Here is a 72089-nt window from a genome sequence, read left to right on the forward strand (position 1 = left end):
TTAAATGAACGATTATTCGTACATATAAATACCCCGCCCATCGTGTCCGATCGAGTGTATATGGTTATTTATAGGGACGCCCAATTGTAAATCTTTATATTAACATTAACAAACTATCATTTAGTTAAACAAATATAAAGCCCATTAATAGCCCATAGTCTAATTTCCACAAGTGTCGTTCTTTTGTCCAAACCCCAATTATGGTACAAAGCCCAATTACCCAATTTTAGTAATTAGCCCAACATCATGATTACTTCGGATTAAATAAGCATAATAATAACTTAGCTACGAGACATTAAATTAAAAAGGTTGAACATAACTTACAATGATTAAAAATAGTGTAGCGTTACACGGACAGAATTTCGACTTACACCCTTACAACATTCGCTAACATACCCTTATTATTAGAATTAAAATTAAAATTAAAATTAATATATATATATATATATATATATATATATATATATATATATATATATATATATATATATATATATATATATATATATATATATATATATATATATATATTACGTATATATTGAGAGAGAGATAGATTATATGATATTAAAACTCGTCGAACTGCGTTGGCTTTTATAGGGAATTGAATCCAGGGGAACTCCGCGACTCGCGGCATTTTCCTTCTTCAAACTCCGCAAGTCACGGAGTTTGAAATTACAACTTACCCAGCTTTGGCTCTTTGTTTGCCGACGAATTATAAATATATTATAATATATATATTAATTTTAAGAATTAATTATATATTATATTATATTTATATACATAGTTAACTTGTAATTTTTAGTCCGTTGCGTCGAGCGTTGAGAGTTGACTCTGGTCCCGGTTCCGGATTTTCGAACGTCCTTGCGTACAATTTAATATCTTGTACTTTGCGATTTGAATCCTGTACTCTTGTAATTTCGAGACGTTTCTTATCAATAATTGGAACCACTTTGATTGTATTTTGTACTTTTGAGCTTTTTGGACCTTTGCGTCTTCAATTCGTCGAATCTGTCTTTTGTCTTCACCTTTTATTATTTAAACGAATATCACTTGTAAATAGAACAATTGAAACTAAAAGCTTGTCTTTCTTGAGGAATAATGCTATGAAATATATGTTCGTTTTTAGCATTATCAATGTGAGAAAGGGATGTATCGCGTTCTTGGCTCATGTAAGCCAAATTGTACTAGAAAAAAGGAGACCCGACGACGTTCCTATAGTTAAGGAATTTCTGGAAGTTTTTCTGGAGGAATTACCTGGTCTCCCACCGCATCGAGAAATTGAGTTTCAGATAGACTTAGTGCCAGGAGCGGTACCAGTGGCTCGCGCACCGTACATACTTGCACCCCCCAGAACTTCAAGAGTTGTCTAGTCAATTGCAAGAGTTGTTAGACAAGGGATTTATTAGACCGTGTTCTTCGCCTTGGGGAGCTCCGGTCCTGTTTGTTAAGAAGAAGGATGGGTCGATGAGGTTGTGTATCGACTACAGAGAATTGAACTAGCTGACAATCAAGAATCGGTATCCGCTACCGAGGATTGATGACTTATTTGATCAGTTGCAGGGATCCAGCTGCTATTCGAAGATTGATTTGAGATCCGGGTATCATCAATTGAGAGTCAAAGAAGCTGATGTCCTGAAGACAGCGTTTAGAACACGTTATGGACATTATGAGTTTACAGTAATGTCGTTTGGTTTAACTAACGCACCAGCAGTGTTCATGGACCTCATGAACCATGTGTGTAAGCCATACCTAGATAAATTCGTCATTGTGTTCATTGATGATATATTGGTGTACTCCAAGAATAGAGAAGAGCACGAGCAGCATCTACGTTCGATATTGACTATGCTTAGAGAAGAGCAGTTGTATGCAAAGTTTTCTAAGTGTGACTTTTGGTTACCAGAAGTACAATTTCTTGTCCATGTTGTAGGGGCTAATGGAATACAGGTCGATCCAGCAAAGATTGAGTCGGTTAAGAATTGGGAAACTCCAAAGACGCCAATGCAGATTAGGCAATTTTTGGGTATAGCTGTTTACTACCGGAGATTCATTGAAGGATTCTCTAAGATCGCCCGACCATTAACCGCATTGACTCATAAGGGCAAGAAGTTTGAGTGGTCAGAACCGCAAGAGACATCATTCCAGTTGTTGAAAGAGAAGTTAACAACCGCACCAGTATTGTCTCTACCCGAGGGAAGTGAAGATTTTGTTGTTTACTGTGATGCCTCACGTCAAGGAATGGGTTGCGTGCTTATGCAACGAAACAAAGTTATTGCTTATGGATCGCGTCAGTTAAAGATTCACGAGCAGAACTACACTACGCACGACCTTGAGTTAGGAGCTGTTGTCTTTGCACTCAAAATGTGGAGACACTACCTGTTTGGAACCAAGTTCACTATCTTCACTGACCATAAGAGTTTACAACACATATTCGATCAGAAGCAACTCAACATGAGACAACGACGTTGGATGGAACTACTTAATGATTATAACTGCGAACTTCAATACCATCTGGGCAAGACGAATGTTGTGGCAGATGCCTTGAGCAGAAAGGAGCGAGAGAAACCTCTTAGGGTTAAAGCGCTTAACATAGTTGTTCTTACGAATCTCACATCACAAATTCGCGAAGCACAATAAGAAGCCATGAAACAGGAGAATGTTGATGTTGAATTTCTCAAAGGGATGGATAAGAAGTTTGACATCAAGGAGGATGGAACACGGTACTTTGCTAACCGAATTTGGGTACTAAAGTTTGGTGGATTGAGAGAACTAGTGTTGGAGGAAGCACACAAGTCGAGATACTCAATTCATCCGAGATCAAATAAAATGTACCAAGATTTGAAGGCATTTTATTGGTGGCCGAACTTGAAAGCTAACATTGCTACTTATGTCGGAAAGTGCTTGACTTGCGCTAAAGTCAAGGCTGAGCATCAGAAGCCATCAGGATTACTGATTCAACCAGAGATTCCCCAGTGGAAGTGGGAAGGAATTTCCATGGACTTCATTACGAAACTGCCGAGAACGGCAGGAGGTCACGATACTATTTGGGTTATCGTGGATCATCTCACTAAGTCCGCGCACTTCTTACCGATAAGGGAAACTGATAAAATGGAGAAGTTGGCTCAAATCTACATTAAGGAAGTCGTCTCTAGGCATGGAGTGCCTATATCCATTATATCCGACCGCGACAGCAGATTTACTTCCAGGTTTTGGCAATCATTGCAGAAAGCAATGGGGACTCGTTTAGATATGAGTACAGCATATCACCCCCAGACGGATGGCCAGAGCGAACGAACTATTCAGACTTTTGAGGACATGTTGAGAGCGTGTGTCATTGATTTCGGAAACGGATGGGATAAGTATTTACCACTAGCTGAGTTCTCATACAATAACAGCTACCATGTGAGTATTAAAGCTGCACCATTTGAAGCATTGTATGGAAGGAAGTGTAGATCTCCCGTTTGTTGGAGCGAATTGGGAGATAGTCAGTTGACAGGTCCTGAGATTATTCAGGAGACAACTGAGAAAGTTCTACAGAATCAGGAACGACTGAGAATGGCTCGAAGTCGACAAAAGAGTTACGTCGATGTTAAACGGAAAGACATAGAGTTCCAAGTTGGAGACAAAGTTATGCTTAAAGTATCACCTTGGAAGGGTGTTGTACGATTTGGGAAACGAGGTAAACTGAGTCCTCGCTATGTTGGACCGTTTGAGATAACTGAAAGAGTTGGACCAGTAGCTTACAGACTGGAACTACCACAAGCACTCAGCGGTATTCATGATGTTTTCCATGTATCCAATCTAAAGAAGTGCGTAGCCGATGATAATTTGATTATTCCTTTAGAGGAACTACGTATCGACGACAAACTTCATTTCATTGAGGAACCTGTTGAAATCTTGGGCCGTGAGGTCAAACAGTTGAAGCAAAGCAGAATTCCTATCGTTAAAGTTCGGTGGAACGCGAGAAGAGGACCAGAGTTCACGTGGGAGTGTGAAGACCAGATGAGGCTGAAGTATCCGCAATTGTTTCCTGAGGAAACCACTTCAGCGGGCGATCACTAAAATTTCGGGACGAAATTTTCAATAACAGGTGGGTAATGTAACAACCCTGATTTCTCCGTTACTTTCGTTAACCTTCCGTTAGTTTATTTAACGGCGATTATTTAACTTTTATGTGTTTACGTGTATTAAATGCGTACTTGACCTTTGGAGGGTTTCAATAATTAATATGGGTTGGTATTAATTCAAATAAATATTTCGGATAATGAAATACGATAAAAACGATACGATTTTGATAATAGCTTTTTGAGCAACGAAACGCTCGGGTTTATTTTAATAATTAATTTTATTAATTATTAACTTTTTAAAATATTTAATTTATTGGGATTTTAATAAATTAAGCGATTGGTTGCGTGTAACGATCGGATTAGCGTTCCGGGCCTTCGGTACTACAAAACGACACTTAAAACGGACCACGAATACACTGGATTACAAAACGAGAGCCCGGGAACCCATGGTGGGCCCCATTCGGCCGACCCCTCCCCCTCCCCCTTTTATGTTTAATTTTTACTACTTGGAGGACTTATGTGCAATTTAGGATAATTAGGGCTAGTATTTAAGGCTTGTGTTTAACCTAAATACCATTAATAAAAATATAACGCAGTTTTCTTCTCTCCCTCTCCCCAAAACCGTCGACCACCATCACCCTACTACCACCATCAATTTTTGATTTTTAGATTAAACCTTGAACACGAAAGTTGCAATTCTCGATCTCCTCTACGCGTTGATATAATTCTTTTAGAGATCAAAGGTATAATTGCATGAACCCTAATTCTTAAAAATCTGATTTTTATAAAGTTTCATAGTTATGTTGTCAATTGCTTAAGTCTATACGCGTACGTGTTAATTGTAATCGTTATTTTGATTGTTTGATGCGCTAGGGTTTAAAAACGAATTTGTTATTGCATGATCAGTGATTTTAAGTTTTTCAAATATTAATTATTATGTTATAATCAGATTCCTTGCGAAAAACTATTGAGTTTAGGCTTTGGATTCGCTTGATTTCGTTTCCGTATGATTAAGTTATGTCGATTTGAATTATCGTTGTGTTATTGTTGCTTGATCGGAAATCTGGTATTGATAGAAAACGAATTAGCATGTGAGACTTATACCACTGGAAATATAATTTAAAAACACTCAAGTTAGACTAGGATATCATGTCGTTTGCTTATGTATAGCCCAAGATATGCTAGAATTAGTGTAAATGTAGTTTTATACAGCACTTGCATGAAAATAATCTTGTATGATAAAATGTGTTAACTTCTGTGATTGAATCTTTGCATATTTGAAAAGTAGACAAAAATTACTTCATCTTTTATGTATATATAATAGGCTAATTGTATCTATATCTTCGGATAATCGTATGCGAATGTGACTAACGAAATGGGAATCGAATCTGTAAATTGAACACGGTTTTGTACTTTGTGAATTTTGTATATTGATTGAGTATGTATACTTATGGAAAATAAAACTTAATATGATATGTGACTTATTGTTAGTTTATGTCAATCTCTGAAACCTTATGCATTGGGCACAATAGAGCCATACTTTATGTGAATTCTGATTTGAACTGAAAACTGAATGATCAACTTGCACGAATAAACTGTACAAATTGGCTAAACAAAAGTGGCTAGATTTTTGATATGTGTTACTTTGATTTGTCCTTGAACTATGGCCACTGGTCTTGTATCAATTGCATGTTTCTAACTCCGGTTATAGCCGAAATGAAATCAGTGCGTGGTCAGAAACTGACCTGGCAAACCCCAAATGTATTCCTTCTGATTCCTGACTTTTAATTGTCGTATGAGTCCCTGGACTTACTTTTTGGAATCGATTTTGAGTCTAATTATGATCTGGAGTTTGTCATATTTACTTAAATATTGAACTATGAGATAATGTGCTAAGTGTGCTACGTGTTCGTAAATTTGGTGCATGACGATAAACTGAAATTGTGAAAATGATTATTCATGACCTAAAACGTATTGTATGACTTAGGTTTGACATGTTGACCAATATTTAACATGAACCTACTGATGTTGACTTTATTTGACTACGTTGACCAAGTTTGACTTTTGGTTTGACTTCGGTTGACTTTGTTTGACTTGCATGATATAGTTGACTTTTACTTTAAATAGCGTCGAGTCGAGCAATAAGACAACGTACACTATGAAACCACACTTATATAAGATACATATATTGACCAACCTACATACGTATACTTAGGTTACACTACTCGTGTCTGAACCGTACAAGTCATTTGTCTTTCATTCCGAGCTTATTCAAAGGTGAGTCTACAGTCCCGCTTTTTACATGTTTTTAGGGATGAGAATACATGCAGTTATATTTACATTTTCAAATGCTTTATATTGACATGAGTACTACACATATGCATATTGAGTTTGTTCAAAAAGCCTCTAGCTTGAATACTTTTAATACCATTGGTAAGCACAATTTAGATGGACGAATCCGTTAGGTTGACAACCTCACCCACTATAAAAGCAGTGGTGCATTTACTTTGAACATTTAATACATCTGAACAATGTATAACATTTTACGAGGTAAGGTGGTTATAGTGGCTATACTCGGGTCTTTGCTAGTATTCAGGTGCTCGGTTTATGCTTGCGATAGAATCTTGTGGTCAATGAAATTAAACTATTTTTCTGATAACTGTTTTTCAGACATTGTTACGTTACTTTAAACCTGTAGATTCACCAACATTATTTGTTGACCTGTTTTTGCGTGTTGTTATTCTCAGGTCCTTAAGAGGTATGCTTCCGCTGTGTTTGCTGCATGTCTGGCCGTGGAGTCAGCATTTGATTTTAAAGAACATTATTTACTTTCGCATTTAAAACTTTTATACTGTTTAAATACTGTTGGCTTGTGGTTACAATCACAACAGTGTTTCTATTTTGGGATTTCTGACTTTTGTTTTTGAAAGTTATTAATTTAAATAAAATTAAATGCGATTGATTTAAACGTCTCATATAGAGGGCGTAACTGTTAACTGTGGGACCGGAATTAACACGTCGTCAGATGGTATTTTGGCGGGGTGTTATAGATTCCCATGTATAATTATCATATGTATATATAATATAATTTATAAATAATAAAGAATCCATAAAAGTTATTATATAATATATTATTATTATTAAATATTACATAATTGTTAATATATTATTAACAAGTTAAAATATAGTTGTTATAGTAACATTATTATTACTTTCATAATTATTGTTAAGACTAATATTAATAATAATAAATAATCTCAGTATTAGTTATATTATTATAGATAAGATATAGATATGCAATTTAACGCATTTAATTAGACATCTCTACTAATATTATTATTATTACTTTCATTAATATTATTAGAATAAGTACTTAATATTAAAAAAAGGGTTATTATTATTATTATGTATAATACATAATTATGAAATTTGATACAATTGATTTGTTATATTATTATTATTAGTATTATTGTTATCAATAATCATATCATAATTAGTAGTAAAATTACAAAAAGATTAAATTATTATTAAAGAATATTTATTATTACTATTACCTATATCAATACTAGTATTTTTAATATCATTATAGTTATTATTATTAGAAAATAACACAATCTATTATTAATATCATTAATATCGGTACTTCCATAATTAATAATCTTAGTAGTACAAAACAGTATTTTTAATTATTACTAATTATTATTATTATTATTATTATTATTAATGTATAATTACTTAATTATTAAAAATTAATTGTATAATTCATATTAATCAGATAGAGGGAATCGATTTGGCTTTACTTAGCTTTCCAGCTGTTGGTAAATCTTGTTTATATCTCAAAGTGGTTACAAATCAGTATCAATTGTACGAACCTGTTACTTTCAAAAATTACTTTATGATTTATTTATTTATTGGATATTCCTGATAAAAAAAATGTGTCGATTAAATTGGTTATATATTAAACGAATAGCTCGATGATTTTGATGAATACATTCAGTTCTTCTATCACCACTCTCAATTAAAAATCAAATCATCCCTTGTTCAATTTAAGAATTAAACAAATTTTTTTTTTTAACCGATACCTCTGTTTCTCCTTAATTTTCAAAACATACGAATTCGAAAATGATTTTTAAATATAATATTGCAGTGTTCTTAGAAATTGATTATGTAAACTATCTGCAATTATTTATCATCTAATTTTTCAAAATAAATCCTAAAACGGAGGTCAAAGTTATTTTAAAGAAAAGTCAAATAGTCCGTTTTTAATCAAATTCGATTTCGTTTTTAGGTTTTAAGTTAAATTGTGGATACAGAAAGATTCTATGGAAGAATTAAAACTTATTTCATGTAGAAAATTTGTTCTAAAACTGCCTAGAAATCAAAATCGCGAATTGAGTTCTATCCTCTTCACAGCGACGGTTAAATTTTATTTTAATCAATAACAACCACAATAGATTACCTCTGGTTCGTTTAAAAAGTTAAAAACATATTGTATTTGAAAGGACCCGTCCTAATCCATCCGGACGAAGTCCATATTGATTATAAACGATTCACAACAGTTGATTACATCGCGAGGTATTTGACCTCTATATAATACATTTTACAAACATTGCATTCGTTTTTGAAAAGACAATCTTTCATTACAACAAAAGTTGACGGCATGCATACCATTTTATAATATATTTAACTATAACTGATTTAATAATAATCTTGATGATCTCAACGACTCGAATGCAACGTCTTTTGAAATATGTCATGAATGACTCCAAGTAATATCTTTAAAATGAGTAATTACACAGCGGAAAATTTCTTTCGTACCTGAGAATAAACATGATTTACAGTGTTAACCAAAAGGTCGGTGAGTTCATTAGTTTAACATAAATAATCATTTCATAATTTTAATAGACCACAAGATTTCATATTTCCATTTCTCATAAACATACGTCCCATGCATAGAGACAAAAATATCATTCATATGGATTGAACACCTGGTAACCGACATTCACAATATGCATATAAGAATATCCCCATCATTCCGGGATCCTCCATCGGACATGATATAAATTTTGAAGTACTAAAGCATCCGGTACTTTGGATGGGGCTTGTTGGGCCCGATAGATCTATCTTTAGAGTTCGCGTCAATTAGGGTGTCTGTTCCCTAATTCTTAGATTACCAGACTAAAAAGGGGCATATTCGGTTTAATAATCCAGCCATAGAATGTAGTTTTAAGTACTTGTGTCTATTTCGTAAAACAGTTATAAAAGCAGCGCATGTATTCTCAGTCCCAAAAATATATATTGCAAAAGCATTTAAAAAGGGAATAATGAAACTCACGTATTGTATTTTGTAGTAAAAATACATATGACGACATTGAACAAGTGTAGGGTTGACCTCGGATTCACAAACCTATATCATTTGTATATATATATATTAATACATATACAGGAAATCTCATAAATTTTCCTTTATTAATTGTATATTATTTATGTGTTTGTAGTTTATATAATTTATACTAAATTCCATTTAAAATATATACATATATTATATCTTAAAGTATATGTTATATTTACTTATTTTATATATATTTAAGATGGTTAAAATTTATACATTTAGTTATATTGATATATCCACATATATATACATAATTGTTTAGTATTATATTTATAAATTAATAGTTTGTTACATGTAAGTTTTTTTATATATATATAAAAAAATATTAATAGGTTTGTTATATATAGTTACATGTAATACTGATATAAGTATAGTATATGTAATAAGTATATTTTATAAAATAAAAAAAAATGATAATTTTGTTATTATTTGGTTACTAATACACATAATAATAACTTTATTAATAATGGTAATAATAATAATAATAAATATTATTTTAATGATGCTTATGTTAATAATGATAATAATAATACTAATAACAAAAAAAATGATACTAATACTAATATTTAAGGAAAATAATAATAAATTTTATTAATTTCAAACTACTAATAATAATAACAATAACGTTCCTAATTATGTTAATAATAATAATAGTTATATTTAGTAACAACCATAATAATATTACTTTTAATTATTTTAATAAACATATTACTAGTATTGATAATAACAACTAATAATAACAATAATTGATAATAATAATAATACAAATAATAGTAAATATAAAGGGTTACAACCTTTGATGAGAAGTCCAAAAAAAAAGCTGCTGTCGGGACTCGAACCCACGACCTCTCGATAACACAACACCTCCAACAACCACTCTTACGTTTCATTCATTCTGACTTAAATCGCACAAATAAATATATAGCTCGTGCGTCTGTTTCTTTCCTTATTTTCTCTAAACTCACCGAAACCATCCAGTTTTATGTATCTGGCCCATCTTTTATTTCAGCCCAACAATCAAATCAGTCCACTTGTTTAGTCCATTAACTAATTAAAGAAACCTAATGTAAAGTCTATTAATAGAAGGAAGCCCAAGTTGTTGAGTGGTCCAAATAAAAAATCTCGTTCATTGATCCAGTAAAAAAAATAAAATAAACGATAGGCATGTATTAACAGTCGAAGGTATACCGTAAGGTTTAGATTGGGTTTGCTTCGAATAGGGAGAGAACCGACAGATTCATCATCATCACGTATCATCATCTTTATCTCATCATGTTATCGATCAACGTATCATGATCTTTATCTCATCATATTATCATCATCGTGACACTATGGTATTTAATCATAATCATCATCAATATTTGTAAGTTCAAACGCGTATGGCAGCAACAGCAATAGCTTAAATGAAAACAGCAATTTTGCTGTAGCAACGAACAACAAGAAAAGAAAAAAAATAAAGGGTTCGGTTGTGTGGTGTTTTAACGTGGTTCGAATAAACAGAAAAAGAAGTAAAAACCATGGTGACGGTTGACGAAAGGGTTGAAGTAGAAACAGTTTATAGTGACAGTAGGAAAACGATATAGTTGGTGTTTCACTAGCAAGTTTAGGAGGGAGAGAGAGATAAAGAGAGTGGTTGATGATGGTGATCGTGAGATGGTCTCCAGTGGTTTATGATGATCATGTACGAGTGTAGGGGTGGAGATGGTGATACCTTGGTGGTTGTGGTGATGGTTATATGGGTGACGATATGGATTAATCAAATGGATGAGATGGTTGTTTGTTGGTGGCTTTGACAAAATAGTGATGGGTTTGATGATTGAGGTTCATGATAGTTTCAATTGTATTGCAGGTGGTGGTTTCGTTGAGTGTCCAAAGTTGATCGTGGTGTTATCAATCGAACAAGAACTAACACTAGTTGTTGAATGGTGTTTGTTTGATCCGAACAAGAGACGAGAAAAAAAAAATAGTAGCATCTAATAGATGCAGCAACTTTTAGTAAGGGTTGTTCAATGATGGTGTACATGTGTAGTCTTGCTTGTAGACAGTAGCAACATGAACTACTAGGTTTGAGTTTGATTTAATAACTTAATTTGTAGAACTCAAAAGTTGTGCAGTATAGTGGATAGTTGGTGGTGATAATCATGCAATATGTTTATATATAAATATGAGTTCTCCCACTTGTATGAAATATCAACGGAAAGATAACAATAATAATAATAATATAATAATAATAATAATTGAAACTAGAAAACATGTGCGATGAATAATTAGCCGCCTTCTACCGACAGTTGAATTACGGAATGCTAAATCGTGCTCCGTTGAATAATCAGTGGCGGATAAAGGTCGTTAGAAAAATACCAAATTTTTAAATTAACTATCTTTATTTATTTCAGTCATTATGGCGTAAAATTTGATCCTTAATTTATTAAATAAAAATTACATCAACTGTCCCTCTCATTTTTGGGTAAAATATAAAAAGTTTTAAAACTTAATCAATAATTCCTAAATACACTTTTAATAAGCCTAAAATTTATAGAACTCATTTTCGGATCACCGTTTATTTTAAAATTACATAAGTTTGAATTTAACTTGCTTAATATCAATCGAAACATCAAACGAGTATTACAATCATCTAATATTTATTTTTAATATACTTTACATATATATATATATATATATATATATATATATATATATATATATATATATATATATATATATATATATATATATATATATATATATATATGTGTGTGTGTGTGTGTGTGTGTATTTATTTTAGTAATTATATTATATTTTATTTTTATTTTACATAGTTAACTAAAGCATATAATATTTTAAATTTAGTCTTCAAATATATAACTATCTATATATATATATATTGAAATATATATTTATCTATTTACAAATAGTTTTTCGTGAATCGACGAGAACAGTCGAAGGTCAAATGATTATATGAACATCGTTTCAAAATTTTCTAGACTCAACATTACATACTTTGCTTATCGTATCGAAATTATATAAAGATTAAGTTTAAATTTAGGCGGAAAATCCCGGGTCGTCACAGTACCTACCCGTTAAAGAAATTTCATCCCGAAATTTGAGTGGGGTGGTCATGGTTAACAATAAAAATGTTTTCATGACGAATATGGGTTGATAAATAGAGTTTTATCATCATTGAGTAATGTGGATAAAATGATTCGATTAATCGAAGCGCATGAATGAAGCTATCACAAAAGATCGAGATGAAGAAATGGAGATTTTTCATAACTTTTGACGTAGTCGCGATTAAATTCCGGAATTCAGGGATTTAAAGAAGATCTTCGAAATCTGAGAGATTTGATTCTTCGGCGAATAAGGAGGTTAAGATCTCTATAATTAAATACGGTGATCTGCCTCGATTATTCTATCTGCTATTTCCATTATAAATTAAACTTCTCCATTCCATTATTCTCACCATTCCTATATTTTTTTTTTATTTTTTTTTTAGGTCATACATCCAAAAGATTGTGAAAATGCTTAGTCCAGTTCTAATCCCTAATATTTTCCTAATTATCATTTCTGTCATTCTTCTTTTCAATCTTCCACTAGAAAATCTGTTTACTTTTAATATAACCTTGGGGTGATATTATTCTTAATTATGCCGTGTCTTTATATTGCGATAAACATTAATATACACGGTTTGTAATTCCTGGGTTTGTGATCGGCTTTATATTTTCCTTTATTTTTCGGAGCTCCATGCTCTTGTTTTCTCTTCCCGACCCCAGGTCAAGCGAATAATGGTCCAGAATTCGTAGATATAGAGTTTCAAATGATTATAATGTTCTAAGCAGGGTGGAACGTGATAGCACGATTTGATTTTTAAATTTATCAAAATTACAGAAGGTAGAACTATCAAGAATATATTCTTCTTGATATGTTCGGAGGTTATGTAGAATGAAAGAGTTATGTAACATAACACATGATGACGTTATGATCTGTGAATCATCATGTTTCATTAGAAACTCAGCATGACTTACTGTAATATAATCACGTTGATCAAGTGTCATTATATTATACTAACTCATGCATCAATTCCCAACATTACTTCAATACCATTCATATTTTAAGCTCAAAAGTTTACAGAATATAGAAACTAACAGTTTCTATATAATGTAATACTGATATCATGAAGAGATTAATGCTTTCAGATAAGAATAGTTATAAAAATATCTCCAGAAATATGGAGGATATTTATAATGAAAGATACGATAATATCTCGAAATATCTAAGATCAGCGGATGATAGAAACTATTGTCTGCAAGGGTTTAGAGTAAGGAGCAAGATATTCACTAAAGACTTTAGCGGACATTGAATCATTTGGATTCTTTGAAGTCAAACTTATTCTTTGTGATTTGTCCACGGCTTTCTTCATAGTTTCGCATAACCTGTTTTTCGGTACTAAATTTTCTCTTGAATGTTTCGATTATAATGATACACAGGAAGCACGAAGAGGTATATAAATTCGGACGAGAATATTTTTGAAAATATCCTCAGAAATATCGAAGATATTGATGATGATATTTTGGAATTTCTAAGTTCGATGGTTGATGGAGAAAGATTTTTTTTTTCCGCAAGATTTTAACATGACTTCAGAACAAGATATTCTATAAAGATTTCAACGGATCCAGAATTATCTGGATTCTTTGAATATAGGGTATGGTCCTTATATTTGTCCTTGGTCTCCTTTATGGTTAACTCTATCCGTTTTCCAGTTCCAACGTTTCTGAGCTTTTTCAACATATTATTCTTTATCATCAAACTTCCGATGATTAAGGTCGTTTACGGTTGTCTACGGTTTCTGCTGCTTCATTAAGCTTTTTCAACATTCAAAGTATTGATTTATAGACTGGGTGCTTTTCAGAATTTCAGAATTGGAATTCGTAAATCCAGGAAATATAAGTTATATATATATATATATATATATATATATATATATATATATATATATATATATATATATATATATATATATATATATATATAATTGTTGTCATAGAATCGCTGAGAATTTCTAGATTATCGATTGATGCCTTCCGGTACTTGGTATGGTAATTATCGTTACAAGATACTGATGAGTTCATGATAAGACTTCAATAGATAAATATATTGATTTGTCGTAGAGATTTGAGTCAATGAGCAACGAGGTGGCTGGTACGTCTGCTGGTAATATAGTGGAATATAAAAGAATTTTCCGGTATCAAAAGGGTAATCGTATATATCAGGATTATAGTAAGGCTACTTTGAATGAAAAGTCGAAGTTGACTTGTTGGAGCTGTGACAAAATTGGCTAATTTGAAAAGGGATTGCAAAGTTAATTTGGGTAATAATAACACCAAAGGAATTAACACAGCTATGTGTTAAACGTTTACTCAGTTTTTGAGAGTTTTTCAGGTGCATAATTATATGCATAAATCTTTTCTCTCGTAGATGAAGTGCGGTTGGTTCATCCTTTCGATTGAGATGTTTTCAAGAATCATGAAAGGTTTGAACGCAGATTGTAATCGTCAAGATACAAATGAGGTTTTAGATGAAATCAAGTGGCAGACTTGAAGAATTGTTTAGTTTCATGTGTTTTAATCAATATTTTAATTCATTTTAATTGTTCAATGTTATTAGTCCACGGTCGATAGTCCACAAATAACAGTCCAATAGTTCATATATAACTTAATATATAATATTCGAATTAATTAATATGTATTGTGACCCGTGTACATGTCTCAGACTCGATCACAACTCAAAGTATATATATTATTATAGAATCAACCTCAACCCTGTATAGCTAACTCCCGCATTACTGCATATAGAGTGTCTATGGTTATTCCAAATAATATATATAGATGGGTCGATATGATATGTCAAAACCTTGTATACGTGTCCCGATATTTAAAGTGCGTAAAATAAATAACAGAAATTAAATGACGATAAATAAAATTGCGAGAATATAAATTGCGATAAATAAACTGCGATAAATAAATTGCGATAATTAAATTGCGATAAATAAATTGCGATAAAATAAAATGTAATACGGAATTAATAGTTAGCTAGGAACCGTTAGCTAGGATCTTGTTAGCGTGATTTCTTAACAAAATTTCATATTGTTAATTAGTCTGTTTCTAATCAATTTTTATTGTGTCCATTATTTCTTCATTATGCCACTTGTTGGATTCTGATAGGTCAAAATCCAAATATGAAATTTGATGAAAATGGTTATTCTGCGGTGAACGGATACGTATAACGGTGGTTGTAAGTAGGATAGTAAATGACTGTTGAATCAGATTCGAATAATGTACAGTTTAACTTATTAATGTGAAATCTAAATATTCCTCAGGTATTACCTACCCGTTAAAATATTTTCACCATTAACAGTTTGTACGAAAGAATTTTTTTAATTACAATCTTTATGAAAATATACTTACATATATTTTCTCTTCAGATGTAATCATGGATTTAATGAGTTAATATGATATTAATCTCATTTGATTTACCGTTTGACAAGAATATAAAATCTCTAAAACATTAGAGATTACATAATCGCCATGTCGAACGAAGATAATTGATGTAGAATGATATATAGTATGATGATTATAATCGAGGTACAGAATGAGATGTTGAAGCGTGTGTTGTTGATGGTACTGGTGTTGTTACTGATGGTACTGTTGGTGCCGGTGATGTTGCTGAAGCTGGTATGTTTTGCACTATATTTTACAAGGCTACAACTCGGGCGCGAAGCTCGTTGACTTCTTCTATTACTCCGGAATGATTGTCGGTCGGAACGAGTGGATGAATAAGGTTTAGAATCTAAGTTATGATATAGTCGTGGTGAGATATTCGAGAAATGAGGGTGAAAATGGTGTTACGAACAGGTTCGCCGGTAAGTGCTTCAGGTTCTTCGCCAAAAGGTGAATTCGGTTAGTGGAAGGGATCGCCTTCTGCACGTCTCCATTGATTAAGTCGACTACGAATCCATCAGATGAATTGGGGATGGATGATTGGTTGATTCATTCTGCTGACGTTTATTCCGGAGCTTAGATGACTATCCATTCGGAATAACTGTCGGGATAACTCTCGAAATAGCTGTCGAAATCCGAGGGACTCGAATTAGTTGAAGGATTCATCTCGTATGATCAGATAAAGGATTTTCGATAAGAAATAGATTATAGGATGTAGATTAGTATCCTGCAATACATAATTTACATATGCATATGTAATACTAAAATCTCATAAGTTACGGAGGAATCTACGGAAGCTGTCAGGTAAAGATAACAATAACAGATACGCTAAGATATGAATTAGCAGATACGCTAAGATATGAATTAGTAGATATGCTAAGATATGAATTTTGTCTATACACTATTCATGCAGTCATTGCAATAAGATGTGTCTAGACTAAGAATAATAAGCAGGTAATTTACTAAGGATGATAAACAAATGATTTCTGACAAAAATGATAAGCAAAACTTTTGACATGCAGACACGGTCGAAGTCCAGACTCACTAATGCATCCTAATGACTTATCAGTTAGACACACTAATGCAGACCCGGTTCACTAAGACCACCGCTCTGATACCAACTGAAAGGACCCGTCCTAATCCATCCGGACGAAGTCCATATTGATTATAAACGATTTACAACAGTTGATTACATCGCGAGGTATTTGACCTCTATATAATACATTTTACAAACATTGCATTCGTTTTTGAAAAGACAATCTTTCATTACAACAAAAGTTGACGGCATGCATACCATTTTATAATATATTTAACTATAACTGATTTAATAATAATCTTGATGATCTCAACGACTCGAATGCAACGTCTTTTGAAATATGTCATGAATGACTCCAAGTAATATCTTTAAAATGAGTAATTACACAGCGGAAAATTTCTTTCGTACCTGAGAATAAACATGATTTACAGTGTCAACCAAAAGGTTGGTGAGTTCATTAGTTTAACATAAATAATCATTTCATAATTTTAATAGACCACAAGATTTCATATTTCCATTTCTCATAAACATACGTCCCATGCATAGAGACAAAAATATCATTCATATGGATTGAACACCTGGTAACCGACATTCACAATATGCATATAAGAATATCCCCATCATTCTGGGATCCTCCATCGGACATGATATAAATTTTGAAGTACTAAAGCATCCGGTACTTTGGATGGGGCTTGTTGGGCCCGATAGATCTATCTTTAGAGTTCGCGTCAATTAGGGTGTCTGTTCCCTAATTCTTAGATTACCAGACTAAAAAGGGGCATATTCGGTTTAATAATCCAGCCATAGAATGTAGTTTTAAGTACTTATGTCTATTTCGTAAAACAGTTATAAAAGCAGCGCATGTATTCTCAGTCCCAAAAATATATATTGCAAAATCATTTAAAAAGGGAATAATTAAAATCACGTATTGTATTTTGTAGTAAAAATACATATGACGACATTGAACAAGTGTATGGTTGGCCTCGGATTCACAAACCTATATCATTTGTATATATATATATTAATACATATACAGGAAATCTCATAAATTTTCCTTTATTAATTATATATTATTTATGTGTTTGTAGTTTATATAAGTTATACTAAATTCCATTTAAAATATATACATATATTATATCTTAAAGTATATGTTATATTTACTTATTTTATATATATTTAAGATGGTTAAAATTTATACATTTAGTTATATTGATATATCCACATATATATACATAATTGTTTAGTATTATATTTATAAATTAATAGTTTGTTACATGTATGTTTATATATATATATATATATATATATATATAAATATTAATAGGTTTGTTATATATAGTTACGTGTAATACTGATATAAGTATAGTATATGTAATAAGTATATTTTATAAAATAAAATAAAAATGATAATTTTGTTATTATTTGGTTACTAATACACATAATAATAACTTTATTAATAATGGTAATAATAATAATAATAATAAATATTATTTTAATGATGCTTATGTTAATAATGATAATAATAATACTAATAACAAAAACAATGATACTAATACTAATATTTAAGGAAAATAATAATAAATTTTATTAATTTCAAACTACTAATAATAATAACAATAACGTTCCTAATTATGTTAATAATAATAATAGTTATATTTAGTAACAACCATAATAATATTACTTTTAATTATTTTAATAAACATATTACTAGTATTGATAATAACAACAAATAATAACAATAATTGATAATAATAATAATAATAATACAAATAATAGTAAATATAAAGGGTTACAACCTTTGATGAGAAGTCCAAAAAAAAAAAAGCTGCTGCCGGGACTCGAACCCACGACCTCTCGATAACACAACACCTCCCACAACCACTCTTCCGTTTCATTCATTCTGACTTAAATCGCACAAATAAATATATAGCTCGTGCGTCTGTTTCTTTCCTTATTTTCTCTAAACTCACCGAAACCATCCAGTTTTATGTATCTGGCCCATCTTTTATTTCAGCCCAACAATCAAATCAGTCCACTTGTTTAGTCCATTAACTAATTAAAGAAACCCAATGTAAAGTCTATTAATAGAAGGAAGCCCAAGTTGTTGAGTGGTCCAAATAAAAAATCTCGTTCATTGATCCAGTAAAAAAAATAAAATAAACGATAGGCATGTATTAACAGTCGAAGGTATACCGTAAGGTTTAGATTGGGTTTGCTTCGAATAGGGAGAGAACCGACAGATTCATCATCATCACGTATCATCATCTTTATCTCATCATGTTATCGATCAACGTATCATCATCTTTATCTCATCATATTATCATCATCGTGACACTATGGTATTTAATCATAATCATCATCAATATTTGTAAGTTCAAACGCGTATGGCAGCAACAGCAATAGCTTAAATGGAAACAGCAATTTTGCTGTAGCAACGAACAACAAGAAAAGAAAAAAAATAAAGGGTTCGGTTGTGTGGTGTTTTAACGTGGTTCGAATAAACAGAAAAAGAAGTAAAAACCATGGTAACGGTTGATGAAAGGGTTGAAGTAGAAACAGTTTATAGTGACAGTAGGAAAATGATATAGTTGGTGTTTCACTAGCAAGTTTAGGAGGGAGAGAGAGATAAAGAGAGTGGTTGATGATGGTGATCGTGAGATGGTCTCCGGTGGTTTATGATGATCATGTACGAGTGTAGGGGTGGAGATGGTGAAACCTTGGTGGTTGTGGTGATGGTTATATGGGTGACGATATGGATTAATCAAATGGATGAGATGGTTGTTTGTTGGTGGCTTTGACAAAATAGTGATGGGTTTGATGATTGAGGTTCATGATAGTTTCAATTGTATTGCAGGTGGTGGTTTCGTTGAGTGTCCAAAGTTGATCGTGGTGTTATCATTCGAACAAGAACTAACACTAGTTGTTGAACGGTGTTTGTTTGATCCGAACAAGAGACGAGAAAAAAAAATAGTAGCATCTAATAGATGCAGCAACTTTTAGTAAGGGTTGTTCAATGATGGTGTACATGTGTAGTCTTGCTTGTAGACAGTAGCAACATGAACTACTAGGTTTGAGTTTGGTTTAATAACTTAATTTGTAGAACTCAAAAGTTGTGCAGTATAGTGGATAGTTGGTGGTGATAATCATGCAATATGTTTATATATAAATATGAGTTCTCCCACTTGTATGAAATATCAACGGAAAGATAATAATAATAATAATAATAATAATATAATAATAATAATAATTGAAACTAGAAAACATGTGCGATGAATAATTAGCCGCCTTCTACAGACAGTTGAATTACAGAATGCTAAATCGTGCTCCGTTGAATAATCATTGGCGGATAAAGGTCGTTAGAAAAATACCAAATTTTTAAATTAAATATCTTTATTTATTTCAGTCATTATGGCGTAAAATTCGATCCTTAATTTATTAAATAAAAATTACATCAACTGTCCCTCTCATTTTTGGGTAAAATATAAAAAGTTTTAAAACTTAATCAATAATTCCTAAATACACTTTTAATAAGCCTAAAATTTATAGAACTCATTTTCGGATCACCGTTTATTTTAAAATTACATAAGTTTGAATTTAACTTGCTTAATATCAATCAAAACATCAAACGAGTATTACAATCATCTAATATTTATTTTTAATATACTTTACATATATATATATATATATATATATATATATATATATATATATATATATATATATATATATATATATATATATATATATATATATATATATATATATATATATATATATGTATTTATTTTAGTAATAATAAATTTTTTTTTACATAGTTAACTAAAGCATATAATATTTTAAATTTAGTCTTCAAATATATAACTATCTATATATATATTGAAATATATATTTATCTATTTACAAATAGTTGTTCATGAATCGACGAGAACAGTCGAAGGTCAAATGATTATATGAACATCGTTTCAAAATTTTCTAGACTCAACATTACATACTTTGCTTATCGTATCGAAATTATATAAAGATTAAGTTTAAATTTAGGCGGAAATTCCCGGGTCGTCACAGTATTGGATTGCTGTTATGATCCATGATTATTTAAAGGGGTCGTCTGTGAATTAAAGAAGAAGAAAAAGAAGCTGAAAGATATACAGTTTAAATAAAATACGGATGCGTATTAAATCAGAAAGACAGTCACGGTTGGATGGTTAAGTGTGTGTTCGGGTTAGCGGGTGGTCATGGGTTCGAGTCTCATCCGGGACATTTCTTTTTAAAACGATTATTGTTAAAGGGTATACATTCTTTTTCTTTTCTAAATATTATTATTATTATTATTATTATTATTATTATTATTATTATTATTATTATTATTATTATTATTATTATTATTAATTGTGGTTAGTATTAATTATTATTATTATGCTAATCATTAGTAATGTTATTATCATTATTATTGCTATTATAAGTATTACTATATTACCATTATTATTATAAATACTATAATTAGTATCATTATCATTATTATTATCACAATTATCATTATTGTAGATATTATTATTATTAGTATTAGTGTCATTTATTAAAATTGTTAGTAACATAATCATTATTATAAATATTATCATTATTACCATATTTTTTTATATATATAATTATTATTTTATTATCATTAAAATTATTATTTTTATTATTATCCGTATTATCTATATCAATATTTTTTTTTTATAATTATGATTACTAGAATAAAAGTTTTAATGACGTAGCTAAAATTATAAGTATAAAAATAAAGATTATATATATATATATATATATATATATATATGTATATATATATATATATAAATCTATTATGTACACACAACTTAACTATATTAACATTCATATATATATATATATATATATATATATATATATATATATATATATATATATATATATATATATATATATATATATATATATATATATAACATAAAAATATATAAATAATGAAACTTATAACTTATTAAATATACAAATTACATTCCTAAATAATAATATATATATTTTATTCGATTTCGATTATATGTATTAATGAATATACAAATAATATAGGTTCGTGAATCCGAGGCCAACCCTGTGTTGTTCAATATAGTCATATGTATTTTTACTACAAAATACATTAGGTGAGTTTCATTTGCTTCCTTTTTAATTGCTTTTGCAATATATATTTTTGGACTGAGAATACATGCGCTGCTTTTATGTTTGACGAAATAGACACAAGTACTTAAAATATATTCTACGTTGAGTTGTACCACTTTGCATATCTTCCCTGATAGCTTGGTAACTAATATTTACATGTTGGAAGAACATGTAAGCGCGAATCCTATTAACAGATCTATCGGGTTTGACCACCCCAACCGGGCTAGTAGCTCTAGTATCGTAAACGGTTGCATAGTACTTCGTTTTTACTACACTTGGTACAGTGTAGGGAGATTTCATAATAAAGGGAATATGCCACATTAATTGTTAAGTATGGTTACCGAAGTGCTCAACAACTTATAGAATACTTCTATACACTTGCGAGTGTACATATATTTATAAACGGAAATCTTGTGGTCTATTAATATATTGAAATGATTGTTATGATAAACCTATGAACTCACCAACCTTTTGGTTGACACTTTTAAGCATGTTTATTCTCAGGTATGAAAGAAACCTTCCGCTGTGCATTTGCTCATTTTAAAGATATTACTTGGAGTCATTTATGGCATATTTAGGTCAATACCTCGCAATGGGACCAGATGTTGATGACTTCGTCCAGGTAGATTAGGACGGGTTGTTACACATGGCAGTAAGAAATCAAAGAATCAACACAAAACACACAGAACAAGATCCAAGACAGGCACAAAACAACAGATATAACAGAGAAAGTAACCAGATTAGCAATATTCAAGCAGATAATGGTAACCTATAGGGATAAAGGACAATATATAATAGTGAATGCAAGCACACAATGCAAATAACGAGAGATAAAAGGGTACAATACAGAGGTGTTTCGGCAGTGATAAATAATAAAGATGAAGAAGCAGCGGACAGAAGAATAGCCTCCTTTGATCTGCACAGGTTCAACCCTAACCCTAATTTTCACAAATTAGGGTTTTCAACAATACCCAAAAAATCAGAGAAACAATCTCCAATCGTTCAGAATCAGATAGATGAACAAGAATCAATACCGGAGAGCCCTTAGACTAGGAGCAATCGAATGAACCCTAAAAGAAACCCTTGAACAGGAGCAATCGAATGAACAAAAAGCAGAACAAGATCACCACAATCGGACTAACCGCTCTGATACCATGTTAGAAAAAGGGAAACTAGTGCAGATGAACAAAGGCGAATCAATTATCACTCAATAACAGTGCTGAAATTGTAGCACTTACAATCGGTTCAACTAGTAAATATAATCCAAAGTTCAACCAAAATTGGAGAAGAAAAATAACAAGAACACGCTTAGTATTGTAGATTGGATTGATTACAAAAGATGGGTGTTAACCCTAATCAAAAGTATCGGCTGAAAAAGATGAAAAAAACACCACGATGAAGAGAAGAGGAGCGTATGTCTTTTTTTTGTGTTGCCCTAAACATTCAGCTGCACTCCACTTTAAATACATCAGATGGGCTGCAATAAGACAAGGAGATGGGCTGGACAGCAACTAAAGCCGAACAGCAACAAATGGACCCAAAAAGACCCAGCAAACAGCAACAAGTTTAAGGAGCCCAAAATACAAAGCCTGCAAAACACTAATCATATAATGAGTAAAGAGCAAAAGATTTCAGGCTTAAGATTGACGATTTTAACACAATTCAAAAAGCATAGTCATATCAAAGCATTAAATTGAATCCATTTCTTAAAGGAAAAATCTGAAGAATTTTTCATAGTTGCGTATAGAAGATAATCTTACGTCTGAATAGAAGTTCATCTAAACTTTGGTCGTATGCAATGCGCTCAATAGGATGGTTAAATTCACTAGCTTTTAGATGCAGCTGCAAACCAAAATAAATCATCAGATGTAATCTTAATAGTTTGCACGAATAGCTTTAATAAACTCATAAGAGGTCGGAGTTCTAATCTCACTAACAACGTATATTGGGATGGCCAAATAAAGCGTAGCAAACGGTCACAAAAATAACCTAGGCCCTGTACATGTTAGTAAATACTTGTCATATCCGGGTAGACAATAAATGTATGAAAAAAGTATGAATTTAGTCGAAGATAATATACTGTAAATGTATGAAATTCTAAGATTTTTTTATAAAAAAATAAGTGTCACACCAACAATGTTATATTCTAATATGCTTGTTCCTAACATGCATCGCCAAACCAACAACATGTTTTGTAGGGGCATACGTGTTTACATACAACCAACGTAGTGGTCTGAGTTATTGTGTTCGAAATTACTTGCCACATTTACCGATTCAATTTTTTTAAAAGCTCTTAAACTATCGTCGGATTTCTGAACATCCTGAGGAATAATTTCATATTTGCTTCCTCCTGCTGTAGCCGTCGTCAACTCAGCCTTGCCTATGAAGAAATATGTTAGTCTGTTTATGAAATTGACTTCATCACCAACAGAAACAGTGGTATTTCTTTCTTGCAATAGAATGGAATCGAGCTTAACCACAACTTCCGCCATTGTAGGGCCTTTTTTTGGTTGATTATGAAAGCACCGACCTGCTATGTTTGCAAATTCCTTCAACGATTTTTTTGATAATTGTCCGATCAATCTGGGGTCAACTATCTGATTGAGTTTTCCATTTTTTATTTGTTCTTGAACCCACACCACTAAACTCAATGGCTCTTCAACTACGCTTCGATCTACCGCTTGCTTACCCGACAAGACCTCAAATAGCACAACCCCAAAGGCATAAACATCGGATTTTCTTGTCACTTGTCCACTCAAATAATAAGATGGGTCCATGTATCCATATGTCCCTTTGACAGCAGTGCTCACAAAAGTTTGTGTTTGGTTTATTGGTCCAACTTTGGCCAACCCAAAGTCAGAAATCTTAGCATCAAATTTTGCATCCAACAAAATATTAGAGGTCTTCACATCGCGATGTATCACACCGTGCTGAGTTGATTGACCTGTGTGAAGGTAATCTAACCCACGAGCTGCACCTATACATATTTTTAATCTTTGTAACCAGGATAGTGTTGGGAAATTACGGCCTCACTAATCCCCAACAAACGCCCAATGAAAAACAGTAAAGAAATAAGAACAATCCACAACACAAGAATTTAACTTGGAAACTCCAAAACAGGAGAAAAACCACGGGCCTCCAAAGAAAGAAATACACTATATCACAAATTATTACAATGACATAGACGACTCTCTTAAGCCAACTACACTCTCCAAAGTATTTAACTAAAACATCTCCCAAACAAGGGTAAAAAAGAAAGAAATAATCAAATACTTAAAGTGTATTGATTGGTGCAAATTGGAATGAAGACTTAGCCCTCCTTTTATAACCAAGTCACCTACCTCCAACTTTCTCCTCCCACCTATGTGGGATAACATCCTTCACAAAGTAACCATATCAATTTTTCTATCAAAAAATAAAACCAACAAATCTCCACTTTTTTGATAGAAAAAGATAACCATACTTTAACATTATAAGGATAACCGATATAGATGCTTCCTCGACGACAACTTCAAGATCCTCATCTTCATGCCGATGACCTTATCTCCCAAGAGACAAAACTTGCATCTTTACCGAACATTGTCTAAACCGACAATCATTGTCATCACAGACAATCATAACTCTTAACAAGAATTATCATACTCCACCATTAAGAGTATAGCACTTAGAATATCACATTCCAAGCATTTCACCTCGGCACATGTTGTTGAACAATCAGCTGAAACTTTATGGTGCAACTTCCCTGTTTGGCTTTCCCGAAAGTCCCATTAGCTACAACATCAGTTTCCACCACACAACCTGCATCAACGCCAAACCAATGCCCATGTGTAATTATGGAACCGCTAATGAACATCCCTTTCCACGGTGGCGCGGACACACCATGAGGATGGTGTGACTTCAGAGGAATTCGTCACTCTCCGTAACAACGGAGACATCATTAGCGCCTTTAGAGCCATTTACCGAATTAGCTCCACCTGGACAATTAACCCTTACATGCCCAGTCTTCCCGCACCTCCAGCATACCAGATTCTTCACAGAGTTTATTTTTTGCCTATCCGAACACAACACTATCGTATCTCCTGATGACGAGACCCCGTTACCTTCCAGTCTTTTCTCCTCGGATAGGAGCTTGCTAGTAACGTCTTCAAACTTCAGAGTTTTCTTCTCATACATCAAAATAGGTTTCATGTGTTCATAAGACGATGACAAAGATAATATCAACCTCAAAGCTTTATCTTCATCATCCAATTTAACTCCAATAGCTTCAAGTTCCGAAACAATACCATTAAGAATACTTAGATGATCTGAAATCTTGAACCCCCATCCATACGCAGAGTATGAAATTGTTCTTTAAGACACAACCGATTTGAGATGCCCTTTCCATGGTACAACTGCTCTAGTTTAACCCAAAGCTCCTTTGCCGTTGATAACCCGTGCACATTTGCAACTACGTTCTTTGCAAGACACAAACGAATCACACTTGCTGCCCTCAAATCCATATCATCACATTCTTCTTCATCGAACTTACTGTTAGAATCACTGCCAGAAACAAAGGTGGGTTTACCTTTTAACGCCTTGTGTAAACCGGACTGAATCAACACATCCTTGACTTGAACCTGCCATAAGCCAAAATTGAACATCCCATCAAATTTCTCTACATCAAACCTCATTGGACTGAACTTCGACATCGTATCCGTATCCTATAAACAACACTTTCTCTGATTTTACTCACGTTTCGAATAGCCAAAAGATGTAGCAGGTAGCCAGGACCCTTTAAATCAGAAATTCACAACTCGCCACTAACAAATCCAACTATTACTACGAATCAGAAAAAATATTGTCTAACCGGATACCCTATACGATCAATAGAACTCGTTTCTGATGTGGACGATCCACTCCCGTGGCAACCACAGAGCATACTCCGACTCCTATAACCGAGACCCCCGTCAAACCTGACGCTCTGATACCAGTTGTTGGGAAATTACGGCCTCACTAATCCCCAACAAACGCCCAATGAAAAATAGTAAAGAAATAAGAACAATCCACAACACAAGAATTTAACGTGGAAACTCCAAAACAGGAGAAAAACCACGGGCCTCCAAAGAGAGAAATACACTATATCACAAATTGTTACAATGACATAGACGACTCTCTTAAGCCAACTACACTCTCCAAAGTATTTAACTAAAACAACTCCCAAACAAGGGTAAGAAAGAAAGAAATAATCAAATACTTAAAGTGTATTGATTGGTGCAAATTGGAATGAAGACTTATCCCTCCTTTTATAACCAAGTCACCTACCTCCAACTTTCTCCTCCCACCTATGTGGGATAACATCCTTCACAAAGTAACCATATCAATTTTTCTATCAAAAAATAAAACCAACAGATAGATCTGTACCTGTTTTGTGGAGGTGATCTTGAAGGTTTACATTGGGCATAAACTCATAGGCTAGAACCATCTCGTTTCCTTCACTGCAATAACTGATAAGTGACACAAGATTACCATGTCGCAGCTTAGAAAGTACCTCAATTTCATCCTCAAATTCACGGGCTCCTTGTTTAGATGTAGCTTGCAATCGTTTTAATGCAACTTGGTCTACTAAACCAATTTTGCTGATGCATTTATACAAATTACCGAAGCCTCATGTCCCAATAACTAGTGTCTCATCAAAGTTGTTGGTTGCTGATAGAATTTCAGCAAGTGTGAAACGTTGACAGGTTTGATCAGGCTGTATGATCGAGGAGTTTGTATCTGCAGCCATCGTATGTTCAGGTAACTATCATTTGCTAGGTTTTCCGAGTAGCGGTTCAATAGCTTCAGAGTTGCTAGTCAATGATTGAAAAAGTCTTCGTAGAAAAAAGTTGTTGCAATTAGAAAGCAAAAAGTAAGTGGACAGAGTTTCAAAATCGATTTTTTTTTTTAGAATTCTCCATAATAAATTTAGGGTTAAAGCCAAAAATAGGCTACAAACTTACACAAATGTATCGATGTCGCCCACAAACCCATTTCCATCCTACTGTCGCCTACAAACTTATAAAAAAATATGCTGATTTTAACATTTCGTTACCGGTTACCTGCTGAACCGGTAAAGTTAATTATTTAACTTTTTTTATTCATTTTATATGTCCCGATGTCGCCCATATACTTTCAGTTGTGTTATGATGTCGCCCATATACTTTCAGTTTCTGTTTCGATGTATCACCGACGTGTCATGACTACTTAGAAGCCACATAATCAACCATTTTGGTTGACGGTTAAAAAAAGTATTTTGTTTATATTAGCACATTTTTTATAAGTTTGTAGGCGACAGTAAGACGAAAATGGGTTTGTAGGCGACATCGGTACATCTGTGTAAGTTTATAGCCTATTTTTTACTTTAACCCATTAATTTACCCCAATAGTATTTATTCCCTTAAATACCCTCAAATGCCTACCATATGATGTTAAATAATTTATCCATTAAATATGAGAGAATGCTACGTTCACCGACTTTATCCAATTAAACAAGGAGACAGATGGATGATAAAAAGAAAAGAAAAAAAAGTTTAACTTGATTGATCTATTATTATACTTGTAAAACTATTTGTGAGTGTAGAATTCTTCGCTAAATATAATGGAGTACCTTTAAGGCAGTGGCGAAAACATAAAATTTTTTCACCGGGCGAATTTTTTTAAAAACGTAGCAACTTTGTTGGGTAAAATATGAAAGTTTTTGGGCAAAATATGGAGGTTTTTGGGTAAAATATGGAGGTTTTGGGCAAAATTTGGAGGTTTTGGGCAAAATTTGAAGGTTTTGGAGCAAAATATGGATGTTTAAGGCAAAAAAATAAAATTCACTGGGTTAAAATTGAAAACCCAAAATTTTTACGCTGAAAATTACAAATTCACTGGACGCGACTGCCCCATAGTATTTCCGCCAGTGATTTGAGGTTAAATTTGCCATTTCCACTTTCCTTTTTCTTCACCCACGTCTACAACATTTTTTTGAGGGCAAGACCAAATGTAGCAAACATTTTACAACAGAATCTCTTCTCCTCCTTCTTCCCATTCTTAAATGCATCCCATCTTCATGACTGGATCTGTTCATTTTCAAATCAACACTGCAAAGAAATCAGGAAGTGAAAATTTAAATCAAAGTTGTCAGTAATGATTAGTAGCTGCATATATTGTCCTAACTATGAGCTAGCTAAATCATCTATTAATGATACCATCATCAACGACCTATATTTGCTTCAAATCCTTTCATATTCACCATCAGACACGGGCGGAGACAAGGGGGACTGAGGGGTGAGACCCAAGTTTCATTTGTATTATTATGTACAAATAATTGTAAGTCTCCCTCGAGTCTCAAATATCAAATATAATGTAGCTTGTTAGTGTAGCTTTTTTTTTTGTAATCATCCGATTAACGACTAAGCCACCCATATCTGTAAATCCTCGCTTCACCTCTGTCCTCTGTCCTCAGATATATTATATATTAGGCATCGCAATTTTGTAAATTTCCAATCCACAAAACTTTCTCGTTTTATTACCTGTAAATTGTATGAATCTAGGGTTTGTAAATTGTAAATTGTGAATTGAAACTCGGTTTCTCAAATTGCTTCACGCCTTCACATATTTATTTGACGTCATATATTTATACTAAATTACTAAAATAGTCCCTGTTATTTGCTTATAGTTGCTAGTTTGGTGCTTGTAGTTTATTTCCGACAGTCCCCAAGTTTGCCAATCTTGCTAATATAGTCCATTTAACTCACTGAATCTTATCATATTTTCTCTCGTATTGTCCATTGTCGATACTCCAATATTCCAATAAACAACAAACTAAATAAAAGCTTTAAAAATCATAAATATAAAACGATGATACTACCCTTAGACCGTTTGTCACGGGCAGCAAATCGAAGCGTTAAATCCATGTCATCCCATTTTAACGTTACGCCGTGTTAGATTTGTCGAGCTTTAGTCACGATCTTAACGAAAAATAGGAGATGCGTAAAACTTTTTTTTAGCCACTGTTAACTTGACACACACATAATTATATTTCCTTGAAAGTTTGGTAGTATAATAAGGGAAACATAGACCGATGTTATTTTTACATATGAAGAATGATAGTATGTAAGAAGGCGATGAGGTTCACCGAGTCGACCAATATTAGAGAGGTCATAAACTGCAAATATGCATAATGCTTCTTTTGATGTAAGAAAGACAGGCCTTGAGCCGCTCTTACTGCTACTTTCAGTCGTGCAACCCAACAAAGTGATGTTTTACCTCGTTCTGCTATGCTTGCAAACTCCTTCAAGGATTTTTTTGAGATCTACCCGATTAATCGGGGGTCAAAAATCTTATTGAGTTTCCGTCTTTTATTGGTCTTGAGATCTGCCCGATTAATCGGGTGTCAATCATCTTATTAAGTCTACCGCGTGCCTACCGGACAAGACCTCAAATAGTACAACCCCAAAGGTGTAAACATCAGATTTTCATGTCAGTGGATAACTGAAGAAATAAGATGGCACTGTATATCCAAATGACCCTTTGACTAAGGTGCTCATAAAGGTTTGCCAAGTAATAATGGAAGATAGATGTAGACAATCATACCCGACTACCTATAAATATTAATGGTTATCGCCAAAATTTTGCCAAGTAATATACTTGAATACTAATCTCATAAAAACTACTTGTATATAATTGCTCAAATTTTATACTACATAAAGGATGCATATTATGTCATTTACAAAAGATTCATTGCTGAACTGAACAATGTAAGGCAAAACCAGAACTACCTCCCTTTCACCCTCAAATGGCTACAAACATTAGAGGATATACATACTGCTACAATAACCTATATATACAGCAGATTACTTACTTGAAGAACAAAAAACCATTTTTCTTCTTTCCAAGGTTGTTATCAACAGCTCGTTTGACAAATAATCTCATTGTCAAAACAATCGTATCTCTTGAGCAGCTGATATTAGTTGAAGTATACTCGGTACGTAAATATTGCACAGGGCCAGGACCAAGTATTGAGAATTCTGAAGGTATTTCCACCCCAGGTAATATGATAGTTGTGGTTGGTGTATACTTATCATCAACTATAACAATATTTTTTGGTCCATTAAGCTTGATACTGTAACCATTCTTCTTTATCTCCAAAATTGCAGGTTCCCAGGTGTTGTGATACCAATACCGAAAATAAACCTGGAAACTCACATGGCCCACACTTGACGTTTTCTCAATTTCTCGAATCATATCAGGATGACAAGTGATTTTCTTGTAGTCGTTTGCAAAACATGTTACAAGTTCACCCTTTCGTTGTCTGTCACCATGTGGTTGAACTTCTACAGCAAGATAATTATGTACATCATCTGCTGTAACTGTGTAATTAGGTTTGTGTGCATCTTTTATATAGATGACTGACCTGTCTTGCAAATGACGGACCCACTTGAACCAACAATAAGTGGTTCCGTTTGTTGAGTAACCACTTGCTTGAATTTCATTACCCGGAAAAGCTTCACCAAAAATCTGCAAACCCTCGATTGTAGGAAGGAGCTCAATACCATCTTCACAATCATAGTCACCACTGCCATTTTCATCTAGTGAATCATCAACTTCAACAATTAGACTTTCATCTTCTGAATCATCAACTTCAACATGTGAAGAAGACTCTTCAGCAATTAGAGTGACAGATTTCTGAACATTCTGAGGTCTAATTTCATTGATAGGTGTTGTCAACACAGCCTTGCTTATGAAGAAATTTCTTAGCCTGTCAATGAAATTTACTTCATCACCAACAGAACTAGTGGTATTTCTTTCTTGCAATAGAATGGAATCGAGCTTAACTACAATTTCTGCCATTGTAGGGCGTTGTTTTGGTTGATTATGAAAGCACTGAGCTGCTATGTTTGCAAACTCCTTCAAGGATTTTTTTGAGATTTGACCGATCAATCTAGGATCAATTATCTGATTGAGTTTTCCGTCTTTAATTTGGTCTTGAACCCATACTGCTAAACTCCATTGCTCTTCGTCAATGCTTGGATCAACCGCTTGCCTACCAGACAAGATCTCAAATAATACAACCCCAAACGCATAAACATCCGATTTTCTCGTCAGTTTTCCACTAAAAAAGTATGATGGATCCATATATCCAAACGTCCCTTTGACTACGGTGCTCACAAAAGTTTGTGTTTGGTTTATTGGTCCAAATCTGGCCAGTCCAAAGTCTGAAATTTTAGCATCAAATTTTGCATCCAACAAAATATTGGAGGTCTTCACATCGCGATGTATGATGCCGTGTTGAGTTGATGGACCAGTGTGAAGGTAATCCAACCCACGAGCCGCACCTATACATATTTTTAATCTTTGTAACCATGAAAGATCTGTACCTTTTTTATGAAGGTGATCTTGAAGGTTCCCGTTGGGCATAAACTCATAGGTGTAGCGACCCCGACAAATCGTCAAGTGACGGCGTCATCTACGTATGGTCCCATTACATGGTTATAAGTATTTATAACAAAGTTTGACCGAAAATATGTCGCATACATTTCATAAAGGATGTTTCAATGTTTACAAAAGTAATTCCCAAGACAAGTACATAACAAAAGTTATTGTTCATATGAAACACGTGCGACATAGTTTAAAATAGCCAAAAAGACGCTCCACGTATACAAGTATACTCGACATCCAATGCAAGTGTCAAAAAGTATGTGCGGAAGCATGTATCACCTAAGTTCAAAGACCTGAGAAAAACATAGAGAATCTGTCAACGAAAACGTTGGTGAAATCATAGGTTTAAATAAGTAAATGAGTAAAAGCAAGCTGAACCACAAGAGTTGCAATATTGATAAAGTCATAGTACATTCTAAAAGTTAATATTCACGAGCACCCAATTATCAAAGCTTAACATTCCGTCCGTTGAATACCCCATAAATTAGTGCTAGAACAACACTGTTTCCCGAAAATATATTTCATCCGTAGACGGTAGCGAACCGTCAAAGATGAGGGTTGTCAACCCATATGGGCATATAACATAAGTTCTCGCTTACACCATCTGATGTAACTAATGATAATCGGATTGAGGATTTTCGTTCTAAACTCGTATGTAGAATGTTTGTTTTCCCGTTCTTGTGTTCACTTAGTTCAAAAGAATCGTTTATGTTTTCTCATCCCAAAAGTAAGTTTAAAGAGTAAAAGTGGGACTATGATCTCACCTTGTATGCACGAACCAAAAAGTACTTCGACAAGTAAACGTGCAAGAAACAATGCTAGTCTTGACCTAAACAAATAGGTTGTATCAATAACGATAGTCACGAAGGGTCAAAGATGTTCAATTAGTCCTATGGCTCGTTACGACTCGATTAATATAGCACGTGGATCAATTTGTCAAGTTTCATGCACGACACAAGTAGTTAAGCATGTTAGAACGATTGTATAATCGTTTGGTTAAGTTTGACTAAAAGTCAAACTTGGTCAAAGTCAAAGTCAACGGGGTCGGGTCGGGTGTCCGACAATTTTCTCATGATGAGAAGTCATATACGAGCATAATAGTCAAGTTTCATGGTAAACGGGGTTATAGTAAAGCGAGAAACATTTTTGTGACATGAAAAACAAAGACAAAATGAGCTGGGCAGTATGCGCGGCGCGCTATGGGTTGCGCGGCGCGCACCCAAGTGTAAATCCTGGTCAGAACTTAACCACGAAGGCAAACATCTGGGATTTCTAATTCTGCGCGGCGCGCGGGTATATGCGCGGCGCGCAATACCTGGGAAACATGCAGTTTGCAGAAAAATGGTCCAAGTCACGAACCAAAATACAATTTAACACATCTCATGCACCGAAAACACTTAAAACGCATATCATATATCATTAGAAAGGTAATTTGACAAGGAGAATAACTAAACGCATTTACTCAATCAAAACCAAACAAACTCATATCAAAATCACCATTAATGCTCATCATTTATTACTCCAAGTTCATAAATGCCATATTATGATTCGGGAAATTAATGCACATGTGTAATACGCCGTTTTGAAGATAATCAAGCATACAATACAACTAAACGCAAACAAAACAACATGGCAATCATTCAATGCATCTAAGATTCATTTCAAGTTCATCAAACCCTAAACTAAATTCACCAAATTTCATAATCAAGTTTAGGAGGTTTCCTTAATCAAACTATACATCAAAACGAAGCTAATGATACTAGTAACACTTTTAAAACATGCACTTTAACAATCTAACAACATTTGATCATCCAAAATCAAGGATTTAGCAAGTAATTTTTATATTGAACTAGTTACACCAAAAACAACGAATCGAGCATACAAATTACATACACGACATCACAATGAGCCATAGACGCTAATTAACAACTTTATAAGTCAAGAACACGAATTTAAAGAAATCTAGTGTTTTAGAAATGTTACCCAAATGAGATGAAGTTGGTACCAAAACGAAGAGGAAGTTGCAAGGAGCTCAAATATGTAATTTGTTTTGCAAAATACCCGCTAGATCATAAATGGATGATGAATCTTTGTGTTTGGAGTTAGAGAGAAAAATGGAGGAAGTAATAAAATGGAGGAGGTGATAATGAAAGGGTGGAAAGGGTTTGACCCTTTGACCTAGTCAAAGGTTTGAACCCTTGGCAAGTTTGGTCCCTCAACTATGAATCGGGTGCGGGAATTAACCGAACGAATTATTTTAAATTTCACGGGAGTACGGGAGATATTAAAATCTGATAACGAGAATATTTAAAATGTTACTTAACAAAGGATACGAATCTAGATACGAAGGGTATTATTTAAAAAAAGAAAAAGACGGGCGTTAAAATAATTTAACGGAAAAACGCGGGATGTTACAATAGGCTAGAACCATCTCGTTTCCTTCACTACAATAACCGATAAGTGACACAAGATTACCATGTCGCAGCTTAGAAAGTACCTCGATTTCAGCTTCAAATTCACGTACTCCTTGGTCAGATGTAATTTGCAACCGTTTTAATGCAACTTCGTTTACTAAACCAATTCTTTGGGTACATTTATACACGTTACCGAAACCTCCTCGCCCAATAACTAATGTTTCATCAAAGTTATTGGTTGCTGATAGAATCTCCGCAAGTGTGAAACATTGACAGGTTTGATCAGGCTGCATGATAGAAGAGTTTGTATCGGCAGCCTTCGTATGTTCAGGTAACATCATTGGCTAGATTTTCCAGGCAGCTGTTCAATAGCTTAAGATTTGCAAGTCAAAGAGTATGATTGAGGAATTTGTATATTTCAGATTTGCTAGTCGGCCGGGATTGACAAAGTCTTTGTTGAAAGAGTTGTGGCTAATACCAAAAAAAAAAATAATAATAATAATAATAAATAAGTGGACAGAGATAGATGATAATAGAATATTAAAAAAAAATTAAAAAATACCTTGATTGGTCTTATTTTAGTTGTGAAACGGAGTATTTGTGAGTTTAAAATTTTTCGTTAAATATTACCGTACCTTTAAATACCGTCACATTCGAGGTTAAATTTGTCTTTTCCCCTTCCTTCTTCCCTTCTTCCTATTCTCAAACCCCCTTCCTCTTCATGATTGGATCTGTTCATTTTGAAATCAACACTGCAAAAAGATCATCAAGTGAAAAATATAAATCAAAGTTGTCAGGAATCATTAGTAGCTGCATATATTTTCATCAAATAAAAACAGCAGGATAATTGAGTGTTCATCTACCTGTTATTGACCTAACTATGAACTAGCTAAATCATCTACTCATGATACTGATACAAGCCTATCCCACGCTAGGCATGCATCAACCTTACAAGGGGTAGTGTAGAACTCACTCCCAAAAGCTAGCTTGAAGGAGGAGGGGACACCCACCCTTATAAGACATCAACTAGTTTGTTCTCTAGTCAATGTGGGATTGTATCAATACCCCACCCTTTAAAGATCCAACGTCCTCGTTGGTCACGGTTGACACCCTTTCTTTCGGTCCAAGCCACCACTCCGAGGCCTCGTTGGTCACGGCTATGTTGGTCACGGTTGGCACCCTCTCTCTTCCGGTCCAAGCCACCACTCCATAGGCCACCACTCCGAGGTGTTGGGATCTCGAAAGATGGGATCTCTCAATGAAAGCACCAATGATACAAGCCTATCCCACGCTAGGCATGCATCAACCTTACAAGGGGTAGTGTAGAACTCACTCCCAAAAGCTAGCGTGAAGGAGGAGGGGACACCCACCCTTATAAGACATCAACTAGTTTGTTCTCTAGTCAATGTGGGATTGTATCAGATACCATCATTAAAAACCTACATTTGCCTCAAATCCCTTCACATTCAATCTAAGATACATTAGCCATTGCAATTGTGTAAATCTGTTACTTTAACAACACAATTCCAGAATGAATCCACAGCAACCATGCCACAGGCACTGAGATTGCCGATGATGTAAACTCTCTCGATTTCTAATACACCGTCGCATTTCACCTCCTTAGAAACCCTAACAACCGTACTCTTATGCGGCCGCCATCACTAACACATCTGTCGTAATGTATGAATCCACAAATTCTCTCTTTTAATTACATGTTAAATCTGCAAATCGAGGGTTTGGAAGTGTCAGTTCCAATCAATAAACAAAATAAAGGTGACACCAATGGCTGAATAAGCAAGCTTTGAAGATCATCATCTTGCTTCCATGTCTACTAATGATATACAAAGAGCTTCTCCTCTTTTCGACTTGCTTCACAGATCTATTTTACGTTTTATTTATTTTTATTTATATAGAGAAAATTCTACTGATAGTCACCGTGATTTACATTAATCATCCTTATCTTTCAATAATCATACCAATCATCCCTGAGCTTGTAAGGATTGCACGACAATGGTCCTTGCACTAACTCTATTAAATTATTCCGCTAAATCTAACATGTGATTATGTGAATGACATGGTAGTCATTTTACTCTTCTTCCTTCTTCACCAATTCACCTACTTTTCATCTCTTGATTCAAATTTAAACCTTCAAATTGGTAATATAATTAAGAATCTCGACTTAAGTTTGTAAACTTCAAGATTTCAGTGCTAATTACATTCATTTTGGGCTGTTTTTCTTAACCATCGTTTTAGTTTCTATTTTTCTCCACTGCACAACCTGCTTGTACTTATGTATGTGAATAATTGCAGATGCCCTGAATTTATATAAACCGCTCTTATGGGTAAAACACCTCAAAATAATGATAGGAGTAGCCCATTGACTCACTTATTTGCATTCTACAAAAGAAGATCCAGGTATATATGGTGGTGTACAAAGCACTCATATATTCCTAGATCAAGTAGTCTTTTGCTCCACGTTACTTATGCTTATAAAAGAATCGCTTCAGTATTTTTGTTTTCATGCTTACATTCTTAGAATTATTTTCTCTCTGTTGTTGCGGGACAATAACGCAAAACTGATTGATTTGTGGTTAGAGAAATCCGGTCTTGATATTGAAACTGTTTATAGTACATTATAGACCCTGAGTATATAATATGAGAACTGGTACATAGTGAAAAAAATAGATACTGAGAAGATTTGTTGATTTATTATTATAATGACTGATTGGTCTAATTGTAATGGATATTGAGAATAGTCCTGATGAGTCAGCACCATAGTTTGGTTGACTGGGCAGACCAAATCGTATCAAGTAGAAGAAATCTGAAAGAAATGTTGGATCAAAGATATACAGGACTTGTTGAAGTACTTTGATTGTGTGATATAGATCTTACTTGTTTTGAAAATATATTATCCACCATTATGCCAACCAGCTTTCGATGAAAGCATCATGTTGTACTTGGAGTATACAAGTAATATACACTGATAAATCTTTTTCCTTCCATTCATTCTTAAAAGTTCATCAAAAAGTGAGTAAGGTCATCAACATCTCCTTTTGCCCATTGGTATATGTTTTTGGTACACTCGAAGTTTAGAAGATCATGAGCTGTTATGGCTAAATGTTATTTTGAAGTTGTTAGCTAGCCTTAACTTAGTCTTTTTAGAAATTAGCTAGCCTTAACTTAGTCTTTTTAGAAATTTTATACAAAATATAACACATCCAAATATATAGTCTCTCTGATCCCGTTGAAGACATTTTGAAATGAGTTTCGCCAGCTTGAACGCTCCATTTGGAGAATGATCATTATCTAGTGTAGGTGTAGGCTTCGGTTTGCTTGGTGGTTAAGTTAGGGAAACGGCCAACCCTAATCTACTATGGGTCAGGCTCAGGTGTTATTAGACCAGGTTTTGTCTTAATCCTTGTCTATAAATAATCTCATTGTACATGCTTTGTATCACCTCCAAAGTAATAAGAAACACTCTCCAGTTCCAAAGTGGATTAAGTCTCACATCGAGACCGAACAACTATAATTTCTTGTGTCATTTTTTTAATTCTTGTGTTTATATTTCGGCTGTGTTTGTGCTAATCTGATCAGGGACTTAACAACTGGTATCAGGGACTTAACAACTGGTATATAGAGCATCAAGTTCTAAACCCTAGCCGTCGAGCATCGGGTTCAAACCCTAGCCTTCAAGCATCAGGTTCTAAACCCTAGTCGTCAAGCATAGGTTCTAACCCTAGCCGTCAAACACAACACCTTTGCAGCTGATCGCGGACCTGTTGTTGTTACGATTATGATGCAGCCGTCTTTTTTTTCTGATCATCACAGCTGCTGCTGTTAATCACAGTTGTTACCGCCACCAATAGTAACCTTTGCTGCTGTCAATTACAGCCAATCACAGGTGTGTGTGTGTGTTTTGCTGCTGTTCCAGATCTGATATCTTTTTAAATGGCTGAAGAAGGGAGGATTAAAATTGACAAGTTTGATGGGCAAGATTTTGGGTGGTGGAAGATGCAGGTTGAAGATTTGCTATGTCAGAAGGATCTGATCGATGCATTGAATGAGAATAAACCAGAAGGAATGAAAGACTCCCTAGTTGTTGTCAAGCTTACGTTGACAAAAAATGTTGCCTTTAACATTGTGAACGAAACCACGACACATGGTTTGATGAAGACCTTATCAAATATGTATGAGAAGCCGTCTGCTTCTAACAAGGTGTTCTTGATCAGACAGTTGGTAAACACCAGGTTGAAAGAAGGTACTTTAGTAATAAACCATGTCAATAACTTCAACAATATTATCTCCCGGTTATTATCAGTTGATATCAAGTTCGGTGATGAAGTTAAATTGTTATCCTCGTTACGTGAAAGCTGGTCAGGATCAGTCACAACTAAGTGGATCCACATAGTAGTCAAAGCTCAAGTTTAAGGGAATTGGTGAATTTATTCTTGGTGAGAATATAAGGAGAAAAAGTTTAGGAGAACCATCAGGAAACTTGCTTAGCACAAAAGAGAGGGGTAGGAGAAAAGGCAGAAGTAACACCAGGGGCATGCCAAAGTCAAGAAGGAGTGTGTCGAGAACAAGGAATGACATTAAATATTGGAATTGTCAGGAGACTGGGCATTTTCGAAACCAGTGCACTAAGCGAGCAACATCATCAAAGGAAAGGGAAGTTAATGTAGCAGCTGCAACAGATGACTATGATAATGTCCTTGTTTGTTACATTGAGAATACGATTGATGCTTGGATTATGGGCTCATGAGCATCGTCTCATGCTACTCCAAGCTCACACTTGATGAAGAATCTGCGAATAGGTAATCTTGGTAAAGTTCGTTTGGCTAATGATCATTGTCTTGACATCACAGGAATTGGAGACTTAATGCTGAGGATTTCTTTGGGCACTGATTGGACCTTGGAAAATGTCCGAGTCATTCCTGGCCTAAAGAAGAAACTAATCTCCGTTGGACAACTTGACGATCAAGGATATGGTGTGCTATTCTGTGAAGGTCAGTGGAAAGTAATAAAAGGGAACTTAGTAATAGCCAAGGGAAAGAAGATAAACACTCTTTACATGGTAGGAGTTTCAGCTAATGAGAAAATCATAGATTAGTGAGCTCCATTAACATTGAATTATTCTTCATCTTTGCCATATGAGTCAAGTTCAAATTCATATATTCTTTGTCTATTGTGGACAAATGTAAAAATCTTTTCAATTTGAAACAAGACCTGAACCCCTCTACAAATTTTGAAAAGTGCTAACCGAAACCCGAATCCGAAAAATCGGATATCCGATTTTCGGATATCCGAAAATCCGGATATCCGATTTTTCGGATATTTTCGGATCGGATTATTCGGATTACAGATTCGGATTCGGATATTATGAACACCCCTATTGCAAACAAAGCTGGTGATACTCTTACGAATGAACAAATATATATGCTGTCAGTAAAAAATGGATACTGGATAGCAGCAGCAATAGCAACAACAACAAAAACAACAACAAAAACCCAATACCACAAGAGTGGTGTATGGAGGAGGTGAGATGTAGACAATCCTTCCCGTATCCGAGAATAAAATAAGTCATTTCTCCACCCAGAGTGAAAACACTCTCAAAAGTAGAGAAAGTCAATCCACTCTCTCTATTCAACGGATAAAGAGATTGCTTCCGAGTCGATCTCCGGCCAATAAGCAGGAAATTTTTATAAAAAAAAATAGTAAATTAAAATAAAAATTAAAATTAAATTTGAGACGCCATGAAAAATGGTAGAATCAAATTTTCATGAGTTTTAAATCCTTCCTGGAATTCAATCTACGCTATAAATGGCAGTCAAGACATCAATAAATCAACGGTTACTGTTGACTCAAAAGTAGAGCCATTCAAAAATACTTTGATATTAACGACTGGTGTAAGTATTTTGATAGTGTGTTATAGATCTTGTTTTAAAAATCTGTTATCAACCATTATGCCAACTGGCTTTCAATGAAAGTATCGTGGTTGAACTTGGGGTATGCAAGTAACAGGCACTCATAGATCTCAATATACCATTAGACGGCCGCGGAGAGAATATTGTACAATCTTATAGATAGATGACTAGTATAGTTCAAACAGTCTTTTTCCATAAGTCACAGAAAATGTATCACATGATCACATCCAAATATATATATATATTAATTTCACAAGAAAAGAAGAATATATGTATTGTTTAGTATATTTAGGAGTCAACTGTATTAATTCCTTCAAGATAGCACTCATGCAAGACCTGCAAGATTTCTTCCATTGATGGGCGCTGTTCTTGATACCGTCGAAGACAATTTGAAATGAGTTTCACCAACTTGAATGCTCCCTTTGGAGGATGATGGTTATCTAGAAGTTGCGGATCCATGATCATTCCCAGATTTTCTCTTTCTGACAGCAATGGAGTAGCCAAATTTACCAAATTTTGTTTTTCGTAAGGTCTCTTCTCATCATATACCGGTAGCCCTGTTAGTATTTCTAGCAGTACCACCCCAAAAGAATATATTTCGCTCTTTATGCCAAATCCTGCCATATTTGTTCTTCCTGCCAAAGGAAGTTGGCAAGGATATAAATAATAAAACAAGGGCATATACATGTGTCCCCTTGCCAAGTACCATGTAACAAATTGGTTGCAATGTAACTTTCAAACAGTAGATAAGGATTAGATCAGTAACATTTGAAAGTGAATTCCAAAAGTAATTGGAGCAGATACACCTTAATAGAAAAACTTACCAACTTTTACGGAATGAGAGTTTGGTAAATTAAAACCATCAAACTTGTCTGCTTGGTAACGAAACCACTCAGGTGCGGCATAAACTGTCGTATCTTTACTTAAATCGTATGAGCCGACAGTAAAGAATGAATCTTCTTCTACCACTTCAGAGTCGGAAAATGTAGCATTATTTTCCTGAAACATGTAAAATAGAGGAAACATAAACTTATGTGATGTTTCAGATGGAAAATGGGAGTATGTAAGAATGAAATTGGTTTTACCGAGTCCGCCAAAATAAGAGACGTCTTAAATTGCATATACGCTGGTTGCTTCTTTTGATGTAATAAAGACAGACCTAATGCTATTTTCAGTCGTGCAACCCAGGAAAGTGACGTTTCACCTTCTTCTGCAAAACATATACAAATATTAAATTCAAAGCCATCCTAATTGTGAAAGGTATTCGAGAACGATTCAAAAAGCATAGTCATATCAATGCATTAAATTTGTTAGATTTGTAGTAGTTTTAGATTAGTTTAATGTGATAAAATAATGTATTAGTTTTAATTGATTGGTTGAATTGTTGTTGTAAGTGAGGGGATGTTTTGAAGTATTGCAAGTTGAAGACTTAGATTTAGAAATGAAAGTTTTTTATTACTTGAGTTTTTGGTGTGTTTGTGTACATCAACTTTGCAAACATCTTAGCCTATTTATAGGCCTCCTAAGTTGGCTAGAATCATCTAGCAATTGCTAATCTAGATTATTCTAATTAAATATCTACTAGTTAATATCTAATACTACTACATAATTCTAGATTAATCTTTTTATTCCTAATTACATGTAGATGAGTCTAGAAATACATTACTATATTTCAACACTCCTCCTTAATGTATTTCGATGTTACTCCGAGCATGTTGCGCAGGAACTCGAACTTTGGTCTTGGAAGTGCTTTGGTGAATATGTCTGCAATTTGCTCTTCAGTTTTGCAGTATTTTAATTCAATCTCTTTCTTAGCCGTGACTTCTCGTAAGAAGTGATATTTGATATCAATGTGTTTTGTTCTACCATGAAACACAGGATTCTTTGCCATTGTAATTGCAGACTTGTTGTCGCAGAATATTTGAGTAGCTTCGTCTTGTTTTTCGACGACTTTCGTGGGACATCGATTTAGTATATATACAGCCGTGTATACAGCTTCAGCCCAGAAACTGTTAGGAAGGCCTTTTTCATGTATCATTGCTTTGGCCATTTCCATTACAGTTCTATTTTTGCGTTCAGAGACGCCATTTTGTTCTGGGGCGTAACCAACAGTGAGTTGACGTTTAACTCCTTCATCTTCGCAAAATTTATTAAATTGTGTAGAGATGTATTCTTTCCTTCTATCACTCCTTAGTGTTTTTATATAATGGCCACTACCTTTTTCTACGAAGTTCTTGAACTTCTTGAATATCGTAAATACTTCCGATTTTTCACGCATGAAATAAACCAACGCCATTCTAGAATAGTCATCGATAAAGAGAATAAAATACCTGTTTTGATTAAGAGACGGGGTCCTCATTGGTCCACAAACGTCAGTGTGCACCAGTTCTAGTATATCTTTCGCTCTCCAGGCTTTGTCACGAGGGAAAGGTTTTCGATGTTGCTTGCCCATCATACAACTTTCACACGTATCATTGATCTCATCTATGTTCGGCAAGTCTCTCATCAAATTCTTTTGTTGGAGGATTTTTAGTGCGTGAAAGTTAAAGTGGCCAAATCTTCGATGCCATAGCCATGATTCTTCAACTTGAACTTTCATGGCCGTGTCTTTGATATACTGCCAACGAAGCGGAAAGTTACGGTTCTCCATTGGCACCTCGGCTATTAATTTATAGTTGTTTTTCTTGTCACGAATAACACATGATTTGTCTTCGAAGAGTAAAGAGTATCCGTGCTCCATCATTTGACCAAGACTTAGCAAGTTACTCGCTAAGCTTGGTACTAAAAGAACGTCATTAACAGATCGAGTGACGTTATTAGTTTGAACAGTTATCATACCTTTGCCTTTAGTGTCAACAAGCGCTCCATTCCCTAGTTTGATGCGGGACTTTACGGACGTGTTGATACTATCAAATAACTTTTCATCTCCTATCATGTGGTTGCTGCACCCACTGTCGATAAACCAAGTATCGTCCCTCTGTTTATTTGCAACATGACAGGCATAGAATAGCTGATTTTTATTCTCCGATATATCTTCACTTTCTTCTGTGAAGTTAGCTCGACGATTTTGTTTTAAACGGCAATCTTTTTCTAGATGCCCAAATCTTTTGCAGTTATTGCATTGTGGCTTTCCTTTGTGAAAACAATCTTTCTCCAAGTGGTTTGTCGTTTTGCAGATAACACATGGAGGATAGTTTTTTCTCTGATTGAACCCGGTTCTGGGTTTTTCTCCTCCTCTCGAATTTTCTTCAAGATTTCTTTCCCCCCATTATTAGATTTTTGAGACCTTATTTTGAGTTTAGACTGAAAGGCACTTTCAAGTGAGTTTTCGCTACGCCGACTCAGTCTAGCCTCATATGCTTCAAGAGAGCCAATTAATTCTGGTACCGACAGAGTCTCGATGTCTTTCGACTCTTCGATAGCAGTAATGACATGGTCATATCATACTGATAAGTATTTTTTCTACGATCCTCTTATCAGTTATGCTATCTCCATAGGCTCTCATTTAATTTACTATTTCTGTAATTCTAGAATAGTAATCTTTTACGGTCTCATTGTCTTTCATATTTAAATTCTCAAAGTCTCGTCTTAGAGTTAGTAGCTTGACAGATCTCACCTTGGCACTTCCTTGAAATTCTTCTTGAAGGATCTTCCACGCCTCTTTGGCTGTCGTAGCTCCCATGATTCGTGGAAAGATAGACGGTGTCAAGGCTTGTTGAATGTAGCCTAGAGCGGCAGCATCTCTTACATTATTTTTGTTGTATTTTTCCTGTTCTTCTGAGGACAGAGTTCCGACGTCTTTCGGAGTTGTAAACCTGACTTCGACAATATCCCACAAGCTTTATGCTTGAAAATATGTCTTCATTCGGATACTCCAAAAATCATAGTTGTCGCCATCAAAGATGGGGACGGGAATATTATATGCACCAACGGCAGTCATGGTGTATACGAACGAACGCCCAAAATGGCTCTTGATACCACTTGTTAGATTTGTAGTAGTTTTAGATTAGTTTAATGTGATAAAATAATGTATTGGTTTTAATTGATTGGTTGAATTGTTGTTGTAAGTGAGGGGATGTTTTGAAGTATTGCAAGTTGAAGACTTAGATTTAGAAATGAAAGCTTTTTATTACTTGAGTTTTTGGTGTGTTTGTGTACATCAACTTTGCAAACATCTTAGCCTATTTATAGGCCTCCTAAGTTGGCTAGAATCATCTAGCAATTGCTAATCTAGATTATTCTAATTAAATATCTACTAGTTAATATCTAATACTACTACATAATTCTAGATTAATCTTTTTATTCCTAATTACATGTAGATGAGTCTAGAAATACATTACTATATTCTAAGATAATATACAGTAAATGTAGGAAATTCTAAGATTTTGTTATAAAAAATAAGTGTCACACCAACAATGTTATATTCTAATATGCTTCTTCCTAACACGCATCGCCAAACCAACACCAAGTTTTGTAGGGGCATACGTGTTTTCATACAACCAACTTAGTGGTCTGAGTTATTGTGCTCGAAATTACTTGCCGTATTTACCGATTCAATGTTTTTAAAAGCTCTTAAACTTTCATCGGATTTCTGAACATCCTGAGGAATAATTTCATATTTGCTTCCTCCTGCTGTAGCAGTCGTCAACAGAAACAATGGTATTTCATATTTGACTTCATCACCAACAGAAACAGTGGTATTTCTTTCTTGCAATAGAATGGAATCGAGCTTAACCACAACTTCCGCCATTGTAGGGCGTTTTTTTGGTTGATTATGAAAGCACCGGCCTGCTATGTTTTCAAATTCCTTCAACGGTTTTTTTGATAATTGTCCGATCAATCTGGGGTCAACTATCTGATTGAGTTTTCCATTTTTTATTTGTTCTTGAACCCACACCACTAACTTGATCTCTAATTTTTCATTAATCCTAGTCTAGTACAAATTGTGTCCTTGAGCACCAAGAATCCTAATCATAAACCAACACTTGAGCAACTATTTAAACTCTCATGCTTTTACTAAGTTGCACCACCAAAATAATCCCACAAAAACAGTATTAGTCGATTATATCCTCCAGCTATTTCCCCCTATTTTAATCGACTAAAAACCCTCCAAAAAACTGCTGAGTTAGTCGACATTCTCCAGATTGTTCGCTCCCTCCTGTGTCGACTAAATATCCTTCAAGATCACCCACTTGCAGTCGACAAAAGCAGAATAAAAACCTGCTGTTTCAGTCGACAGAAACTCCAACAAAACAGCCCACCATTCGACTAGTTTCTTGCTTGTTTACCTGCTCCTGTTTCGCCATCTTCACAGCCTTTTTAGTCGACCTCTGCAGCCTTTATTGATGTGTAATTCGACTACCATCAACAGCTCATTCTTCCTCATGGTTTGCTGCGAGTTTTCGTGATTACAACAGCCCATAATCAAACTTAGCAGCTGCGGTTTTCTGGATGGTTGTTGCTGCATAGTTTGCTGCTGTGTTGCTGCTGTTTTCTGTCGAACAAAGAGGACCCAAGAAGCTCTTTTGGGTCGGTTATCGTTGCTGCTGTAATATGTTTCCTGTTTCAGTCTCATTCAGCACTTTTCTTGATCTTAATCTCCTATAAGGTAGTCCTCAAACCCTAGTTCAATCCTACTTTTATTCTTTAAGTTGTATCACGTACTATAATAAGTATTATTATTGAATTATGAATATGATTAGTTAATAATATTAAAGGTATCATAAAAGATTATAAGTATATTGTTAATGAGGTTAATCATGATTAGTTATAATTAGTATGGTTAATTTATGAACTAGTAAATAGATAATGATTATGAGTAAGATGAATATGGTTAAAAGATTATGTTGTAAGAATAATTAGAAAGTTATGAACTAGTGATATAATCAAGTATGAATAAGTTAGGATCATGATATTGAATTATGAATAAGATTATGATAATGTTAAAAGGTTATAAGGTTAAGTATGATTATAAAATTAGATGATAATAGATAAAGTATTAGAGATAAATTAATATGAACTTGTAGTTATAATTGGAATGGATGATAATTGTGGTTAGTAAGGTTTAGTGTTAATATGTGCTAAGGATGATGTATGAGATAAAAAGGTATGATAAAAGAATAAACTAGTTCACAATTAGGGTTAGATGGAATGTTAAAAAGTTATGATTTTATGTGATTAAAAGATAATGAAAGTTAAGATGATGATTAATAGGAATTTTAAAAATAAAAGGTTATGATTTTATGTAGGAGAATAATGATTAGTAATATTTGAGGGTTGATTAGTAACGTAGTAATGATAATGATATACATGCATGCATGCATGCATACGTATGTATGTACATGTATCCATTGTATATATGTGTATGTGTATATATGTATGTATATGTACATGTGTATGTAAGTATGAAGGTGTATCATGTAAGTTATAAAGTTAGTAAATAGTAAGAAAAAGTAATAAGTATATATATATTTATCACCTTACACTTATATATATTTAACACATACACCTAATATATATATATATATATACCATATAGTTATGAACACATACATGTATAATAATAAATAAAGAGTATATATGTATGTGTCACATAGGTATAATTATATACGTAACATATAATGATAAGTTACATAATTAAAGACTAATAATACTATTATTAGTATAATTTATACACTTATCTATATAGTAACACTTAAGTACACTAAGTATATTATCACTTATATAAATATAATTTTTCTCGAGAACGGTCACTGTTAATATAGTTTGCTATATTAATAAACAAACTTTATGTCTATTAGACATTAACTAATCAAACATAATATCTCTAGGTTGAGATCTCCATGTTCAACACTCCGATCATATAACTTGCGTGGAATATCTATCTGTTATTAAGGTGAACTTCATAGCCCAACTTTTTAACTATCTTTATATACTTATTTTGAACTTTTGGGGTGAGACACATGCTTGCTTTTAAACTGTTTTACACTTAGACACAAGTACATGAAAACTTTATTTTGATTAGTTCAAACTGTGCTAACATGCTTTGATTCATGCTAAATCCCTACCATGATATCGTTAATTGCTATGTATAAAGGCAAGCCTAGTTATTGTGAGTAGAGCTATGGAGAGTGACGTCTCTATCCGGATGACCGTTGGTCAATGGATACATAATAATGATGCACGACATGAACGCGATGTGTTTAGGGTAACTTATGGTTAGTTTCGATATCATATACACCAGCACTACTACCGAACTGATTAAACTTTAATTAAATCTTGTGGTCTAAAAACTTGGTTATTATTGATAAACCTATGTTGTTCACTCAGCCATTTTTGGTTGACACTTTAAGCATGTTTTGTCTCAGGTGAAGATTGCTAAAGATTAGTTGCTATTTGGACTTTGCTGCTTTTGAAGTCCGCATTTATACATTCATATTATTGCATTAGAACACCTATTGTAATGACTTAATACTTTCCGCTGCTTATAATACATTGGTTTTTAATTAAAACGTCTCATATAGAGTCGTTCTCGTTTATACATACTTGTGTTGTGATATTGTGAAGTCATATTTCCCCTGCCCTATTTGGGGGTATGACAGAGTGGTATCAGAGCCAGATTGTTATAGAGAACCAGGATTGCATTTTTATTTGTGCCTTATGTGTTAGTTAGGTGCTTTAGCAATCTATAGGACTATAACCTTTCCTGTTTTAGTTTCTAGTACATTTTTCCCTTACATTCTATTCGTGCTTTTGCGTCATGCTTAGAACCTACCTAATTATCTCTCTTTCTTTTCATTTAGGATGTCTCACCTTAACCCGATCATCATTTCTGACTCCGAGGAATCCTACTCCGAAAGATCTGTCCGCACACCGGCTTATGGACCCGTTTCCCCGCCATTTTCACCAACTCACCCAAACTATGTCCCTGCTAGTCCACCACACTCCCCTCATTTGGAAGAATCCCACACTAATGATAACTATGATGGGGATGACGAGGAGGAAGAGTTTGTGGAGGAGATGATTGAAGAAGAAGAAGTTGAGGAAGAATCTAAGTCCGAGTCCTCTGTTCAAGGCAATGGCAACAATAGCGTACCGCGAAACCTTTCGACTATTCGTTCTCATCAAAGTTTTATAAGCTACCCGCCCCTTACATACAAGAGTACTGAAAGACCTGGGCTCAGTAATATAGAAATGGTGAATGCTGACCTTATGAGCTACACCAACCGGTTTCAATAATTTGCTCTCATGGCTACTCCCGTATCTAGGGATCCAATGCTACATCAATGGATTGCCTAATGAAGTCCGAAGAGATGTTATCTTGGAGAACCTGAGCACCATACAAGAAGCTACTTGCATGGTAAGCTATTTCATCGACAAACATAAGGAGAGAGAAGGTGCAAAAAGGAAGAGAGAAGGAATGGAGCAAGAAAATTCTAAAAGCAAATCTAACAAGCCTTATAAAGGAAAATTCAACAAGTTGTATAAGGGAAAACGTCCTTATTGCAAAAGATGTGAGAGACATCATGAAGGATGGTGTAAGGCCAAGTGCACCAAGTGCAAGAAGGTGGGTCACGTAGCCAAGAATTGTAGAGTTGTTATTCCATCAACCAAAACTCCAGCCACAAAAACAAATGCAACCGTTCCTACTTGCTATAACTGCGGAGGAGCAGGGCATTTCAAAAATCAATGTTCATATAAGAAGAAGAATAAAGAGGCACAATGAAGAGTTTTTGGAAACCACTAGAGATATTTAAAGTTCTCATTTTCATAGTATTCTTTATATTACCGTTTAGTACTTCTATAGTTTGGAAGATTTCGTTAAGTTTCTGTAATACTTTGATTATTTTCTTTTAAATGAATGAATGATGTTATTTTCTTTCCTTTCATTTTTCATTGAATCATTCACCCCGAAGAAGATGAATATTGACTAGATGACATAGTAGTAACCTTATGGAGTGATAAAAGTATGATTTAAAATAATATAATGACACTCGATCAACGTAATTATATTATGATAAGTCATACAGAAATCCTAATGGATTATGATGGGAATAAGATTTAATCAACCCTAGGACCATTGTGTACTATTACATACTCCTTATCACTATATTGTCAACTAAAAAAAAAAATCAACCCTAGATATTATATATCCTTCACTTGTCAATTATCCACGCCCGGTGCTGTACCTATTGCATATGTACCATGGCTCTTAGCTCCATTCGAAAGGAAGGAATTATCTAACCAACTCCAAGAACTTTTGGAGAAATGTTCCATTCGTCTTAGCTTGCCTCCGTAAGGAGCACCCGTTGACCAACTGCAAGGGTCTAGTATTTATTCGAAGACTGATCTTAGGTCGGGTTATCATCAATTGAGAGTCAAGGAAACTGATGTTTCTAAGACTGCTTTTCGTACTCGCTATGGGCATTATGAGTTTCTTGTTATGCCTTTTGGTTTAACCAATGCTCCTGCTGTATTCATGGATTTTATGAACCGTGTATGCAAACCTTATCTTGATAAATTCGTAACCGTTTTCCTTGACTTCTTAATCTATTCCAAGAGTGAGAAAGAGCATGAGTAACATCTTCAATTGATTCTTGAGCTCTTAAAGAAGGAACAACTGAATGCCAAGTTTTCCAAGTATGAACTTTGGCTACGAATCGTACAATTTTTTGGACATGTAGTTAATAGTGAAGGAATACATGTCGATCCTTTAAAAATCACCATTAATCAGAAATTTTCAAGAACTAGTCATGGAGGAAGTCCATAAGACTAAGATATTCTAATCACCTAGGCGCTTTTAGCTAAACTTTTATGCAACATCAGCTATCACTCAAATAGATCCCCACTGTAATTAAGTGTAGACTTTGCTTTAACAAAACGTTGATCGAATGGTAAATTTTTGTCAACACTCCCTGTTAAATAAAGTTCATACATTTCACATTTCTAATCTTAAAAAGTGTCTTGTTGATGACACATCTGTTATGTCCTTGATTGATCTTCGCATTAATTGCACTTCACCGAAAAACCTATAGAAGTTCTGGATCGTGAGGTTAAACGTTTGAAACAAAGCTCTATTCTTGTTGTTAAGATCCGTTGGAATTCACGTAGAGGCCCCGAGTAAACCTGGGAACGTGAAGACCAAATGAAACAGAAATATCCACATCTATTCTCACCTGCTGATGCATCCGAGAAGTCTTCCTGAAACTTTGGGACGAAGTTTAAATTAACGGGGAGGTACTATAACAACCCTCACATTTCCGTTCTGAAGTGACTAAAATGCCCTTAGGGTTTCACCAGGAATTCTGTGTAATCGAATTAGGGTTGTTATCCATTACGACCAATGAACTAAAAATTTATGCTTTCATTAAATGATCGTAATTATTATTAAAACCCTAATATAATTTAAAGCCCTATACATTAATTATTAAACCCTAAATCCCATTTAATATTAAATCTTAAACCCTAACCCTAATACTAAATTAATAATATAAACTAAATGTAACAATATTAAATGGTGACATTTATAAAATTAAAAACAAATTAGAACCTAATTGAGAATTTATAAAAATTAGGGTCTAATAAATAAATAAAAGGTAATCTAAATAAAATGTAACTTTAATGATAACTATATATAAAAAAATATTTATATAAAATATATAAATAAAAGTAAAATGCCGGTTTAAAAAAAACTATAAATAAATAATAGGTATTAGTAAAATAATGGGCCAAATAATAAATAAAAAAAAGGAAATTAACTTGAACTCTAATTTTTCATTAATCCTAGTCTAGTACAAATTATGTCCTTGAGCACCAAGAATCCTAATCATAAACCAATACTTGAGCAACTATTTAAACTCTCATGCTTTTCCTAAGTTGCACCACCAAAATAATCCCACAAAAACTGTATTAGTCGATTATTTCCTCCAGCTATTTCCCCCTATTTTAATCGACTAAAAACCCTCTAAAAACTGCTGAGTTAGTTGACATTCTCCAGCTTGTTCCCTCCCTCCTGTGTCGACTAAATATCCTTCAAGATCACCCACTTGCAGTCGACAAAAGCAGACTAAAAACCTGCTGTTTCAGTCGACAGAAACTCTACCAAAACAGCCCACCATTCGACTAGTTTCTTGCTTGTTTACCTGCTCCTGTTTCGCCATCTTCACAGCCTTTTTAGTCGACCTCTGCAGCCTTTATTGATGTGTAATTCGACTACCATCAATAGCTCATTCTTCCTCCTGGTTTGCTGCGAGTTTTCATGATTACAACAGCCCATAATCAAACTTAGCAGCTGCGGTTTTCTGGATGGTTGTTGCTGCATAGTTTGCTGCTGTGTTGCTGCTGTTTTCAGTCGAACAAAGAGGACCCAAGAAGCTCTTTTGGGTCGGTTATTGTTGCTGCTGTAATCTGTTTCCTGTTTCAGTCTCATTTAACACTTTTCTTGATCTTAATCTCCTATAAGGTAGTCCTCAAACCCTAGTTCAATCCTACTTTTAATCTTTAAGTTGTATCACGTACTATAATAAGTATTATTATTGAATTATGAATATGATTAGTTAATAATATTAAAGGTATCATAAAAGATTATAAGTATATTGTTAATGAGGTTAATCAGGATTAGTTATAATTAGTATGGTTAATTTATGAACTAGTAAATAGATAATGATTATGAGTAAGATGAATATGGTTAAAAGATTATGTTGTAAGAATAATTAGAAAGTTAAGAACTAGTGATATAATCAAGTATGAATAAGTTAGGATCATGATATTGAATTATGAATAAGATTATGATAATGTTAAAAGGTTATAAGGTTAAGTATGATTATAAAATTAGATGATAATAGATAAAGTATTAGAGATAAATTAATATGAACTTGTAGTTATAATTGGAATGGATGATAATTGTGGTTAGTAAGGTTTAGTGTTAATATGTGATAAGGATAATGTATGAGATAAAAGGTATGATAAAAGAATAAACTAGTTCACGATTAAGGTTAGATGGAATGTTAAAAAGTTATGATTTTATGTGATTAAAAGATAATGAATGTTAAGATGATGATTAATAGGAATTTTAAAAATAAAAGGTTATGATTTTATGTAGGAGAATAATGATTAGTAATATTTGAGGGTTGATTAATAACGTAGTAATGATAATGATATACATGCATGCATGCATGCATACGTATGTATGTACATGTATCCATTGTATATATGTGTATGTGTATATATGTATGTATATGTACGTGTGTATGTATGTATGAAGGTGTATCATGTAAGTTATAAAGTTAGTAAATAGTAAGAAAAAGTAATAAGTATATATATATATATTTATCATCTTACACTTATATATATGTAACACATACACCTAATATATATATATATATATATATATATATATATATATATATATATATATATATATATATATATATATATATATCATACAGTTATGAACACATACATGTATAATAATAAATAAAGAGTATATATGTATGTGTCACATAGGTATAATTATATACGTAACATATAATGATAAGTTACATAATTAAAGACTGATAATACTATTATTAGTATAATTTATACACTTATCTATATAGTAACACTTAAGTACACTAAGTATATTATCACTTATATAAATATAATTTTTCTCGAGAACGGTCACTGTTAATATAGTTTGCTATATTAATAAACAAACTTTATGCCTATTAGACATTAACTAATCAAACATAATATCTCTAGGTTGAGATCTCCGTGTTCAACACTCCGATCATATAACTTGCGTGGAATAACTATCTGCTATTAAGGTGAACTTCATAGCCGCACTTTTTTAACTATCTTTATATACTTATTTTGAACTTTTGGGCTGAGACACATGTTTGCTTTTAAACTGTTTTACGCACACAAGTACATGAAAACTTTATTTTGATTAGTTCAAACTGTTCTAACATGCTTTGATTCATGCTAAATCCCTACCATGATATCGTTAATTGCTACGTATAAAGGCAAGCTTAGTTATTGTGAGTAGCGCTATGGAGAGTGACGTCTCTATCCGGATGTCCGTTGGTCAATGGATACATAATAATAATGCACGACACGAACGTGATGTGTTTAGGGTAACTTATGGTTAGTTTCGATATCATATACACCAGCACTACTACCGAACTGATTAAACTTTAATTAAATCTTGTGGTCTAAAAACTTGGTTATTATTGATAAACCTATGTTGTTCACTCAACCATTTTTGGTTGACACTTTAAGCATGTTTTGTCTCAGGTGAAGATTGCTAAAGATTAATTTTATTTGGACATTGCTGCTTTTGGAGTCCGCATTTATACATTCATATTATTGCATTAGAACACGTATTGTAATGACTTAATACTTTCCGCTGCTTATAATACATTGGTTTTTAATTAAAACGTCTCATATAGAGTCGTTCTCGTTTATATATACTTGTGTTGTGATATTGTGAAGTCATATTTCCCCGGCCCTATTTGGGGGTATGATATCAGGTAACTATCATTTGCTAGGTTTTCCGAGTAGTGGTTCAATAGCTTCAGAATTGCTAGTCAATGATTGAAAAAGTCTTCGTAGAAAAAAGTTGTGGCAATTAGAAAGCAAAAAGTAAGTGGACAGAGTTTCAAAATCCATTTTTTTTTTTAGAATTCTCCATAATAAATTTAGGGTTAAAACCAAAAATAGGCTACAAACTTACACAAATGTACCGATGTCGTCTACAAACCCATTTCCGTCATACTGTCGCCTACAAACTTATAAAAAAATATGCTGATGTTAACATTTCGTTACCGGTTACCTGAACCGGTAAAGTTAATTGTAGTATTTAACTTTTTTTATTCATTTTATATGTCCCGATGTCGCCCATATACTTTCAGTTGTGTTATGATGTCGCCCATATACTTTCAGTTTCTGTTTCGATGTATCACCGACGTGTCATGACTACTTAGAAGCCACGTAATCAACCATTTTGGTTGACGGTTAAAAAAAGTATTTTGTTTATATTAGCACATTTTTTATAAGTTTGTAGGCGTCAGTAAGACGGAAATGGGTTTGTGGGCGACATCGGTACATTTGTATGAGTTTGTAGCCTATTTTTGGCTTTAACCCATTAATTTACCCAATAGTATTTATTCCCTTAATTACCCTCAAATGCCTACCATATGATGTTAAATAATTTATCCATTAAATATGAGAGAATGCTACATTCACCGACTTTATCCAATTAAACAAGGAGACAGATGGATGATAAAAAGAGAAGAAAAATTTTTTTTAACTTGATTGGTCTATTATTATACTTGTAGAACTATTTGTGAGTGTAGAATTCTTCGCTAAATATAATGGAGTACCTTTAAGGCAGTGGCGAAAACATAAAATTTTTTCACCGGGCGAAATTTTTTAAAAAACGTAGCAACTTTGTTGGGTAAAATATGAAGGTTTTTTGGGCAAAATATGGAGGTTTTTTGACAAAATATGGAGGTTTTTGGGCAAAATATGAAGGCTTTTGGGCAAAATTTGGAGGTTTTGGGCAAAATTTGAAAGTTTTGGGGCAAAATATGGATGCTTTAAAGCAAAAAAAATAAAATTCACTGGGATAAAATTGAAAACCCAAAATTTTTACGCTGAAAATTACAAATTCACTGGACGCGACTGCCCCCATCTGTACCATAGTATTTCCGCCAGTGATTCGAGGTTAAATTTGCCATTTCCACTTTCCTTTTTCTTCACCCACGTCTACAACATTTTTTTGAGGGCAAGACCAAATGTAGCAAACATTTTACAACAGAATCTCTTCTTCTCCTTCTTCCCATTCTTAAATGCATCCCATCTTCATGACTGGATCTGTTCATTTTCAAATCAACACTGCAAAGAAATCAGGAAGTGAAAATTTAAATCAAAGTTGTCAGTAATGATTAGTAGCTGCATATATTGTCCTAACTATGAGCTAGCTAAATCATCTATTAATGATACCATCATCAACGACCTATATTTGCTTCAAATCCTTTCATATTCACCCTCAGACACGGGCGGAGACAAGGGGGACTGAGGGGTGAGATCCAAGTTTCATTTGTATTATTATGTACAAATAATTGTAAGCCTCCCTCAAGTCTCAAATATCAAATATAATGTAGCTTGTTAGTGTAGTTTTTTTTTTTGTAATCATCCGATTAACGACTAAGCCACCCATATCTGTAAATTCTCGCTTCACCTCTGTCCTCTGTCCTCAGATATATTATATATTAGGCATTGCAATTTTGTAAATTTCCAATCCACAAAACTCTCTCGTTTTATTACCTGTAAATTGTATGAATCTAGGGTTTGTAAATTGTAAATTGTGAATTGAAACTCGGCTTCTCAAATTGCTTCACGCCTTCACATATTTATTTGACGTCATATATTTAAGACAAAATTGTTGAAATAGTTCTTGTGGTTTGTACCAAAATGCTAGTTTCGTCTCTGTGCTTTTTTTTGATGGATTTGGTCCCGGTAGTTTGTAAAAGTTGCTGATTTAGTCCCTCTGACTGACGATCGTCAAAAAAGGCCGTTAACTCCAGTCATGTGCCAGACATGTGAGGGTATTTTCGTCAGTTTCTTTCATTTATTAGCAAAATTGCTGAAATGGTCCATGTGGTTTGTACCAAATTTGCTGAATTGGTCCCTGTGGTTTGTACCAAGATTGCTGAATTTGTTGAATCTTCATCTTCTCCAATTTTTGTTAAATCTTGTCTTCCCCAATTCGTTAATCTAAAACCAACACCAATTTGTATGGCTAAATGTCAATATTAGAGCACAATTACATACACAAACAATCAGATCTAAGTATCTTCCAGACGGTGACAGATTTACAGTGGAGGTGGCGACGGTACCGATGAATTTTATGGTGGTTCATGGCAGAGGAATGACGGAAGTGCCCAAAAACACAAAATTAACACACGAAGCTATGCAGAAAGATGCGTTGGACCAAATGTAACAACCCAACCCGATAACCGACCATAAACAGTCCCAAAAAAAAAAAAAAAAAATTTAAAAGCTGCTGGACAGGGGAGTTCGCGGCGCGCATCCCCTGTAGTGCGCGGCGCGCACAGAGCACTCCAGCTTCTGTCCGAACTGTTTTTAACACACAAAAAGATGGACCACTTCCCGACATTTTTAGACCGAACGCTTTTCACAACAAACTTATATATGTAAAACTAACACGAATCAAACATAAAAATGATGTTTTACAAGCGGGGCCCACACGACCTAAAATACAAGTTTAATACAAGTTTAGAGTTTCGACCACCAAAAAGTTTAAGTTCCAAAATACACAATGAGCATGGCGTTTGGGATTAAACTACCCAACTACCGGTCAAAATCCAAGAGCTACTAAAGCCAAAAGCGTCCCCTAGCATCAAGCGGGATCTCTAGTCCAATACGATGCCCTTACCCTTGTCCAAAACCGAACCTATAAAATGGTAAACAACGAGAGGGTGAGCAAAGCTTAGTGAATGCAATAATTATACGAATACATATATAATTATACCTACTTGCATACACTTACACAAACCGCAAACATGCTAGCAACACAATTAGCTTATCGTCACATTAACAAGCTATAATCTCCAATACCACAAGCTAGCAACAACCGCATAATAATATAACTCGAAATGATATAATATGCTTACAACACAAGTAACCATGGTCGACCAATAGTACAAGGGAACGGCGCTCGCGAAAACGCCATCTGTGTTCATAACATCCATTAGGGCACTTAACACCTCGCACCACTAACCCCTAGGGTGGCACCTTAACACCTCGGCACATAACCCCGAGTGGCATCTTAAAACCTCGATGCAACACTCATTATTTTACGGAGTGGTGTCTTAACACCTCGACACTACACTCCTAGGTGGCATCTTAACACCTCGATACTACACCCGAGTGGCATCTTAACACCTCGATGCTACACCCTTCACGTGAAAAGTGGTGTCTTAACACATCGACACTACACCTTTCACGCTACAACAAATAGATACATTATATACATACGCATATAATTATTCCACTCACCTTAACAATTAGATGACGATTTCAACCTCTACAAGCTTCAAAGCAAAGTACCTAATATAATAAGTACTTGATCAACACACAAGCTAAGTGGACTCAATACTAACACTTACACATGAGCATTTAATGACTTAATCTATTAAATCGCCCATTTATACCAAAACCGCCCAATCAAAGTCAAGACCACCACTAATCACTTAAAAGCTAGTGATTAAGGTCCAACAACACCAACTAATACATAATTAGGGTAATTCATACCCATCTTTCCAAACTAGGTCAATTTATTACCCAAATAACCATTTTAAGACAACACACCCATTTCGGGTCATCCACTAACTAACCAACACCCATTTACTAAATAACTAGGTGTGTTAGCAATTAGCTCACCAATTAGGGTTCATAAACATCATTTAATACTTTGAAACCCTAGACTAGTCACCAATTAGTATTCAAGACTCAATTTTACCCAAGAACACCCAAAATCACCAATAATGGGTTTTGTGTTCATCATTTACTCAAACCCTAACCCTTACACTAAATCAAAGTAAGGAAAATTAAATTAGAACATACCACAACTACCACAACGAAGCTAGAGATAAGATGAACGACTTTAATGCTTGAACTTTAACCCAAAACAAGCTCTTTCCTCTTGGATTTAAGCTTTCTCTCTCAAAAATAACAATCTCTCTCTAGAATTAAAGTTAAAGTGATAAGGTTGTTGATAATGGAGTAATGGTGCTCCACAAACTGACATATCTGTCTTTAACCCGTCCATAAGTGAATTTACCAAAATGCCCATCAAAATATCTGATTTAAAAAGCTGGAACCTGGCTACAGTAAGGGTGCGCGGCGCGCTCCCTTTAGTGTGCACGGCGCGCACTAGGCTCAGCTCACTCAGTGACTTCTGTTTAACTGCACAACATCACCCACACTCTATGTTACATATTTACACTGCTGTACAAACTGATTAGGGTCTTACACATCTCCCCCACTTAGATTGGATCACGTCCTCGTGATCCGCACCAAATACTAGAAGTTAAGCACTCTACCTTGAACATTTCCGTCTCCAATGCGGAATTACACTTGTAGCAATCACTCATCCGGGTTCTCACTTCGTACACTAACGCATCATAATACAACAACCGTACTTCACACTTCCATTCGATCAAAATTCTCACCACTCACTCGGAAATACACCGTGAAAGCATCATAATATATCTTTCCAAAAGCCATAGCACTCCATCATTTCACGATATCGGGTAATCAACCCTCGAGACCCAATAACTACAACCATTTGCTCTTACGCCGAGTATCCAAACTCGTACCCTACACTCCACAATCGTCCTAAAAGTAGTACAATCCATTGACAGTCATTGTCGTCACGCCTATCAATCGTGGAATATTCGGGAATCATCCCGACACTTTTCGAAAATCTCTCGTATCCCTCTATCGGGAACTTCGCCATACCGTCTCACGTCGCTAACTACCTTCGCAATTAACTCCAAAGTCTAACTTGGGACTTTTTCGAAGACCATCGAAGCTTTCCTTTCCTAAATGAGCGACTTTCCTTTCCTAAATGAGCGACACCCGTTCGCTCATCAGGTCTACTAGATAGGAACTTTTTCGCATTCTCCGGCGTTGGTCATACTAAATAATCCTTCCAAGGACTCGCTATAAGATATTCGAACCTCGGTCTTTCAAATCATTTGAGTGTCAACGCTCGCTAAACATCACACTATACCACCGTTGTAAATTCGAGTTTCTCACCTGTACCCAAAATCAAAGCAATCACATCATCGGGGTCAAAAGTTACACTAGTAGGTATAAGGAGGCACCTGACGTTGTGTTATCCAACTCCGATTACTAACACCGAGTCTCCCAGACTCGACCCTTACGGGGTCTACTCCTGATGTCACACGTCACCTAACTACACGCGGTCAAACAAATCTAACGAACCTTACGGCTCGACACCCATGACTTCCTAGCGGCACCTGCTAGTCACTATCCACCTAGGCCGCATAGCTAGTCTACTTATATTCCATCTCAACACTAAGGAGGTGCTTGGAACTCCAAGGCTTACACCTTTCCAACTTGGTCCTAACCATTAACCCAGTTACCTACATACATAAGGATAGTTAACCACCAAGACTCTACTCGCACACGAACGCGATTAACGGAAATGCCTCTAGAACGGCACACCGCGTATACCCCCAAAATCATAAAAGAAAAGAGTGGCCGTCAAGAGCGTACAACACTCGCCACACAATCACAAAACTGCCATTGAAATCGAATCGTCAATTAATCATTAATTTAAAGATTATTCCAATAACTAAATACACACTTGCACGCATTCCGAAACGTGCAATACACACAACATCCGAAGTCTATAATGATCACTTAGAATACGCGAAGTCATCACGTATTCTTCCAACTTCTCTAGGCAATCATTCTCTAAGAGTCAACATTAATAACCAAATTGTCACCCGCAATTTACTAAAGTCCACAATTCCGAGTACAAAGTTTGCTCAATCCCTTATATCGGGAAGAACTTAACCGATCTCGTGCCAAGATATCAATCCCCTAGCGTACCCTTACCAAGTACAATGCTAAAAACCACCAAGTCTCAACCTAATGTCAACAACCCAAAAGATGAAGGCCAAGTAAAAATGAATCCTTACGGATAACACCTTCCACCTAACACCCCTCTTAGTACGCATACACGGCTAATACGAATCTACCACAAGTATTTGATCAGAACACGGCTATTGTATCACTAGTCACACAACATGGTCCTCATGACCGAACCACCGGCGTATACAACCAGTAGTTTTCAATACTAACAATAAGAAGGTTATTCAATACAAAACTCAAGGTGTACAAAAACGGCTATCGTGATATATCCGTAGTGCGCAAAAATGGCTATTGCAACACTACCAACAATATGTGTGTGAAACACGGCTACCGCACTATTAATACCAATGTGTGAGTAAAACCGACTATTACTCACAACCATGTGCACAAAACGGCTATGTGCACAATTCCTACGGGCAATTAAAATCGTAAATATACAAGTAACGGTTCTTCCCGAGAGCCGCTTGCCATCCATCACAACCAAGGGTGGTAACGAAGAGTTAATCCTTCCGGATATCCCTCATCACCTATCACAAGTCAAACGCGGTCAACAGAGAGATGACCCCAAATAAACACATATATCTAATTTCCTCGTAGTACACAAAATGGCTATTTTGTAACTACTACCCAAAGTATAGGTCAATGAGGCATCGTACCCTTTCTCAAATCCCATTACGCTTCCTCGGTAGGAATATAAATCCTAATAAAGTCAACACAATTTCTTTGATGTAACACTACCAACTTCCCAACGTAGAACCTCGTTCCTAAATCAAATCGTCAAGATTACAAAGTCAAACGATTTCGCCATTTACCGTCGTACACGACCATACTTGGCGTCGGTCCCTCTTCCTGAATTCTCGAGAGCTCAATTCGATAATAATAAATACTAACGTCTACCGTCACCCGATTGCGCCACTAAAGTGATGACACAATGTCAACATAACACGTATCCTTTTAGAACGAAATTACCGCTACCCGCAAGGTAGACTTTTCCAACTATCAAATCCTTTCTACCCGTTACCACTACGAAAGCATCCGGTCAACGATACACACATGCTCTCAAGGGTTTCACCCACTTCACTACAAACGCGAACACGCGCTCACAACCTAACGCCAAATTCGTTCTCATGGCTTAGTGGATTCATTTACCCTATCACTAAGAAATGCTTGATTGCACCAAGTCTTACGCCCTCATCCGTCAATACAAATGTCATCATAGGGTGTTTCCATTAGGAATGTCACCCGCATCAATACTACGTATTACCACTATGCATTCGTCCCCAGGGCGCGTTTCCACGAGTCAACGACTCAGGTGCTACCCTGGTGCACTATCATCAAAACCATCAACAAACCGAATCTTCACCGAGTTCTCTTGAGTCTAAATAGATCTCGAAGCAAAGTTTAAGTCCCTAATACATACACGAATCCATCGGCACAAATAAACAATAATAAGGCATATTTGTACCAAAGACGAAAATACCTGAAACATCATCGTTGGACCCTTGCGCTCCACTGATCATCAGATAGTCACGCTCTAACCTCCTAACCCGATCTACAAATGATTCGGAACATTCTGACTTACGGTGTCCCTTCTTTTGGCAAATAAAGCACTTGATCGTGCTTAAAGGTACACTCGTACAATCCCGTGCAAAATGACCTCGTCCTCCACACCGAAAGCACGTAGGCCCATAACCTGTCTTACTCCTCTTCTTCACTTTTTCAACACCTCCGGGCGTACTTCTCGCCCTTTTACTAGGAGCACCTCTTGATTCTAACTTTCTCTTACCCAAAGAGTGATCAGCAAATTTTGAAGCATGAGATTCAATCCCCATAGTTGCTCCTTCGTCACCGTCACCTTGAGGTTTAGGAAACCTCTTTTCTAACTCTTCCTTCACGACCTTAGGCACTCGGTCTCGAACCATCTCGGTCACTATTCCCTCGAACGACTCTTGGAGAACTTGCTTAACCTGTTTGGCGAAAATCAAGATATAGCGTTCGAACTCCGCCTCAATCCTTAATGTTAACTCATCCTTCCCCTCATGAATAGGCGCGTCCGTTCCGGTTCTATCTTCCGTCTTCATTCTAAAGAATGCATATAGATTAAACAACGAAACGAAAAGGAACGACATACATATACCACACCGCCCCATCTTGGTTGATACTCATCGTACATTGCTTGTTTGACACGTCTTGAACCCGTAACAATGGTAGCTAATCATTGTTACGCGAGCACGTCGCATTAACTTGCTAGTACAACATCTATCTCGCTTGATGATTGCTAAAACAACACAAAACGATTAGTGCAAGGTTAGTTCACATAGACCTAAGCACTAACCAAATCCCCGGTCCGACCCGTCTCCTACAAGTCCTGCAAAAAGCGCATACACATTAAAGTCTAAGTCTAGGCACCTATCTCAATTCGCCTAAATCCCTTAGACCATGCTCTGATACCACTTGTAACAACCCAACCCGATAACCGACCATAAACAGTCCCAAAAAAAAAAATTAAAAGCTGCTGGACAAGGGAGTGCGCGGCGCGCATCGCCTGTAGTGCGCGGCGCGCACAGAGCACTCCAGCTTCTGTCCGAACTGTTTTTAACACACAAAAAGATGGACCACTTCCCGACATTTTTAGACCGAACGCTTTTCACAACAAACTTATATATGTAAAACTAACACGAATCAAACATAAAAATGATGTTTTACAAGCGGGGCCCACACGACCCAAAATACAAGTTTAATACAAGTTTAATACAAGTTTAGAGTTTCGACCACCAAAAAGTTTAAGTTCCAAACTACACAATGAGCATGGCGTTTGGGATTAAACTACCCAACTACCGGTCAAACTCCAAGAGCTACTAAAGCCAAAAGCGTCCCCTAGCATCAAGCGGGATCTCTAGTCCAATACGATGCCCTTACCCTTGTCCAAAACCGAACCTATAAAATGGTAAACAATGAGAGGGTAAACAAAGCTTAGTGAATGCAATAATTATACGAATACATATATAATTATACCTACTTGCATACACTTACACAAACTGCAAACATGCTAGCAATACAATTAGCTTATCGTCACATTAACAAGCTATAATCTCCAATACCACAAGCTAGCAACAACTGCATAATAATATAACTCGAAATGATATAATATGCTTACAACACAAGTAACCATGGTCGACCAATAGTACAAGGGAACGGCGCTCGCGAAAACGCCATCGGTGTTCATAACATCCATTAGGGTACTTAACACCTCGCACCACTAACCCCTAGGGTGGCACCTTAACACCTCGGCACATCACCCCGAGTGGCATCTTAACACCTCGATGCAACACTCATTATTTTACGGAGTGGTGTCTTAACACCTCGACACTACACTCATAGGAGGCATCTTAACACCTCGATACTACACCCGAGTGGCATCTTAACACCTCGATGCTACACCCTTCACGTGAAACGTGGTGTCTTAACACCTCGACACTACACCTTTCACGCTACAACAAATAGATACATTATATACATACGCATATAATTATTCCACTCACCTTAACAATTAGATGACGATTTCAACCTATACAAGCTTCAAAGCAAAGTACCTAATATAATAAGTACTTGATCAACACACAAGCTAAGCGGACTCAATACTAACACTTACACATGAGCATTTAATGACTTAATGTATTAAATCGCCCATTTATACCAAAACCGCCCAATTAAAGTCAAGACCACCACTAATCACTTAAAAGCTAGTGATTAAGGTCCAACAACACCAACTAATACATAATTAAGGTAATTCATACCCATCTTTCCAAACTAGGTCAATTTATTACCCAAATAACCATTTTAAGACAACACACCCATTTCGGGTCATCCACTAACTAACCAACACCCATTTACTAAATAACTAGGTGTGTTAGCAATTAACTCACCAATTAGGGTTCATAAACATCATTTAATACTTTGAAACCCTAGACTAGTCACCAATTAGTATTCAAGACTCAATTTTACCCAATAACACCCAAAATCACCAATAATGGGTTTTGTGTTCATCATTTACTCAAACCCTAACCCTTACACTAAATCAAAGTAAGGAAAATAAAATTAGAACATACCACAACGAAGCTAGAGATAAGATGAACGACTTTAATGCTTGAACTTTAACCCAAAACAAGCTCCTTCCTCTTGGATTTAAGCTTTCTCTCTCAAAAATCACAATCTCTCTCTAGAATTAAAGTTAAAGTGATAAGGTTATTGATAATGGAGTAATGGTGCTCCACAAACTGACCTATCTGTCTTTAACCCGTCCATAAGTGAATTTACCAAAATGCCCATCAAAATATCTGATTTAAAAAGCTGGAACCCGGCTACAGTAAGGGTGCGCGGCGCGCTCCCTTTAGTGTGTGCGGCGCGCACTAGGCTCAGCTCACTCAGTGACTTCTGTTTAACTGCACAACATCACCCACACTCTATGTAACATATTTACACTGCTGTACAAAATGATTAGGGTCTTACACCAAATTTAACACATCTACGTTTTTATTTTTTCGAAACACGAAAAGAATCGATCTAAACATCTCGATTTCGGTCAATATTTTTCTAACTAAAAAAGTGATCAAACACCCATCAAATAATCGAATTAATCTATGAAATTTTGAAGAAATGATCACTAGTTGAGTGTGAACATTTCTACTTTTTCAGATTTCGCTAAAACATGTCGGAATCAAAACCCACGAAAATCAATTTTCGAACAAAAATGCTTAAAAACTCGAATTGTTGTTATTGATTCGATCTGGACAGTGTAGAAGGTTAGTTTTAGGCTCAGGAACTCGAATCTGTGCTCATATTGAAGTTTAATCCACAAAATGAGATATGCCTAATTTCGATGAAGAACACGAAGAACAAGGATGAAGATGAAGATGAACTCTGAACTGATGTAGGGATGAAACCAGCATTTTTGAACAAACCACAGGGACCATTTAAGAAATTTTGGTACAAACCACAGGGACCATTTTAGCAATTTTGCTAATAAATAAAATAAACTGACGAAAATACCCTCACATGTCTGGCACATGACTGGAGTTAACGGCTTTTTTTGATGGCCGTCGGTCAGAGGGACTAAATCAGCAACTTTTACAAACCACCGGGACCAAATCCATCAAAAAAAAGCACAGGGACGAAACTAGCATTTTGGTACAAACCACAGGGACTGTTTCAGCAATTTTGTCTATATTTAAACTAAATTACTAAAATAGTCCCTGTTATTTGCTTATAGTTGCTAGTTTGGTGCTTGTAGTTTATTTCCGACAGTCCCCAAGTTTGCCAATCTTGCTAATATAGTCCATTTAACTCATTGAATCTTATCATATTTTCTCTCGTATTGTCCATTGTCTGAAACAACCCAACCCGTATTAAAACCGGGCCATAAAATTTTTTTCCTTTTAATACGCGTTAAATAATACTTTAGGTCCAGTTACACATATTCTAAAACGTATTTGTTATCAAAGTAAGTTCATCGAACTTAAAACATACATTAATAATTTAAACTCCTTAATACAATGGTTCATTAATTAAATCGTAAATCGGTTATAATCATTATGACCCGACTAGTTACGTTTACACAAAACCGAGCATGGTGATTTGGGACTACGCTACCCAAATCCTAATCGAGTCCAAAAGCAAGATTTTCTAAAGCAACCTAGCCGAGATCTCTAATTCCCAAGCTTACCCGAGCCGCCAAGCATGCAAACCTATAAAAATATCAACAACGAGAAGGTAAGCTAATGCTTAGTGAATGTAAAGATACTATACACATACATATGCATAAAATGGCTACGCATCACCAAGCATCAAAATAACACATACCGTATCCGCATGGCAAACAAACTACAAAAGAGCACAATACACAAAGTAGCTACACGCTACGTAATCACCAAGCTAACGCCACAAGATTAGCTACAACACAACAATAAGTATATACGCGTACGCAATAAATATAATCAACAATATAACAATAAGGTTAACCCCTTAACCCAAACCATATGAAGGTTGGCCGAACCACCCGGACCTTAGTGAATTCACACTACCCGAGATTCACTACCTTCATCACATCGACAACCGAGAATGGTCGAACTACCCGAGCCTTAGTGAATTCGCACAACCCGAAATTCACCTCTTCAACGAGATGACCAAAACAACCCAAGTCATCATGAATCCGCACTAACCGAGATTCATTTCCTCAACAACAAAGCTAGCAACCCATCGCCAAAAAGGGTTATCCAAAGCGCTAGCCAATTCACAACACCATGGGTAAAAACCCCCAACGCATAAGCGTATCACATGGACCCGAAGCATAAGAGGAGTCCATTCAACCACAACAACATAGACTAAACCCAAGCAAGGGTCACTCTACACACACGCACCCATTTTACACATACACATGTGCATAGTAAATTTACACTCACCTTAACGCCTCGATGAAGTGCAATCCAATAATCCGCAACACGCCAATGGAACGTACCTATTCCATTAATCACAAATACAACAACACAATTAGGGTGAATTTACAAATCAACCCAAATTGACAACTAGTGCAATTTCGACCCAAATTGCACTTCCAAGCTCAAACCGCGCCAAAACTAGCCAATAATCACTAACACAAGTGAAAATGGTCCTAATATGCCAATTAAACTCAAGCATAGGCGTTAAATACCAATCTTGCCCAATATGACACCTTAACCCTAATTTTGACCCATTTCAAAATTAGTTAACCAAAATACACCCAAAGTGGTTCCATCACTTCTATAATCACTAATACTAGTGATTACACACTACATACAAGCCTTAAACATGGTTAAATCATTAACCAACCCAAAACCCACCAACATCAACAATAACTAGTTACAATTACCCATTTCACCTCCTAAATGGGTTTTACAACTAACTAGCTTAAAACCCTAAACTTGAATATCAAATCACAAGAAAGAAATTCGGAGTTGAGACTTACCAATACCATCAAAATGATGCCGTTGACGAGTGGAACAACTTTAACACTTGAGGTTTGACTCGAAACCCTCTTCTTCTTCTCCAAAAGAAGCTTTATCTCTCTAAAACTCAATCTCTCTCTAGGGTTTGGAGTTGAGAGTGTTTTTAAGTGAAGATGAGGATAATATGAGCCTTGAATCAGCCTTATGGCTCTAGAACAGGCCATAAGTGAATTTACCAAAACACCCTCAAAAGATTCCATTAAAATGGGTTAATAATGTCATTACAGCGACATTTGTCGCGTTTCGCGACACCTTGTCGCGTTTCGTGAAACGTCCGCGACTAATCCTCCCGGACGAAGTCTTCAACAGTTGGTCCCATTGCGATGATCGACTCCAAATACTATCTTTAATATGAGCTAAGGCACAGCGGAAGACTCAATTCGTACCTGAGAATAACATGCTTTAAAAAGTCAACATAAAGTTGGTGAGATATATAGGTTTGATACTAGCAGCGTTATAACTATGGACCACAAGATTTCATATACAAAAATATAATACACTCGCAAGTGTATAAAATCATTCTGCTTATGTTGAGGCCTCAGTAACCAACCTTAACAATAATATAATAAGTCATCTTCGCAAAGATGGATATGTACACTCGCAAGTGTATAAATAATCCTCGAAGTACTAAACATCCGCCCACTAGTTCTTATGTCTAGTGCAGCCTACTGGATGGGGGTGTTAAACCCGATAGATCTATCTTTAGGATTCGCGCTTACATGCTATTATAACATATAACTAAATTACCTAGCACATCAATCCGCAGAATATCATTTTTAATCACTTGTGTCCATAACGTAAATCATTTATAAAAACAGCGCATGTATTCTCAGCCCAAAATATTTAAAGTTTAAAAGGGATCTATATACTCACCATACTGTATTTTGTAGTAAAAATACATATAACACCATTGAACAAATAAAGGGTTGGTCTCGGATTCACGAACCTATATCAATTATTTATATTAGTACACATAATATCAATTAAACAAGTTTGTATATTATTATTTTTATAACGTCTTATATAAATTTATAGTATATACTTTGTTTATATGTATCTTACTTTATATGTTATTTTAATACATATCTTAAATATATTTATTTTTAGTATTTGAAATAATTAGTTATTACATATTATTAATATAAATTCAAAAGGTATGTTAAATTTTTATTAAAATAATTTCAATAATAATAATAATAATAATAATAATAATAACAATAATAATAATAAGGAAAAATAAACTACCTCAACAAATAGTCTAGAAACAATGACACCACTGCCAGGGTTCGAACCCACGACATCTCGAAACCCAACAACACATCCAACCATTCCATCTTTATTATCACGATCATAATCATAAAATCATCATTTTTTTTCTAAATAAAAATCGTAAGTAGCAGCAGAAACATTTCGGCCCAACACTCTAACTAATTTAATTCAGCCCATAAACACCTCGGTCCAGCATAAACCAGGAATTGTTCTCGGCCCAAAATGCATAATAAGGATTACGACCCAATAGCTGGTTAAACGGTAGGGTTATCGAGAACATATTCTTGTATCAGAAAGTTTAGCACGCGAAAAAAAAAAAAATAAACAAGTGGGATTATCAGTTTAGCATCTGTCGGCCATAAGGATCTCGTTTAACAGTTCATCCACGATCGAAAAGTAACTAACAGGAGCCACTAGATATTGTTTTCTCTTTTCTTTTCTTTTGTCTTTTTACAGCTGGAAAGTTTAGCTCATTTGATGTAATATTGACCCACATAAAATATTCATTCATAATATAATTATGATTCTCGTTGTTGTAACACAAACATAAAGAAATAGCAGCAATTTTTGTTCGGGTGTCGAGCAGGCAATAAAGAAAATAGAATAGAGTAGCGGTAACCGTTAAACAGCTCGATGGTTTGAGCTTTGGGGTCTGTTTGTAGGAAACGAACCAGGAACAACGAAACAAAAACAGAAACTTTGAAGCTACAGCACTAGAAGAGAAGCATTAGGGTTGTGATGGTTGTTCGTTAGAAAAAAAATATATATATATATAGCTGCAGAGCTCACGCCAAAATAGTTGTAGTAGCTGGTGGTGGTTTAGTGACGTTTCAGCAGCAAAAGAAATCACGGGGTTGATGCCTGGACAGAAACATTAACAGGAGGAACCAATGGGTCTCACTTTTTGGGTTTGGTGATGGTTTTCAGTTTAACATAAACGGAACAAGTAAACTGCAGTGGTAGTTAATCATGGTGGTTGTAATGGTTAAATGGGTGACGGGTTATGGTGGTAATGATATAATGAAGGTGGCTTTGATGTGGGTTTGCTTCGAACCCGAGTATAAACGAAGAATGATGATTATATTGAACCGAATAGAAATCACGAGCTACAAGGTTGATATGGTTATCTTTGGTGAGGGTTTGAAGAAAACATAAGTCGTTTTTAGTTTCAAGGTGATTGACGGGTGTTGGTTATTCTTTCGTGGTTATTCAATGATAAAGGTGGTGTTGGTGTGGATTGGATATTGGTGTCCTTCGTTTAAATAGCAAAACAGAAACGAGTAAGAGTAGTTGATGATTTACTTATGGTTTTATAGATGATTTATAATAGTAATAAACGTTGGTTATTGTTTACAGCATAACTGGAAAAGAAACAGATAATATATATGAGAGATGGAGGTTTGGCTTTGGGTTGATCTCTCTCATTTGTATGTATGTCGACATACATATATAGATTATATATTTTAGTAAAGTGATAGATAGTAGAAGTGATTATTAAAGCATAAAACATGAAATAGAAATATAGACATCTTAACACGTACCATGTTTATCCATATATATGTATTTTATATAATCTAGTGGAAAGAATAGAAAAGCTAGTAGAAATATGAATCACAAACACAGTACCCTTAATTGAATACCCGTGAGGTTATTTTGTTGGTTGATTGAGTGGTACATGTGATGATAGATGACATAAAGAAGAAAGTTGTTGTTTTAATTATTCCTTGCATCTGAAAGTGTACATACATATAACTGTAAATTTCATTCTAATAATTAATAATAATAATATAATAATAATTATTATATTATCCTATATTTATTTTAATTTACATAATTAATGTTTATGACAACATCATATAATACTTCAAATCATATTTCGAATTACTATCTATATCTATATATATATATATATACACACCCATATCTATTCACATTTAATTGTTCGTGAATCGTCGAGAGCAGTCGAAGGTCAATTGAATATATGAACATCGTTTCAAAACTTTCTTGACTCAACATTACATACTTTGCTTATCGTATCGAAAACATATAGAGATTAGGGTTTAAATTTGGTCGGAAATTTTCGGGTCGTTACAGTACCCACCCGTTAAAAAAATTTCGTCCCCGAAATTTGGTAGGGGTTGTCATAAATAACAATAGGAATGTTTTCATGACGAATATGAGGTAACAACGGAGTTTTATCATTATTGATAGATATAGATAAAACATTTCGATCATGTGAAGCGTACGAGCGAAGCTATCACAAAAGAGTGAAATGAGTAAACATGGTATTGTTTTAACTGATGACGTGGTTATGATTGATTTCCGGAATTCATGAGATTTAAAGATAATCTTTCGTAATAAGATTTGGTTCTTCGGCGATTTAGGAAACAGGATCTCCTTTTGATTTAATACGGCAAATCTGTTGTGATTTCTTTGTCGGATTTTCACTTATAAAACTACCCCCTTCGTTTTCCTTCTTCCCGTCCTTGAGTCAAGCGAGCAATGGTCCGAAATTCGTAGGTATGAGATTTGGAATGAACATAGCTAATGCTCTAAGAAAGAAAGGGTATTGGTATGATTTTGATTTGTTAAATTACCAGAATACCCTGGAAAAATAGAACTATCAAGACGATATGTTCCTAATACGTTTGGGAATTGGATAGAATGTAAGAGCCGTGTAACATGGCACATGATGACGGTACTGTGAATCATCACATTCCATTAGGAACTTAACATGATTTACTATAATATAATGAAGTTGATCAAGTTTCATTATATTATACTAATTCATGCATCAGTTCCCAACACTGCTTCAGAACATTCCTATTTTAAACTTGAAGGTTTTAGATCTTAGAAACTAACACAGTTTCTTTTATATTGTAACGCAGATGTTACGAAATGATAAATGATTTCAGATGGGAATAATATCTCCAAAAATTTGAAGAATATGCATAACGGAAGATATGAAAATATCTTATAATTTATAAGATAAAATGTTGATGAAGAATACCATCCGAAAAGATTTAGAATAAGGAGTAGGGTTCTTACTAACGATTTCAACAGATACTGAATCATTTGAATCCTTTGAAGTCGAGTTTAGTTTTCATGATTTGTTCACGGTTTCCTTCATACTTTGCTCAATTCGTTTTCCA

The 72089-nt window shown here is 34.7% G+C and overlaps 2 protein-coding genes across 2 annotated transcripts; both read right to left on the reverse strand.

Moving 5' to 3' along the window:
* Positions 1 to 23669: 23669 nt before the first annotated feature.
* LOC139901783 (putative receptor-like protein kinase At5g39000) lies at positions 23670 to 27922 on the reverse strand. The gene is made up of 4 exons (XM_071884460.1): positions 27877 to 27922; positions 27559 to 27756; positions 24429 to 25135; positions 23670 to 23747 (listed from the first exon to the last, which is right to left on the reverse strand). The coding sequence occupies exons 1-4, from the start codon at positions 27920 to 27922 to the stop codon at positions 23670 to 23672; spliced, it is 1029 nt and encodes a 342-aa protein (XP_071740561.1).
* Positions 27923 to 30841: 2919 nt separating this feature from the next.
* Positions 30842 to 35613, reverse strand: LOC139898220 (putative receptor-like protein kinase At5g39000). The gene is made up of 3 exons (XM_071880950.1): positions 35578 to 35613; positions 35022 to 35486; positions 30842 to 32590 (listed from the first exon to the last, which is right to left on the reverse strand). Exons 2-3 carry the CDS (start codon positions 35354 to 35356, stop codon positions 31021 to 31023), a joined length of 1905 nt encoding a protein of 634 aa, XP_071737051.1. The 5' UTR covers positions 35357 to 35486; positions 35578 to 35613; the 3' UTR covers positions 30842 to 31020.
* Between the last annotated feature and the right edge of the window lie 36476 nt (positions 35614 to 72089).

The sequence above is a fragment of the Rutidosis leptorrhynchoides genome, chromosome 3, assembly GCF_046630445.1.
Source record: "Rutidosis leptorrhynchoides isolate AG116_Rl617_1_P2 chromosome 3, CSIRO_AGI_Rlap_v1, whole genome shotgun sequence".
Taxonomy (NCBI): Eukaryota; Viridiplantae; Streptophyta; class Magnoliopsida; order Asterales; family Asteraceae; genus Rutidosis; species Rutidosis leptorrhynchoides.

Bases quoted from the DNA above. Each gene is read 5' to 3' on its own strand.
- LOC139901783 (XM_071884460.1), bottom strand. From the start codon at position 27,922: ATGGCTGCAGATACAAACTCCTCGATCATACAGCCTGATCAAACCT. The intron at 27,757-27,876 runs GTCAACGTTTCA...TTGGTTTAGTAG, and splicing joins CATACAGCCTGATCAAACCT to ACCAAGTTGCATTAAAACGA. The intron at 25,136-27,558 runs GTACAGATCTAT...AAATATGTATAG, and splicing joins AGATCACCTCCACAAAACAG to GTGCAGCTCGTGGGTTAGAT.
- LOC139898220 (XM_071880950.1), bottom strand. From the start codon at position 35,356: ATGATGTTACCTGAACATACGAAGGCTGCCGATACAAACTCTTCTATC. The intron at 32,591-35,021 runs CTATTGTAACAT...GGGTCGCTACAC, and splicing joins GGAAACGAGATGGTTCTAGC to CTATGAGTTTATGCCCAACG.